This window comes from Silene latifolia, chromosome Y, assembly GCF_048544455.1.
Source record: "Silene latifolia isolate original U9 population chromosome Y, ASM4854445v1, whole genome shotgun sequence".
Lineage (NCBI taxonomy): Eukaryota > Viridiplantae > Streptophyta > Magnoliopsida > Caryophyllales > Caryophyllaceae > Silene > Silene latifolia.
In genome coordinates, this window is record NC_133538.1 from 435206386 (window position 1) to 435278474 (window position 72089).

General features: G+C 38.9%; 4 protein-coding genes and 3 long non-coding RNA genes across 9 annotated transcripts; all 7 read right to left on the reverse strand.

The window, feature by feature from the left end:
- Window positions 1-2306: 2306 nt before the first annotated feature.
- On the reverse strand, window positions 2307-5762 carry LOC141632611 (uncharacterized). The gene is made up of 2 exons (XM_074445143.1): window positions 2746-5762; window positions 2307-2656 (listed from the first exon to the last, which is right to left on the reverse strand). The coding sequence occupies exon 1, from the start codon at window positions 5760-5762 to the stop codon at window positions 2763-2765; it is 3000 nt and encodes a 999-aa protein (XP_074301244.1). The 3' UTR covers window positions 2307-2656; window positions 2746-2762.
- A 4705-nt stretch (window positions 5763-10467) lies between these two features.
- LOC141626781 (uncharacterized) lies at window positions 10468-17370 on the reverse strand. 2 transcript variants are annotated; one of them, XR_012536360.1, is made up of 6 exons: window positions 17167-17370; window positions 16071-16281; window positions 15284-15484; window positions 13576-13707; window positions 12707-12815; window positions 10468-10628 (listed from the first exon to the last, which is right to left on the reverse strand). It is a non-coding gene; the product is annotated as an uncharacterized LOC141626781 (long non-coding RNA). The 2 variants fall into 2 exon arrangements; XR_012536361.1 differs by lacking the exons at window positions 10468-10628; window positions 12707-12815; window positions 13576-13707 and adding an exon at window positions 14620-14768.
- An 81-nt stretch (window positions 17371-17451) lies between these two features.
- LOC141626782 (uncharacterized) lies at window positions 17452-23487 on the reverse strand. 2 transcript variants are annotated; one of them, XR_012536362.1, is made up of 5 exons: window positions 23408-23487; window positions 22452-22522; window positions 22086-22324; window positions 18101-18184; window positions 17452-17702 (listed from the first exon to the last, which is right to left on the reverse strand). It is a non-coding gene; the product is annotated as an uncharacterized LOC141626782 (long non-coding RNA). The 2 variants fall into 2 exon arrangements; XR_012536363.1 differs by lacking the exon at window positions 18101-18184 and having other exon boundaries at window positions 17455-17702.
- Window positions 23488-24127: 640 nt separating this feature from the next.
- Window positions 24128-26236, reverse strand: LOC141626784 (uncharacterized). The gene is made up of 3 exons (XR_012536364.1): window positions 26044-26236; window positions 24893-25000; window positions 24128-24226 (listed from the first exon to the last, which is right to left on the reverse strand). It is a non-coding gene; the product is annotated as an uncharacterized LOC141626784 (long non-coding RNA).
- Window positions 26237-28690: 2454 nt separating this feature from the next.
- On the reverse strand, window positions 28691-31531 carry LOC141632613 (putative protein FAR1-RELATED SEQUENCE 10). Its single transcript, XM_074445144.1, has 3 exons — window positions 31463-31531; window positions 29619-31347; window positions 28691-29331 (listed from the first exon to the last, which is right to left on the reverse strand). Exons 1-3 carry the CDS (start codon window positions 31529-31531, stop codon window positions 28691-28693), a joined length of 2439 nt encoding a protein of 812 aa, XP_074301245.1.
- An 863-nt stretch (window positions 31532-32394) lies between these two features.
- LOC141633274 (WD-40 repeat-containing protein MSI4-like) lies at window positions 32395-40434 on the reverse strand. The gene is made up of 15 exons (XM_074445712.1): window positions 40160-40434; window positions 38567-38630; window positions 38257-38343; window positions 38100-38162; window positions 37083-37148; window positions 36904-36978; window positions 36605-36680; window positions 36239-36443; window positions 35027-35108; window positions 34507-34580; window positions 34061-34172; window positions 33885-33959; window positions 33257-33336; window positions 32869-32968; window positions 32395-32786 (listed from the first exon to the last, which is right to left on the reverse strand). Exons 1-15 carry the CDS (start codon window positions 40291-40293, stop codon window positions 32661-32663), a joined length of 1419 nt encoding a protein of 472 aa, XP_074301813.1. The 5' UTR covers window positions 40294-40434; the 3' UTR covers window positions 32395-32660.
- Window positions 40435-41633: 1199 nt separating this feature from the next.
- Window positions 41634-48265, reverse strand: LOC141633276 (beta-galactosidase-like). Its single transcript, XM_074445713.1, has 19 exons — window positions 47845-48265; window positions 47557-47652; window positions 47237-47349; window positions 47051-47117; window positions 46669-46761; window positions 46379-46522; window positions 45760-45848; window positions 45545-45650; window positions 45368-45455; window positions 44879-44997; window positions 44624-44788; window positions 44105-44277; window positions 43905-44014; window positions 43606-43715; window positions 43381-43491; window positions 43026-43136; window positions 42713-42918; window positions 42193-42529; window positions 41634-42090 (listed from the first exon to the last, which is right to left on the reverse strand). The coding sequence occupies exons 1-19, from the start codon at window positions 48001-48003 to the stop codon at window positions 41980-41982; spliced, it is 2508 nt and encodes an 835-aa protein (XP_074301814.1). The 5' UTR covers window positions 48004-48265; the 3' UTR covers window positions 41634-41979.
- Between the last annotated feature and the right edge of the window lie 23824 nt (window positions 48266-72089).

The window sequence follows — 72089 nt, forward strand, 5'->3', positions numbered from 1 at the left end:
AGGGCTTCTTGGTGGGCCGAAACCTGATCCCCGAACAATACGCCCCGCATTTTTTTCCCCTGCACAATGACATTTAATATTTAGCATACTTGTATAAGTCAACATATATTGTGAATCCAATTGCCGAAATCTGACAAACATTGCAAACATTTTTTTTTCAAATTACCTATTCTTATTATTTAGTAGTCTCAAACATGGTCATGGATTTTCAAAGACATTTGCATGTACGTGCCAAAAACCCTAACCTAAGTCGGTATTAAATCCTCTATGTAGTAAAAGAATGTAAAAATAAAAACAGGCAAAATCCAATAAAGCTACATAGGCGATTTGAGTACATAAATTACAAACTAATAGCTGATAATTAATAACACACGTGAATAAATTTGGCATGCAAGAAAGACGCGTTATTAGTTTAAAGAGATTTTGCCTTATCATCTTGCAGAACGACCGTCTGGTAAAGTACATCTTTGGCAGATTTCTGGGGTTTCCCTTTTTGCAAAACTTTTACTTTCACCTTGTAACTTGTACTGTTGCTATTGAGCTCGTCCAAAAAAACCCTTCCTTCAGACATGATAGATAGTACACTGCGTAGTAGGGAACACTGTGAATATATAAGTGGCGGACTGGTAAATTAAATGCGTAACATGTCAGTATTGTGCAGGAGGCACCTAGTAACGCACTAATTTGGATACAAATCTGCAATGTAGTAGTTCGGTTATAGTGTTTAGTTCTTTTTAAGTTTTGGAACCCTGGATTTTACACTAATTTCTAACGTTTTTTTTGTCTGTTTTTCTTAATAAAATAGTCATAACAAGACTTGTAAAGCAGCAATAGGAAGGTGCAATTTTAACAACAATTGCGATAGTTTCCAATATCAGACAGAATTACGATAAATATATATTGCGATCAGCGTTAATGTAGTGTGTAGGTATCAAACACGGGCTTTTTTTGGGCGTGCCTTACCGAATATCGAGTAACATCCCCTTACCCTAGATTTGAGTGGAGTTGGTAGAAAGGAAATTTCTACTAAACAGTATAACAATTGTATACAGAAAGTTAATACGATAATAAACAGGGGAACGAGTGAAACTTTTATCGACCTTTTAACATTGGCTGACATAAAAGGCATTTTAATTACAACTAAACTAAGTTTAGTTACAGACGTAGCATGAAGGCTATTGATCTACAACGTTTTATAGCTTCACAACAAAATATGAGACAGATAATCATTGAAAAAACGTGCATCAAAACCGCATGCCATATCAGAAGTTCAAAGTTCAAAGTTGGCACTGAATAAATAGTAATACACATAAAAGCAAATACAAGTAAATAAAAAGAAGTTACCCTGATGTGGAAGAGTGGAAGGAAGATGGTAATAATGCAGAGGGTCTTTACAGTCTGCTTTTCAAAAGAAGGTTTGTGAGTTTGTTTTATGAGGGCAAGAGTTGAAAAGTGGTGAGGTGAATTGTTTAATGATTTGTTTGACTGATATAGTGTGTGACTTGCTGTAGCCCAGTACAGAGAGTGGGGTTCTGGCAATGGTCTATGGAGTATTGGAGTGAATTAAGGGATTCTGGGAGGGCTAGTTGTATATATGTGGCTATTAGAGCTTGTGTACCTTTTGACCTTTTGTTTTTTTGTTATAAGCGTTACCTATTGTGTGTATTTGTTGTGTAATAGTATTAATTAGTCTTATTGTAGTGGGGTATACCCATTTAAATCTGTAGACGGGTTTAGTACATTACCGCGTTCATAATACGGACTAATTAGCGAGAGGTGGTGTATAAAGATAGTTGTTAAAGTGGGATGTGTTATATTTGGAATAGTTCAGGTTATTTGTTTTGTATACCCCTCCCTTATTTCATATTTCTCTCCCTTTATTCGTTTCTTTTTAATAATGTGATTGTATTTTTTTTCTTCCACTATATATGTTTGGTTTTTGCGTGTAAAATGTAAATCTATTAATCTTTTAGTTCAATTGTCGCTTCTTTTACGTGTTTACTATTACAAGGCTATAACGTAATTCTATGCTGTCTTTATGAAGCGACTATTATAAGGGACGTTTCCATATTAGAGTGCCTAGTTTTATGATGTTACGTTAAATATAGTCACGGTGGTTAATAGATAGTTTTATTGAATATCAGCCAAAGTTTACAAATTGCTTTGGTGAGGTTCTGATAATTTTGGGCTCACACTCAAAGTATGTTTTTTTTCTTCTCTATTTTTTTTTTTGGAAAAGTAAAAAACACCCTTTAAGGTGAGGACGTTTAAGTGTGTTAAATAGAATGTTTTACACCAGATAATTTTAATACCAACTATGCAAGATTTCATATTTTGTTTACATAGAGGGGAAGAAGTTGTTCTCATAAACATACTATTAAATCTGACATTCATTTGTCTGATGTTCTAGTGACCACCTTTCAGTACACACAACAAGCAGAGCAAGGTAATTTACAACAGTTGGCAGAGTGTGCAAAAAACACCAACATCCAGCTTAAAGATGCTTCAGGGAAGAATCTAGCAGCAGAATAATGTCGCTTAGACGAGAGTACAGGCTACGTATTCTTACGCATGGCAGTGGCAGGCATTGAAACTTTACCGCAAATGTCGAATTCCAAATGTATCGTGCCCTTGTTTGTGAGTCAAAATTACTCTACTGAAAAATGAAAGAAAACGCCACATATCATTGTTGATCTTAAATGGAATAAAAGAATATGTAGACAAATGTTATGGTCGGTAGTTTACCTTGAAGTGGCAGTCGCTTAAAGAATTCCAGCAAGGGTGAGAGCATCGTATGATACGACATTTCTGACAAAAGTTGTAGGGACTGTTTCAGGCCCTGGTGCCGCCACAACAGTAACCTGGCTTGATTTTCGAGTCCGGGATAGTGCGACATACAGCTGACCATGAGAGAAGCATGGACGCGGTAAGTACACTGCTACCTGACTTAAAGTCTGTCCCTGACACTTGTTAACTGACATTGCAAAGCTCAGCTTTAAAGGGAACTGATTTCTTTGAAACTGAAAAGGATAGTTAGCTGAAGGAGCTGGCCGAAGCTTGATGCGTGGTATAAGTACACAGTCTCCTTTGTGTTGGCCCGTCATAATGACACATTCAATTGTGTTCGGTAAAAATCTCTTGCAAATCAGGCGTGTGCCGTTGCATAAGCCAAATGATGGTTGGAGGTTCCGGATCAGAATAACAGGACAATTTTCTTTAAGAATAAGTTTGTGAGGACTCATTCCACCCGGATTTAGTTTGTTGATAAATTCTGCCGGGTAAACTGCACAGGTATCATCTAACATTGAATCGTGGCTTGTGTAGGTTACAGCCTTGCCGGGGAACTTGTCAATCAGAGCATCGTTAATGGCATCCACATCGTCGTTTAGCGGTGTCAGAATCGCTCGATTTGTAAAGATGTCGGGATCAAATGTGCCAAGGTCCAATTCTGGAAATGCAAGTGCCGCCAAACCGCTTATCGGGTTTGGGTCATCCCTGTCCAGCACCCTGACCAGCCCATCTGGTAGTTCAATGTTTTCATATTCCTTGGTTTGCAACTCGCCGTTACCAAGTGCAAGCAAAAACCGTGCAAATTCAGGATCATCTCTTGCACGGAGATTTTCAGATAAGCTAAACTTCGTTAACTTTGGCCAGAGGTGTGAGCTGAACAAACTGGCTTCCAATACCTCACGTTGCGACTTTCGGGGTAGGATTGGAAGTGTTTGCCTAAAGTCACCGCCAAACACAACGATTTTCCCACCAAAAATCTGTTTTGGGTTACATAAGTCTCGGAGCAGATGGTCTAGAGACTCAATATTCTGCCGCTTTGACATCGAAGCTTCGTCCCAGATTATCAAGCTTGTTGCCCGAATCAACGCAGCGAGACTACTTTGCTTAGGAATGTCACATGCTAAAGATATGTCACATTCCAAGGGAATTTTGAATTGTGAATGGGTGGTTCGCCCGCCCGGTATGTTCGCTGCAGCTATGCCTGATGATGCTGTTGGCAGGACTATCTGCCCCATTAGGCGTACTTCAGCGTACAACGCTTTGTACAGGAAGGTTTTACCAGTACCACCCGGCCCATCTACAAAGAATGCACCTGGTTTAGACATACGTACATGTTCCATAATTGTGTCAAACGCCTCCTTCTGAGCTGAATTTAGGAGTGCCTTACATAACGTGCAGTCCTCAGGTATTGCTGCGTCAAGGGCATCAACTATATCTCTAGTGCACCTCATTTCATCATCGTTGCAAGTATCTAGATGTTCCAGACCAAACTCTGCCATAGTTTTCCCCATAGCTTCTAAGTACCTCTCCACTGAACGAGCTGTTAGCTGGCTAACTTTCCGTGGGTCGGCTGGGAACTTTAGTCGAAAATCGTCTAACAATGATTCATAGTGTGTATCCCATAACAAAGATGGATCCTTTGGTTGTGCGAAAATGAGCAATGTTGAGAAAAGGCGACGAAGTGCTGTAGGCATTTGTACTGCAGAAGCCTCCGCCATGCATAGCTCAGCAGCATCTTCTTCTTCAAGCAGCCTGTGTCGGAGTGCTGCCTCCTGGAATGTTGCACATATATACCCGTTCACTGTTTTCAATGACTCAAATGATGTAGGACCCCGGATGTGTAGGAGCAGAAGTCTTAGGAAAAAACCCTCCCCTTCAGCCGGTGCTACAAAAACAAGCCTGCCAATCACAATAACTTTGTTTCTCCTTTTTTCCCAAGTTCTGGTTCCAGTATCCCAACGATAATGTTCAGTAAACTCCCCGTATAATAGTTTGGGGCAGTCTTTAATTGCGCTTTTCTTGAAAAACTCAGTAAGAGGGGTGCGACTCCTTTTCTCATCAGCAATTACATCAGCCAAGTTATCTGTTGATCTCAGCCGTATTGTCTGCATGTTGGGTAGGTGCACTTGCAGGGGCATTACTGGTGGGTGTGTTTCAAATAAATCAAATCCGAATATCCGCCAAGCTGCTTCGCACGGAGATACCCATCGTCCTGATTGGAATTGCGCTATTTCATCTATTGCTATAGGTTCTTCGACATCCGTAACACTAAAGGAAATTTTGTCGTGGCCTTTGTATATATACTTATACAAATATTTGACTGCATGCATTGTTGAGCATACCTCAACATTCAGGTGACAGTCGAATAAAGCCAACAAGTATGGGTTATACGGGATAACCCATCTGTTGTCTAGTTCATGATCCCGGATAAGCACCTTTTCGCCTGTGTTCCGCCTTCTATACTCGGGATATCCAACACCATTAACTGTTGTGTCAGATGTGTAGGACTTTGGGTATTCGTATTTGCAACACCCAGGACTGTTAGCATGCTTCATGCATGAACATGCAGGATTAAGTTTGCCACAAGGACCGTGCATCATGTGTTTAAGCACAGTCTTACGGAGGGCAGGGTTAGCCATTGACGGTATTTCAGCAGAGACAAATTTGTCAAAATCTGCCGGACATTTCAGTCTATACCCGTCTTTTAGAATTATCAGGAAGTGTACATGGGGGAGGCCTCTTTTCTTGAATTCAACCACGTATACGTAAGCTGCAACTTCTCCAAAAATGTGCTTTTCCACAATCTGTTTCTTCAGAGCTAAAAGCTTAGCACGGAAAACTCTTGCAACTAAGTCCGGCCGATTCTGAGCCTCTTCTCCTGGTGCTAGGTGGTCTTTTATTTCGGGCCAGGTAGGATTGCATGTCATAGTGACAAACAGGTCAGGTTTTCCAAACCTATGTACCAAGGCCATTGAATTCGGATATCTTTTTTCATGTCCCGAGGTCCCCCAAGAAAGTCGGTGGCGAATCACTCTCTTGCCAACGTTCATTGCCGCATTCACCCGTTCCGACAAAGATCAATAATTCCCTGGTATAATTCAGCCCTTATCGTCTCTTGATTATTTCTGAAATAATCAAGCCGCGTGTTTTCGATTTTAACGTACATGTCCACCACATACTGTTGGAAGCACCGACCTGTCCGCAGGAGCATATTACCGGGGCGGTTTTGTAACTTGTAGCAGTAATATTGCCGGCACGATATAATTTTATCCTTTGGACCATAGCCTTGCTCGACGCCTATTTTTTTATTCAAGGGCAACAAAACAGTAAGTGTATATACCATGTCAAAATGTCAAAACACGTTAACTGAAGAGTGATGCACAGGGAATAAATAATAAATAAATACTTGTAAGTTTACATACGGTTTAATTCATCTTCTAATAGGCCTTCGACGGTTTGTGTAAGTTCTAAAGACGCCCTGTCAGGAGCGTGGCTTTCTGTTTGGGTCGTGGCCGGGGTTACTTTTCGGAGCCCTTGCACCCACCCACATTCCCCAGACGGGAAAAGCAATGGGTACCGCAAGGATCATAACAACCATAGTAGTGCATTATTCGATGGGACTGGTTGTCCTTTACGATTCTGATTATATGCGGGGTGCTAGACTCGCTAGACGATGAACTTTCCGTCAAATAACAAATACTTCATCGACGTGGATCGTTGTACACTCGGCTTGGTCCAAAACGGTGTTCTGTTTAGTTTTATTTGGGTATTTTCATCTATGGGTAATTCTTTAAGGGATCGAAAGAAGCGCGTGTAAGGATTGGACTGGGTAATCTGCATTAGGGTGTTAACTATATCTCCCCTTACCTCTGGGAAGAAACCAGTTCGATTAAGCGCCTCATGCCGCCCATCATAGAAATAAAGTTGTAGATATTTTGGCCTACCATCATTGGGAAGTAAAGTAGGTACGTGATGATATATTTGGCCATGGAGAGTAAAGACATAAATACCTTTGAGGGTGGATGCAACATAATTTCCGCCAATAGAGCTAAAAGCAAAGAGATTGTTGTACATCCTTGCGTACGCGCGGAAATGAACTGCATCCTCATCAGGGGAGGTATACAAGCGCACTAATGCAGGAGGATATGCATTTGTAGGTAACTGAATAGCTCCATTAGCACAGCAGAAAAACGGGGTTTCGTATGCAAACTTTTGTGCGTTGCACTTAACACATACCCCACCGTGCGGCAACTTCAATTGCTCTGTAGGTAACGGTTGTGCCGCGTGAGCTGCAGGTAACCCTGCGTATGAAGTGGACATAAGAAAGTTAGCAGCAGTATTAGTTCACACGATGTTGCAGTAACATCAACAACAAAGTGTTCATGGAACTTACTCGGCTGTCGGTTGATTTGGGCCTTTCTTCGTCTTTTAGGCTGCGGCTGTATAGGTGTTTCAGGCACATTGCTGCAGGGGTGAGTATTTGGGTTAGCTGAATTTTTTTGTATCAACAGCAAAAGGAATGCACACAGGACGCACAGTACCTTATTTCAAAGACGGTCGCATAAATAATTGTCGTTACGCTCGTTTGCTTTGCGCCACGCATAACTCGGCCTAGGTGGAGGGGCGATTGTAAGTAGGCCTCTATCCGCGGTCGTCTGTTAAGGAGCAACCTCCCCGTACCTGTGGCACCATTAGTTAAGAAATGAAATTTAGGCAAAGCTTAGGGGGACTTGTACTACGGAACAACTATATGCTCAAGAGACCGGGGCATTTATAGGCTCGCAAAGCATGGGTAGATGGTAGGCTGTTTTGTTAGGTGCGGATGCTCGGTTAATCGCCACACTACACACAGTAAGTTCCATATGCGAAATGCGAAATGGTTACACCGTAACTAAGAAATACATGTTTTCCCAGAAATGCATGGAATATGGTCACAAGAATGACGAACTGTTATGGCTAGGCTTCTTAAGTACCCAGTCCTATAATAAGCTATGATCATTAAATATGTCTTGGAAGCATAAAAAGTTTCCTGGTATGCGTATGCGTATGCATTATTATTATTATTATTTTTTTTTTTATTTTTTTTATTTTTTTTTTGTTTGTTTAGCTGGGGAACTTGCCACCATCTAGAAAAAAACTACCGGCTATTCCGACCACTACAAGTAATATACTGCTTGTCTCCAAAATTTGCAGCAGGTAATTACATGTTCAGTTCGTCCTACTCTCTTCCTTATCTTCTCTTTCTAGTTACTCCTTTTTTTTATTTTTATGTGTGCTTTCTATTTGGCTTACCTTGCCCTTTTTTTCTTGTCTATAATTGAGTTGTTTACATAACGAAAAGGAATGCGTCTGTGCATTTGCTAATTAATGACAAAATTTTAAACCCAATTTGAAGAAATGTACAGGACTACGCGACAATGTTGCTTCACACATTTTTCATTATGAGAAAAGTGAACATAGTATTACAACCGAGTAGTAGCAAGCTTTAAAAACATTCATTCAAAATACATTATAAACCTACCGAAACATACACGCAGCAAATATATACAAACACTATTATAGTGTCAAAAAGTTACAAGTTCATCCCTATCTATTAGGATTATGAAATAGTGGATTAGTGAAGTTCTAAGCGTTCCATATCAAAGGTTTATTGCCAAAACGGTACGCGAGCCACACACTCATTTCATTCTTAGGTCTTCTAGCATGGCATGCAGTTATGCCTTTTTGAAGCGGTCAAACATCGACTCAACATTCTTAGAAACCCTAAAATAGCGGGGGGGCTTTGCTCGTGCAGGCCGAACATGTGCCCTATGCTCGCAAGTCGCACACAATTTCATTTTTTTAGGTGGTGGAGGGGGGCCGTTGGGGCGAGGGATCTGAAAAGCAGAGGCACGTGGCGTGGTGGCCCCTTCCTCAAGGAGTAAGCATGATGGTTCAAATTCTTCCTCTATGCCTGTTAGGCGCGCTTTTACAGCAAGGTAACTTTCTCGCTCCAGTGTTGAATCGAGGGTAACACGATTGGTGTCAGGAGTATCATAGTTTGCATCTATGATCTCAAGGTTAAGTATTGGTATGACATATTCGATCGCCTTCTTAGCTACGTCATTTTTTGCAGGTTCGGGAAAGCTGAAGCAGTCACTCACTATGTCTTTTTTCCCAATAACCACCCCAGGGAGGGACACGGTCATGAATGCAGTATACCGGTCTTTCCCATGCCGGAGAACATCCAATGTTGTACAGTGTATTGGAAACTTTTGATTTAGGAGCCTCAATAAGGAAACACAATCAAGAGCCACATTTTTTGGAGTACCTGAACAGGCATTTGGGGGCTCTTCATTCAGCGGGGTGTTAGTACGGCCTTTCATAAGCTCCTGTAATTCTAGGCGTTTCAACCTATACAGGCCACCAAACCTCTGCAACAGTTCCCTCTTGGAGTGGGTAAAATCTTTAACTGTAACATTGTATTTGGTCATGATATCGCGAACAGCTTGCATAGCCGCATGCTCACATGATTCCTCGGGGTTACGGGTGGGCCACCAGTGTATATGAAGGCAACTTGTTCACCTTCCTCAGGGCGGACCGAAAGGTATACACTATTATCGGTCCCATTTACGTGCCGGTATTCGGGGCTTGAGAATCTTAAGCATTCTCGCTATTTGCTCAATCAAGGGTTGAAAGGAATTACTACTTGCGTAGGTGCGGGACCTATGACCCTTAATTTAATTATTTTTCTGTATAGTAAGAAGTCGTCTCGAAAAAAATAATGGTGCATACTCGTGATAAAGGGAACGTGCAGAGGTGTGCGTGAAGCAATTCACTTTAAATACGTGTTAGACGGATCTAAGGTTAGCTCGATGTGCTGCGAGACTATGGGTTTGCAAATAAACAAGCAGCTCCAACTGCAGGAACATTGATCTAGGCTAAACTTCTATGGTTTTTAGTTGGGGTATTTTTGAGCAAGTTATTCTAAGAAAGCACAGATTTGAACTCTGCACATTTCAAATAAGACATTAGACATAACCAATGTAATATTGAGTGGTTTGTACAAATTATTATAAACTTGAAATGATCAAAATCTAAATGGATGTAGTCATGTTAGCCAATCCTTACCCCTTTTATCATTTCTTCAATATTTATGAATGGACACGAAAAAAACTAACATGGATGTATATTTCCCTACCCCTAAATGGATGTATATTTCCTTAGCCCTAAATGGATGTAATCATATCAGAATCATTGGTGAATCATTGATGTAATTGAAAACTAAATTATAAAAAAGGAAATGATAGAGCTGTACATATACCCATACATGTATACAGATGAATAAAATAATAAAACACAAAGAATAGTTTTATGTTGATGAACCAAACTGTGAATTTCAGGATGTTTACCTTAATTGTCAAAGGCTGACCACATCAAGGCACATAATTTATTGTCTAGGTACGACATTTTGTTTTGTTGTTTTCATCTAGTTTACACCATGTATCTTAAACACAGAGATAGTAAGATGCAGTTGGTGACATAACCATGTAGTAAGAACTATTCGCCAGACAGACGTATTTTTTATTTTAGTTTTTTCCATAAGAATGTATAAAGCATAACAAAGAAGAATGCACAAAACAGACTATTTAAAGGTAGCCTATAGAGTGTTTTTTTTGTTAAGGAAGAAGTGCAAATATTTGTGTACATATTAACCAAAGTAATGCAAATGTAATCATATGGGCATAATATACCTTTGGTGAGGCGGAGGAAGATCCTGGTGTATGCTCTGCTGCATTATCCATGCTACTTTGTACTGAGTAAGCTTTACCCTTTGGTATGCCCTTGGTGTTTAGTCACTGAGGATATAGAAATTTAGCATACATATACCCATGTATATATATAAACAATTAAAGGGTACATTGGTTGTCTAAAGTTAAATGTTATTATTACCATCTAAACAAGTACAAGTACAACATCTATGTAGATCAGATGCTAACTATTATTTTACACGGATAAGGCGTGTTTAATTGTTAGTTCTGTAATGGGTCAGTTCGGCTGTTATCTAAACGTATAATTAGTAATGATAAAACATTCTCGCTCACCACCTTTTTTAAAAATAAAATAAAAATTACAACGATATGTTTACCATTACAAATTTGACTTAAGTTTATACAAGTTTAATCTCTTTTTTTTTTGTTGTGTTGGGGCTGGTATTATGAATCGCAGCGTAAAAACATATTTAAGTTGAGACACTAATAGAGATTGCACACTATCAGCGTCGGAGGGGAATCCCGGATTGAAGTGGACAAGCGTTGTTGTTTGAAACCAAGTTTAACCAGTGAATATCACTAAGTAATACATGCGCCGTTCATTTGCGAGACCCCAAATTATATTAAATACAATAGGCCATTAGGAGTCCAATATCAATAATACAAATACAAGTACAACACTCCTGTCCAAAATCAATAATACTGTCTAAACAAGTACAACACTCTTGTAAACGGATGTAAATAAATATATATGTGGCGGGAGTCGAGTGTAATCGTTTTTTTTTTTGCATATATTAGTTCAGGCTAAATGTCCACATTTTTTTCCCAACAGAAGAAAAATATCTAATGCTATCACTCCTCCCAACATATTTAGTTAGATCATGACCAAGTTGATATGATTATTGGCTGTTAGATTGAAGAGAAGTTTGTGTATGATATCATATTAGTTGCATCATCTCTACAATTCTATCCATGTTTAACGGCAGTCTGAATCACCCCTTGCAGTCCACTCCTTTTTTGCACAATTAAGGGGGTTGTGTTATTTAGGTTGACTATTGGGTGTTATAGTGTTAGGTAATGGGCATAGTACTTGGTTTGTGTGACCTCTTATTTTTCTGTGGAGTTGTGGTTAGCATAATTCGTGTATTTGGGAAACCGTCTTGTTGGTCATCCGGACACCTCTCTTTGTGGTACGTCGCATGCTCTACAACCTCGAATTCTGATGCATCAATTAATGTATTACGTTCGCTTCGAATGTTTAGGTGCATGAACATTTTGCCACACACACCTATCTGTATGGCGACCATAACCGGAAAACCTCAAACACCATCGTAACTTACGCAAGGGGGAAAAACGTACGCATTTATTTAGTAGACTTATAGGAAAAAAATAATGCATGTGTTACAAGTAATAGTACTGTTTTTGGGACAAATCAGAGAGGTTAAACTTACTCTATGTACAAATAGAAGACTTGAACACTATTAGTTATAACAATAAACAGTAAGGTTATGACACAATTTTTATTTTACGCTATTAAGGACTTATTAAGCCTTGTGCATATCCTTAAGTCTATGGCAAGGCGTACAGTTACAACGGAGAACGCGTCCATGGTCCTCTATAATAAAAAGTCACCTACAGATACAAGCATAGAATAGTCCTTATAACAGTGGTATTGTCTGAAATAAATAATTACGGTGTATGTGTGGTGCCTTATTTGGCCGTCATCGTTTGTCCTTTTAAAACTAAAAAGCGGTGCCAGTTGTTAATTGAGCCTAGCCTATTAAGCAAAATTGTAAACATTACAGTACGTAGCACACGCATAAAAGGTAACAGGTTTCTTAAATCGGCAACTTGGCAATGAACTGCCATCCAAAAAGGGACCTCAACGTTATAACGTTAATTTGATAACGGGTGCTGCTGTTGTACAGGCAGGTGGCCTGTGTACGATTTAATTCAACGATTACCCACACACGTGTTCCTAGATTAAAACAAGTTTTCCTACCCTCTGCCTCTTCCCCTCATCCTCCTCCGACGACAACGTGAGCTTAGAAATTGGGTTACAAAACATTTTAATTGTGAAGAAAACAGTCCCTATACGCCAACAGGTCTTTTAATGATGGGCATTTTCCTGGAAATTAGAAACAGTCCGGGAAAGATAAACTTACTTTGAATCACGTCAGAGTCTACGGGCGTTTTAGCCAGTTCCTTCTCTCATCGCCCCACAATCTGGCTCCTCTTTCTCCCGTTCTCTCCTTTTCTCTCTTCTTCTGCTGCCTTTCCTAATTCAAATAGCTCGTTAGAGATCTATTCAAGAATTGTGTTTACTTTGAGAAATGGCAGCCTTTCTACGATTGGTGCCTGGGCAATCTTCAGATGTGACAACGTGTGGTGTGGGTGGCAGTGGGCAGGGATAGGCCATGCCGCCTGTCACGCAAATAAGGATATGCTTCGCTATATACGCATTTCATCAGCCAAACTGAGAGCTCTGCAAGAACGCTTAAAACTACAACGGCCATGTACCTGCACCGCTTGATTATGTGATTTAGCAGCAGTTAACCCAGTAAGATAGCATGTAATCAGACTCAAACCCCGTACTGATACACATACCCAGTCAAAAAACGCATAACCGACGCTAGAGGTGGGACGCTTTATATATAGTACTCTCTGATCGCACTAAACTTAGGAAGGGGAACAGGAAGCTGCAAATAATATGTTAGGAGCACGCAAGTATCAGAAGCAGCAGCAGCACTGACATTCGTTCACCACACCGGTGTTAAAAGGTTAGCCTTAGTGTTGCTCTAAGCACAAATTGATAGAGGAAAACAATCATACACAAGGAGTCCTGGGTTAACGCGCCAGTTAGGCAGGTATGCGAATGGTTAACAACGGTCTACTGACTTATAGTCTAAAAGCTATGCTAGAATTACAATTGCCCTTCAAGCACGGAACATCAAGAAGCACAAAAGGCAGACCAAGGAACTAATGTACAATCAGTAAATGGCATCTAGCATCTAAACTGGCAGAAACAACATACCTGCATATTAAGTCGTAGATCCCCACCATTTGGTAAATACAGGCTACAGCGTGTTCATGCATTTGGTTGTAGCATGCAGGCGCTTTATATGGGGCGTTTGGTTTGCCTAGAACAGTACAACTGCCAGTGTGCCTGTTTTACGAGAGACATACATGCTCATGAATGGTAATTGTAATGGCATTAACTTTAAAAGGATCCCAGAAAAAAAGAGGTTAGGTAAGCTTTGCCACCCAAAAAAAAAATACAAGAACGCATCTACAGATTAGTGTTACGGCAAAAAGCCTAGGGAAATCCAGTCAGTTATAAGAAAAAGCTAAACTTGTCATCCATAGCATTCCATTGCAAAATGATAGCGTACAAAATACAGACTGAGTGTGCATGCGCCTGCAACACATTAACTTAGCAGTACAATTTACAAGTGCCACAAATAAGCCTAATACATAATAAGAGTAAAAACATATCATTAGAGTTGTTTACAAAAAGACACACATAGAGTTGGCAGGTGCACTATAATTATATTGGCAGCAACCTAACAGTCAGAATTGTAGTAACCCTCGCTCCCAGAGTTGTCCTCAGGACACATAGTGAAGTCTTCCACAAGTGGGTGTGCTTTTTCTAGGCGACGATGAAATTCGTATTTTTCCCTTTTAGTAGTATATGCCCTGCATGCACAACACATCTTCACCACCTTTTGACCCCTTTGAGCCGTGATCAAACCACGTTCATTTTCTGTAACTAATTGACTATTATAATCCACAAGTACTTTTGATGTTTCGGTCCCACAAGGAGCAGTTCTGCCCACCACTTGCAAACCTCTGCTACATTTCTCTTATGAGCTTTTGAGAGCCGATTAAATACATTAGAAAGCACAACCTCTAAACCAAGTGACTGATGGTGCTGTGTATCACCATTTTCTGGTATTGCCTTCTATACATCCGCTTTTACAAATATCCATTTGCAATTGAAGCGACCTTTCTTCGAGTCCTCATATTTCTCTATAAATTCTTCTCTGTCACCCTCATCTTGGAAGAAGGGGCGTGTGCATGTGAAGGTATTCATGTTAGGGAGGTAGTGTATTTGTGTGTAAATAATAGTTGGAGAGTTTTGATCAAGGCAGGATGATGATGAGGAGGTAAATTGTAATGCACTCTATTACCTTTATATAGAACCGTGACGGGGAACCTTTGCAAATCCTGTATGTTCAGTAACGGTAAGAACGACAATTTTGTACAGCAAGGGAGGATCCAGGAAGCAGACACACGGGTATGCACAAAAAAACCGTGGGTTCTACTGGTTATCTGAGTTTCGTCGAGAGCTATTTGGGGCCAAAAAGGACAGTCCAATTACACGGTGTGGGACGCTCGTCCAAAGGTGGGTGTGCCTAACTTGCAGGCTGCTATGACTCATCAGACGCCAACAACGATCAGTGTTTCACATTAGTACATGTAAAGCAGGAGCCTGTTATCCATATTCGGCTCAGAATCGGCCCACTACATGTATGTTTGCAGGCATCACACTAACAAGACCCTTCCCTTTTTTCCCCCTTTTCCCCTTATTTTTTTTTATATGCCCTTTTTTTATAAAACAGTTGTATGTGACAAGGGTACGACAATGCTAATGTTAATTTGCAGTTAGCAATGCAAACAAGCAGCAAGCGCATACACAAATTTGACCACAAAGCCTAATTTTAGACCATACACCGTGGTACCTGATGGATTACAAAGAGAAGCTGTAGTCAAGTCTTTGCCTTGTGCCGTCAAGGGGTGGTCAAAGTGTTTGCAGGTTAGCCTGACAGCTGCTGTGTTGGAGTATATTTGCCTCCAAACAATGGCAGGAGATGGGAGCAATATGAGGTAGGCAGTTGCGCGCTGGTTGTTGGCCAAAGCGTTGCTCGTTTAAGGAGTCTGGTCTGCACATGTAATGCATAGCAATAGCCATCTGAGCATATCAAATAATAATTGCAGGGACAACAGTAGATTTTGAGCCTGTTGTTTAGGGTAACAGAAGTGTGACATAGTTGAGTAAATCTAGAATGGTGCCTATGTTTCAGTCAGCAATTAGGTAGATCCTCTGGTGTGGCAGCTCCCAAACAGGGAGAGCGTGGGGTGCTGGGGGTTTTAGGCAAGTGCGTGCAGCACAACGGGTAGAATGTGGATGACTTTTGCAAGAGGTCGCGTATACGCGATGTCAAAGTAATCTGTGAGTGATACCCGATAAAGACCTGCCCGGTAAAGGCAGTGCTTTCTCTGCAGTTTTGGCATGCCAATACAGGAGATGTCGCGTATATCCCGGAATGACGATTAAGTTTAGCACGAGTTTGGTTTGATGTACGAAATTGTAAAATGAGCACTGAGAACATCTATTACTCGTTAATATTTGGATTTTATCATTTAATTATACGGGTTACTTGACCACTTCAAAGTAAAATGGCATCAACAAAGTGAGGGGCACCAAAGAAGAAGCCTCCATAAGAGTTGTTCAAAAGCAATAATTACCTGGAAAATCAACACGGACAATCCCACCACGTTGTTTCTGGATGACAATACTTTCCCACCAGCCATCGGTCTGCCATGCATCTTTGACCGTTAAATTCAATTCCCAGTCACGTGCAAAACGCCATATTTTCCTTGGTTTCGACCCACTCCCATTGGTGATTTCCTTCTTCTGAGAAACCTCGGGCTCATTTGCGTCAGACGTGCAAATAATCTGTGCAGAAATAGCAAGCAACTTCGAGCATCAGATAAACGCCAAAGAAGCATTTAAGAGAATATTTTGCATAGAGGCAGACATAAGTGAGGCCTTAAAAGCGTATTGCCGAGATCAATTCAATGACGACAAGATAACAGCATAGATTTCGTGTCATTATTTGGTTATTAGTTACCAGAGAAATTTGGTTAACAAAAGGGGGTTTCAAAACAGTTACATAGGGTTTCCCGATTTTCACCAAGCTCACACCCTCAAACTGAGCTCTTACAGTAATATATACTCCCACTTTTTCTAGACCAAAGAGAATGGGTAGCTTACATATAAGCAACAGTCAAATACATTCAAGCAAATAACACCAAAAAGTGTACACCATCCAACAGCAATACCCACATTCCCCCATTGCCTGAAAGGATCCCCCCCAATTTGCGGTGTAGGGATAAGATATACGAATGTACTTACCTTTACAATAAGGGGAAGCGGCTGACCCGAACCAAAAACAGGATCGAATGACTATTAATTCACAGTGACCAGAAACTCAACCAATTTACAAAACACCATCACAAACATAGTCACAACAAAGTATATCTCGAAACTGTCCATATATGATATATCTAAACTATTTAATGTCACTCTCATAGATCAATGAACTGAGAATAATTATAATCAACATTTTTCAGTCAATTTTAGCTGAGATTGAGGAGAATGAGGACAAGTCAGTCAGAATATGGAATCTTAGACACAAAACGCTAAACCACAACCTTTACATCAAACAACATAAATTCTTCAGCTAATAATACACATAAGACGACATTATCCTCCGACATTTCGATCCGCACAACTTCAAATCACATATAACACCAAACAAAACACAAAAACAAACCATACCAGGCATATTATCACCAAGCCTTAGCGAAACAGCAAGCTTAGGCATCTGTTTCCTCCAAGCAGACCTAACAACAAGCTTCCTATAAAGTCCAACATCCGCCTTCTTAAGAATCCCAAACGTAACCAAATGCTGCAAAAATGCACGAACATCCGGCGTCTTCACACTCTTAATTCCGCCACGCTCCTCCAAACTCTACTTCCAAGTCTCAGAATCCCCTCACCCTCGCCTCACAAAGGGGAGTAACTATATATCAATCTATCCTTTCCCACCGCGGTATCAACCACTACCGGAATCAACGATTTAAGCAACAACACACACGCCCATCCTAAATCATTACACGTGCCCCCTCTCTTATCCACCGGAAACACCTCCGACATCGCTTCAAGTATGAACTTTGGCGGATCCACACATTCCGATAACGCTAACGGAATCTTAGCTCGCAATGTCTCTAATTCCTTCTTCCTTATCGTTACGAACTTCCAGAAATCCTTGTAGTCCATCCACTCACAGTAGTCCTTCAGCTTCACTAACAAACCTGCTCAAACACACAAAGACATTCTCTTATTCCAAAAATATCTACCTTAACTACCTCACATTTTTCACTATTTTTTTTTTTCAAAATATCTTCCATTTTAAAGTATTTTTGCTGATATTTCCTGCTAATATTATGTATTTATATCCTTTAAATCACTACATCTCAACATTTTTTTGGAGGTATAATCTCAATTTTGCTGTTTTTTTTTTCGCTAATATTTTGTTTAATATATATTTTTACTCTTTAAATAGAAAGCAAAAGTAAACTGTCCACAACAAAGAAGGCAACACTACTACAGATGAAGGGAAACCCAATAGCAAAAGGTCAAATTAAACACACAACAAAACATATTTTGAACCACAGATAAAGAGGCGACGGGAGTCGGAACATGTAATAACCTAGATATGAAGAAGGCATAAGGGTGCCGAAGCTCTTAACCGGTTCGTAGACATTGGTACCACAATCCTTCAGCTGTTGTAAAGCTGAAAAGAGTTTTGTGAAAGAAATGACGATGATTAAATTATGATATATTAACCATTCTGAACAACAGTTTCAGTTTTCATTACACCATTCCTGATAGTTGCCAAAGTGTAGCATTACATGTTTAAGGATTTCTTAAATACGATACGCTTATTCCATCAACAAACCCCAAAGCCTAGACTTTTATGTCCTGAATGTGGTGCACATGAGTTCTCACTTCACCAATTTCATCCAAACTTACGGTTTTCACAAAATATTAACCAAAAAATATTTGGAAGACTCTTTCGGCATAGTCAATATATATATATATAAAAGAGGCTTTTTTCAGGCAATTCTAGAGTCTCCAATTATTCTAAAACACCTAAATAATTTTAAATTAAATTAATAAATAAATTAATATTATTAAAACTAAATCTTAAAATTATTTTAAAAATTAAAATAAATCTTAAAAGATAGAGAAGTTTTAACACTTCTCATCGTACCAAAAGTCTTATACTTATATAGACTAAAACTCTTGACCTTAAAATAGATATAAATAGACAAATCAATTGAGGAACAATTGCACGTCAATTCTATTTGTTGTATCCTTCTATATTGTATTTGCTCTTCTTTATTTTTTTAGTTGTGTGAATATTGATGATTTTCAAAGTTTTTAACTTTGAATTCGTTACATCGAATGATTGGATTAGTCAATACAGAAAATAATTAGCATTAGTTTCATTCCTATTGTTTGTCTCTTTCAGTCTTTAGTTCGTTTTATTTATGATACTAACGAAGTATTTTTAATGTGTACTGTGTAGGTATATACAAGTATACATAACCAATGCTACAGAATTCCTATGCTATGTACGGGAAGAATTGTATGTCGCTTTTTTTATAGTATCTTATTATAACTATAAGGTTTTTAACTTTTTATTAATGATGTTTGATGTAAATGTTTAAAATTTAAAAGTGCATCCCATAAAGTAGATTATGGATCTGCCAGGGGCTTTCGCAAATTTGTGGTGTGATTAATGGTTAAATCTTTTTTGGGTTAGTTTTGGACATGGTTTTTTATTGATTTCATATGGATTTAGATAGTGTCATGTGTAGAGATAAATTTTTGATTTTACGTTTGATTTTCTTTAAATTACACGCACATAATCTGTAATTAATCCTATACAACAATTAGTGACGAACATCAGTTGCTACATTGGAGAAGCAAGCAGAGCCGCAGAGTAACCCACATCCGTCGCGTCATTTATAGATGCTAATCTTAGCTTAGTTGTTGCGTCATATAGGTCGACTTAGACTACGGTTATGAAATCCTCAATTACATTACAAAATAAAGTTATGACGCAAATTTATCCTAATATTATCATTACTTAAAACAATTTTCGTAACGAAATCTTCACTGAGGTATATAAACGACAGAGACCGGAGAATTCATTCGACATAATAATTATAATAAAATAGCATGAGAACGAGGGGAGTAAGCTACAATTATACAGTGTGTACATATGAATAGATTCAAAAAAGATTTTAGGATCTTATATTATCAAATTGTGGTGTTAATCATTGAAACATGTTAAAATAATGATAAATAAAAGTTAAAATAAATCTTAAAAGATAGAGAATTTGATAAGATGTCATATTTTAGTGATAAATTAATATTATTAAAACTAAAGCTTAAAATTATTTTAAAAGTTAAAATAAATCTTAAAAGATAGAGAATTTGATAAGATATCATATTTTAGTGAGATATAATTCTACATTAACTTAAATTGGCTATATGACAACTGAATCATCCAACATCAAATACCAATAATCTTCATATCCTTTATTATTTACTAAAGCAACAACAAACGGATACTACAATATATCGAGTAATAGAATCAATATTATAGAATGGGGTTGAAGAAGGGAGTCATAAGCATGGTATGCATTAGCATGATCATTGCCCTGTTGTGCGGGCATGGGCATGGCCATGGCGAGGGGAAAAGTTTTGCGGAGTTATATCCATCGTGTCAGTGGTTGTTTGACCCCTCGTCGCCCGATGTGAGTCTGTCTGATGCTTTGGGGTGTCTCACAGCCATAAAATCCACCCAATTTTGTGACGCTGTGATCGAGTCCTTCAACGTCACTTTCCGAGCTGAAGCCCTTCCTATGCTTCAGTCAGGCAAGGTGCCTGTTGCTGCTCAAAAAATATATCGAATTTCTCTTGACAACCAGATCGGGAAGTGCGATAACTTATCTTAATATATGGATCCAACTGCGTACTACTTTCGATTGTCTTTCACATATCTACCAAGTACTCCGTATCTTTTATTCTTTCCAGCCATTGTATTATTATTACTATTTTTTAAAAAAAAAATTGTTTGATGTATTATTCTCACCAAAAGAGTTATAAAAGAAATGAGTGTCTGAAACTCCCAAGTATTATTGATTAATTCTGGATTGTATGTGAAACTCATGTTATGCGTCGATAATTCACGACATCATTGCATTTTTTTACCAGCTTTTCCCCTCTACACTTCATCCCTTCTTACTTTCTTAGTCCCTCTTCATGTGTCCTCATTGACCTTCTTTTCATCGACATAACAAACAAATTGAAACAAATTTAAAGCCAAAACACAACATTCACATCACAAAATATAAAGAATTACCAATGAATCGAAAACGATACTTTACCATGAAATGAATTAGATAATATGGTAAATTTGTTATGGTCGATTAAAATTTTAGGGACCTAATATGAATTTCATATGACATTTAAGGATATGCTAGGATAACCTAATTACCATAATGATAGATTTACAATTGATAAACTATCCTAAATTGGTTACAAAGGTGGTGAACAGAATATAACAATATTAGCTAGGAACTGATATTATAAGATTACTACGTAATCTTATCATGCCTTCGCAAGACGGAGTCAAAGAGGCTGATTTTGGATAATAACTAACATTTCAAGACGAGAGCGGGGTAGTGGCTTAGTTAGTCTATATTTGAACTTAGCTTCATGTTTTAAGATCCATCGTTAATCCACTATAACGTTTTGTGGATCGGAACCCGATTATATAAGGGGTACTGTGTTGGGTATTAATTATTAGATGTAAACTCGTGCAAGATTGAAGTGTGTTTTTATAAGCTATATATGATATTTCCATGATTTATTGGTTACACTTTTGAATGATTTGTCACAATTAAAAAACCTAGAGGTAAAATCATTAATATTAACCAACAAGACAATCAGCTATCTCGGGCAACAACTACTATCGGTAAAATAGTATATGGTTGTTAATTAATATTTATAATTGTGAACACCGTTTAAAATGGTAAAAAAAGTTCCACAACAATTAAAGGAGAATCAAATTTGAAACCCGTGCAACGCACGGGCGCAAAATCTAGTTACAAATAAATTCAGGGTAAAAAAAAACAATATAGATTAAAAAATTGAACATCTCAGCTACCCTTCAACATCATAAAGCATATAATCCACCCGTACTAATCATTTTATTTTATTGGGACGACGAAGTATATATAAAACGCACGCTGCATATCGTAACCAAGTTATGGGTTAATTTGGAAAGAAAAGAACTATAGTTCAAAGCAGACAAGCCCAAAGTTATACTTCCTCTATACAAGAAGCTTCACAGCTATAGTGTTTTCCAAACATAGGTGTAGTTTTCACGTGAATCATCCATAGCCATTCGAGAAAGCAGACCACACAGTTTGTTTGGGTGGCGTAGTTAGTCTTTGTTTATAAGAGGCACACAGAATCACTAAAGGTTATTCGAGTGCCTGCAAACTAAGGTATGGTCCCTAGTTTCAAGATAAACTTACATCCAAATAGGAGCCCTGAAGTTTGTTTAACAATTTTAAAGCAGTAGGCAAAGCGTTGGGTACTAAGAGCGGTTGTACCTGAGAAGGCGATACAGGCCACACATGCCTCATGGTGCGTAGCAAGCTAGCAAAACGAAGCCCATCGTATCTACCCCTGTGTAGATCACGTTTTTGCCACGCCTTAACATAAAAAACGGGAGTAATGGCGCACATTGCAAGTGTTATGTTGTACTTTAAGCCCCGAGTGGCGCAGGGCTCCGTGCCCAGTAGTCTTATAGACTCTGCAGGTGTGCGGAAATTCGTGGTGTGCCCAACATCTGTCGGAAAGCACAACACATATCAGCATTGCGGTTAACGGCATATTACCATGGTACATAAACCTCAGTAAAGTTCCCGGATACTCATTTTGGGTTGCTATGATTACAAGGTAAGAAGTGCACATACCTTTTGGTTAGCGAGTCGTTCAGTGCAAGTCTGGCAGCCGCCATTGATCTGGACGTTAAGGGTTGACCTCCCTGCGCGTTCCAAAACACACCGGTAAACTCCCCTCAAAAAGAAAGAATTAAAGCGTCAAAGTAAAAGGCGATGTAGGTTAAACTCACAGGAAAAAATCACATGGTCAATAAGGTGCATTACGTTAGGGCACTATTGGAATCTTAAGTAAACCCATAACGATTAATTAGAGAGGTTAATGGAAAATGTATAACTGCAAATGGCGAAACCTCCTGTTCAGGAGGCCCTATTCAGAAATTCCAACACCACACCGCCTCAACACTTTTCGTACACACCAAAGACACAAAAATTTCCCAACAAAGATAGAATCGGAATTAGTCAAATAGAATACGAGTTCCGCTGGAGACGAAGATAACTGACTTCTAGAAAAAAAATAATAAAAAAGAAATGTAAAGCCAAGAAACCCTAATATCCACTCAAAAATTATCGAAATCTAGCACTTCTATTTCCTACTACAAACCCAATAACTTTATTCACACAATAATACTTCCAAATGCACCCAAAACATCCCTTTTATTTTGCGCACAACTTTCGCACATTTTATAAATGTGATGTGACATACAATAACACAAGCATTAACTCCTCATATCAATAAAGCTATCCCAGACTCATTTTCACAATAAAAGTGACAGCCGTATTGAAAAGCGGCAACGCCGCTAGGTGTCCATAACACAAACCGGTATCTGGAAAGGGTAACTGTCTGGAAATCCACGAAACCCAAAGGAACAAACCGCAAAAAACTCTCAAAAAGGGCAAAAAAATATAGACAGCAGAGTTGAAGGAAACGGACAAGCTTTAGACGGTCACCGAATTACCAACGTTACCAACAGCAAACCTCTAGCTCTGGGAAGTACACAATGCAGGAATTATAATGTTTGAGCCCTCACCTTATAGTTACATCTACACTTCTCTTTACCGCTACTCGTTAACAAAGAACGCAACACTAACAAATCAGGGGCCGTCACAATAACAATAGTAATCAGCACCCATATAACAGATCTAATATAATAAGCAAAATATAGTGATAGAAAGGATAACACCAGAAGTAGTAATTTAGCAATAATAATAACACTGAATAGTTTAGACCAAATGGCTATATTGGGAAAAGTAACAAAATTGGACTAAATCAGATGAAAAAATGTAGCGGGGAAATCAGCATGGGTCAAAAGGATGAAAATCTAAAGACCTAATTCTCATTGAACTTCGCGCAAATTTCCTCCGACAAACAAAAACACACATACTATAAGGACCAGCAAAATTGAATAAATTGTTTTCTCTCCCATTGCCTTTCCCATCCACTTCCCCTTCTCCTCTTAAACTAAAAAGAAAATTCGAGGATGAGCTATTGTAAGAAGGCAATATAAAAGTGTGGGCAATCACATAAACCTTCATAAACTTATGTGAACAATTCACTCTATCTCATAGTCTTACTCCATTAGGATGTGAAGCTCGTTTTAAATATTAGAAATTCTTTAATTACAAATGTAAAACATTTAAAAAGGCTTTTACCATGTTCCAATTATAGTAGTAGGTTTGACATTCTCGGACCCTTTTTTTTCTTAAGGATCTTTAAACCAGAAAAATCAAAACCATGAATGAACATTATACCTCACGATTACTTGATGCACTTCGAGCGACTTGTGCGTCGATTGCCTTCACCAAGCCTTCCGCCACATTGGTGCCAAATACATACTCCAACTAAAGGCCTTTTAAGTAATAAAACAAAAATATTAGTTATGTAGAAAGCACCAAGAAGTCATGAATTAGCTCTAATAAAGTATCAAAGATGAGGCTGAATAATAGGGCCAATAACAAATTAGCAGAAAGGGCCCCTAAAATGGAGTAACATACAAGAAAGGATACCATCAAAATGAAATTGTAGAACAATAGACAGTTCAGTGCACCCAGATTTCTATTCAATGCGCAAATACAGTAATTCTAATGATCTAGACTGCACCAATCGACATTAGAACTGCCTTTTAGCTCGACATGGCAAAAACGACGATATCTATGGATCTAGTTAATAATAAAAAGTGTACTATGGAAAGAGGCTTATATGAAATTCAATAAACAATAAAATGGTTTCCATCATCGGGCATGTTAAAACTGTACTCTCAAGAGTTATAATTTCTAATTGGTTTCTCTATAAGGGATTGAATAAAGACATTAAAAATTACTTGGGACGGCATGCAAATTATCTCAAATCACTTGAGAGACAAGAAGATCAAGAATACGGAAATTGTATATTGTCTGAATAATAATAAAAAGTGGGCATATTTATCATAATCTTTTTTCTTAAGAATCTCCAGTTAAAAGTTTTTCTTAATAAAATGCCATTATTTTTTGTTCTGCTTATACAACAGTGTACTTACCGCGTCCATGCTTCTCTCATGGTCAGCTGTATGTCGCACTATCCCGGGCTCGAAAATCAAGCAAGGTTACGGTTGTGGCGGAACCAGAGCCTGAAACAGTCCCTGCAACTTTTGTCAGAAATGTCGTATCATACGATGCTCTCACCCTTGCTGGAATTCTTTAAGCTACTGGCACTTCAAGGTAAACTACCGACCAAAACATTTGTCTACATAGTCTAATCTACATGTAAATTTTGACTTACTGCCATTGTTTTGGCTAATCGTCTTTAGGAATTCCACAAATAGCAGGATTATTGAATCGCTAAACATAAACAAGTAGATATTCTATGTCAGCTCCTTCTGTTTTGGTGCTATAAGATTGATCGGACCAGAATTTGGTTGGTAGAGATTATGCTTTTATGCTGCCGAATAATAATATGTCGGACAATATTATGCTTTTATGAGGTAGGGATATAAGATTGATCGGACCAGAATTTGGGTGGTAGAGATTATGCTTTTATGCTGCCGAATAATAATATGTCGGACAATAGAGTTAGGAAGTATAAAGTTAAGGGACCGCGGTACATCACATATAGCAGCGGAAGACAGAAATGCGGTCCCTTGTGAGACTATTGCATTTAAAAACTTGTAAAAACTGGGTAAATGGACACATACTTTATGTGTATATAGTAAATTGGTTCAACCACGAAAGTAGTCAAGTGAAAATGAATACAATGAAAAACGATAAAACTGGAAGAGAAAGAGGTGGAGGAGAAAATGAGTGAGAGTAGAAGATGAGCAGATAATGAGAGTTGGATGAAAATGGGTGGAATTGACATTTCAACACCAGCAAATGCTCAAATCCTGATCATCGGCAGAAATAAATAATCTGGAGTACATAATACCCATCAATCATCACCGTTAGCCAATTCAATAAACCTCAGCGAATCCAAAACCCGATTAAAAACAACCCAACAATCAGTTCCACCCAATTGTATACACCCTAGTAAACCGAAACTCCAATTAAAAAACAACGCAACAATCATATGAATAGAAACCCTAATTAAAACTACCCAGAAAGTAAAATCAAATGAAGAATTAAGACAAATCATATGGAATCAAATTGTGGAAAATTGAGATTAAAAAGAAAAAAGGAAGGAAAAGAGAGGAACCTGAAGGGGTTGATCAACTTGAGAGAGGAGATCAGAGGAATGATGCCACCGTGAAATCCTATGGAATCAAAGGTCTGTGTTGCGAAAAAGGAGTGACGGATGAGAAGGAAAAGGTATGGCTGTAAGTGAAAGGAAAATGGAGGGGGGAGATCTAAAAGTAGCAAATCAACGGTGGAAAGGGAACTTGGCTGTGCACTATTCATTGCTACAGTGCAGCCAAGTTCTCTCTTTTAAGAGGTAGGGATTATTCTTTTGTTCTATTGCACTAGTGTAATTTAATTATTCTTTTCTATGTTTATAGTTTCATTTTAATATTTATTTGTATTGTATTATATATTTAAAATAGTTTTGTTTTCTTGAAAATTTTGTAGATGATGGAAGGGGATCGCAGATCTAGACTTCGTGCCTCGAATCGTCATCAGGGTAAAATACCACGTGTTACTATTAGGGTGGGATCGATTTCTAGCGCTACTACACCCATGACAGAGGCTCCAACTACGCATAATAATGCTGATTCATACCTAACTGACTCCTTTGAGGCTGAGGCGGAGTTTGAGCAGGAGTTGACTAGATCTACTAGTGAGGACACCAGGGAACATAATGACTTTGTGGTACTACGAGTGAGACGAGGGAAAAAGGGTAAGTTCGAATCATTTTCGGAGGGGTCAAGTAGCTCAGTCCAGCACAAAAGGAACGTCAGGTTGAGAAAGAACGATACATCATGGATATTGAAAGATGCAGCACCTGGAGGCCCTTTCGAGGTTGACGTGATCCCTAGCTTTGGCGGGCACGTCGCTTACGAGTTGTGGACCTGCCCCCAGTCTGAGCGTAAGTTATTGACAAAATATACGAGGGAGCGTGCCTTGGCCGATTTGAGGGATTGGGAGATGTCTAACCGAGTTTCGAAGATGGTGGAGGAATCTGGATTTAGTCATTTGAGAGATATCATGTTGAAGCATATTAACATGCCTCTTTTATGTGCATTTGTTGAAAAGTGGCAGCCGGACACAAACACCTTTCATATGCCGTGGGGCGAGATGACCATACTACTGCATGATGTTGAGGAGATTTTAGGCATCCCTATTGACGGTCGCGTGTGCAGTATACCTGCGGAAGATCTTGCATCACCTGTTAGAGGTATGTGTGAGCTTTTTAGTATGACAGAGGTTGAGCTGGCAAAAGCGTTTAACGCCAAAAAAGATGCCAAGATTTATAAAGGGAATTTAGTATTGCCAAGAGCATTAAGGGAGTTATTGTCGGGGGAGAAGTTGGGCGCTGAGACTGAGTCACAGGCATACTTGCTGACTTTGTTGGGGAGCACTCTATTTGTGGAGAAATCGGGAGACCGAGTTCGGGCGAACATGTACCCGATGGTTAGAGATGTGGACACTATAAATGATTATGCATGGGATGCGGGGACTTTAGCTTATATGTACCGTCAGTTGGGAATAGCTGCACGGAGTGACTGTCGTGGTTTGTGTGGTTGTCTTACATTGTTACAATGTTGGATATTTGAGTATTTTCCTCATTTTCGTCCCACCCTTTTGATGACCACTGATGCTAAACGTGATGATGTTCGAGCTAGATGTTGGAACACTATAGGGACAAAATTTACTGCTGATGTAAGTGCGTTAAAGGCATATAGGAGACAATTAGATGAAATGCAACCAGAGATGGTAACGTGGGTCCCTTATGAGAACCCACCTGAGACTGAGCACCCCCGTAGTCTGTTTACTGGTCTGCTTCGGTTTGTGGATATTGTAGAGCCGTACCAGCCTGACCGATGTGTTCGCCAGTTTGGATATCGCCAGGACATACCAGTTGCTATGGCCCGACCAGATAGAGCATATCGTCCAATGAAATCAGGGACATACGAGGTCGAGTTCTTAGGATCTTTAAGTGATCATCATTGGACTGAGTGGAGGGACCACCGAGTCGTACTAGATCGCATTGCCACTGTAGCCTTCCCTCCTCACTCTTCTACGGATGTATATAAGACATGGTATAGGGCACATTCTCACCCTTACATTATGGTTGAGTCCCAACCAAGTGCTCCATTGGCCACTGATAAGGCTCGTATTGTCGGCACGGTATTTTTTCTTTTATTTACTATTTATTTATAACTCTTTTTTTTTGAGAAAATTTATTTATAACTCTTTAATTAATTATATTTTCTAAGACCCTCTGTGTAATTACTTTTAAATAAGGTGTATTTGTTTTGTAGGTTGGTGTCACAGTTCTTCACAGATTTTCACAATATGACTGTCTAAGAGATGAAGAAAGACACACGGATATGGACAGACTTTACACTGAGCTTGGCCCCCAGTTACGTGACTACCATGGGAAGACTAACATTGGTAAACGGAGAAACGGAGAAACAACAATGGCAGAGGACGATGATTAGTAGTATATTGTTGACTGTTTCTTTATTGTTTTCTGTGTTTATTTGGATAAGTTTACGCTGTTTTTGTTTTCGATATTTTGGACTACTTTATTGATTTTACACACTATTTGGATGATTTTACGCTATATTGTTACTATTTTAGTACGATGTTAACTACTATTTAACAAGCGCGATATAATATAAATGAAAATCATAATAAACAGTGGCATTCAAAATATGTTTGACAAATACAAACTAAAATCATTACTCACCCTGAAAATATCTCTCATATGACGTAGTTTGTCTCGCATACATCTGATCCCAATCATGAACACTTTCATCGCTACATCCTCGCCATAATGGATTGATTTGAGGCATAGGAGCATCACCATTAACCCGTATACGCATAAAATGTCGACCAGTATGCAACACCCACAAAATACCATAAGGTTGTGCAACACCAGGAGCTACTCGTAAAGGTAGGTATGTGGAAGATCCATACCCATTACGCACTCCGTTATTAATCTGAGAGCTAAGGAGACATATCGTCCAATTATACATTGTAGCAAATCCAAACAAATCATAGCCAATCATCCAATGGTCATCACCACAGCCGCTATCAGACACCCAATTAATGCGTCTTTTGTCAAAATCGTACCCGTCTCCATAAATATTCAAGTATATGGGATCTTTGATTTCGTTAGACAAGGCATACCTCATTTGCTTCCAATGATTTTCGTCACCACGTAAAGCATGTGAGATTACTCGAAATCCACAATGACCGTCACCTCTCGGGTCGTAGAAGCCCCCAAAACGCTCTTCCACTGGAACAGGAATAAATCGGGCATACCGGAACTCATTTAGGTTTACAACGGTAAAACCTAGCTCTAAAAGCGCCCCACCGACTGTATGCGAAATTCAAAGCAAATTAGTTGTTTATTATGCAACAAATATTACTTTACTTAAATTCAATCGGAAGCAAAATTACATACCAGCTTCAAAGTTACTTGCAGTGTTGGACGATGATTGGAAAGTCGATGAGGAACGAGGACGCCTCCGTCGTGCGTGCTCTACCCCCGATAAGTTTCGGGTAGTATAATTTCGTGGTCGCCCCGACGATTTTCCACCACCTCAGGCTCTAAAACATCTTCATCTTCAGGATGTAATTGTCTAAAAGCACTATCTATTATACCTCTTCTCATCGACGGGTGGGCACGGCGAATTTGTTCAAACAGGTCCTCGAGCACATCATTATCAGTACTTCGCCTATGGGCAGATTCAGTATAAACTAGTGTACTCCAAAACATGTGCAGATCATCTACATGAACCTTTCCCTTCTGGACAAATAAAGTATGAAGCCGGCAGGCACATAATAACCCGTGTGTGCTCCGAATAACACACCCGCCTCTCTCATACAATCCTATACCTAATTTTTCGCCACGATAAAACTCATTTTGCATAGATATGATGGCGTTAATTGATACTCTCCCCCTCAACAAAGAAAATAAAGTGCCATAATTAACATGTGAAACAACCTGTCTACTAAGGGATGCCTCCAGGGATTTCCTAATCTCACAATGTTGCCCCTCAATCATCGCATGAGCCCGTTTCCACATACTATCTAATGCAAGAGTCGAACTTCCAAACCAATCTTTTAGGGTAGCGTGAGCTAACTCAACCCTAGACGTAGCGGTATTGCCAAAATGATAGACCTTGTTACTGTAACACTTACCAAACTTTGTGACATGATCAGTCATCCATGTATCCTCCAAATAACGAATCAAAGAAGGCCTATTCGAAAACTTGGTTTTCAATTCTTCCCATTCTCTAAAACAACTCTGCTCATCATTTGCTTCAATAACCTTGCACCACCTTCCATAAGTTAACATTTGCCCAAAATCTCCATTATAAAGGTTAGTAGCTTTTGTCTCCACAGCATTATAAATGTGAAAAGTACACAACAAATGATGAGAGTTTGGAAAAATCTTCGGGATAGCAGCAATTAAACCCTCCTCATGATCAGTCACAATAACATTAGGGACGACATTATCATTCATCATTGCCTTTAACCTCTCTAAAACCCACATATAATTCTCAGTCTTCTCTTTTAGAACTAAGGCATATGCAATGAGAAAAATTTTCCCTACAGGTGTGACACCAATGATTTCAACTAATATTGCCCCATATTGATTAGTCTTGTAAGTTGAATCAATAAGAACAACATATGGCCAAGCATGTAACATTTTTAAAGCATCGGGATGGGCAATAAAAATGTGGGTAAGACGATTACCTGTTTCATCATCTCTTATGATATGTTGTATGTACATGTGATATGAGGCTAAATACAACATATGTTGTGCACGATTTCTCCCTCCTCTTTCCTCCTTGCTCAGTCTAGCATTGTGGTTATAAATTTGTTTCATGACCGGCATAGGTTGATTAGGATACTTGATCCCAAATCCGAGTCTAACCTTCGCGGGTTTCACTTGTGAATCTCGTTGCTCTTTAAGGAATTTCTTCTGTTCGTCCGAAAAAGCTGTCATACGTCTATGACCATCAAGATAATTCTCAAGTTTGTGGTTGTGATGTCCACGAACTGGAAGTATTGTCCAATTACCCTCACTTCCCTTTGTTACCTTAATGAGAAAAGGACAACGACAACGTTTCGTGGTAGTGTTTTTTTTCGAACCGCTGTTTGCACTTGTCATTTTCACATTACGTGTACCGCCTCTGTCACACCGAATATAATTATATGAGAGGGTATGATCATCACCTGGATGATAGCTTGACTTAACAATATTAAAATGATTTTGTTGCGCCATCTTAAGACAGTAATTAAAAGCCTCCTCAAATGATGTAAACGGAAGTCGATATGTAAACTTGTCTGAATAATCAATGCCGTCTCCGTCTTCTAATACATCCTAGGAAAATAAAAAAAGATTAAGTAAAGTTTAAAAAAGAAAAAGAAAAAAAAATAACGAAAAAATATAATACGAAGAACGAAGGTAGGGTTTCATGTAAAGTAAACGACATAACCACGGCCGGATCGTGTAACTCAAACGCCACCACCATGGTCTGCTCATGGCGAACACATGATATTACCATGGTACGATCATGTAGATCACACGACACCACCATGGTCAGATCATGTGGTTCACACGACACCCCCACGGTCCGGTCATGTCGATCACACGACACCACCATGGTCTGCTCATGTGGTTCACACGACACCCCCACGGTCCAACACGAAACGCTAACATACACGACTCCGATCACCGGAGAATCGCGGGTCCGACAACCAGGTCCGTTCAAATTCAGTCCAAGAGTCTAACTAAAGTCTAGAAATTTTACGTCCTCTATAGTCGATCCGTATATACCATAGATTTGCTAAGGAAGTACAGAAATTAAAAGAAGTATACGATCGTATCGATTGATTTACCTCGTCTATTGCTTGTGAATTTCCGTTATTCATGATTGGAATTTAGTTATTAAGTTTGGAGGCATAAAGAGGAGATATATTAAGGAAGTCAAAGATGGGATAAATAAGGGTATAGTTGGAAAGTCAATGTCAAATTCGGGCGACACTAAGTAAAACACGGGCGACAAAAAGCAGCACCCTCTATGAAGGAATATAGTTTTAATAAATTGCGGCTTTTTTTTTTTTATAAATTGTAAGAAATTTAAAATCATTATCATTATAGTTTTTAAACAAATTGATTTTTAATGGTAAAAATATCACACTATCTGATGGACCCTAACAATATTTTAAGCTAAAATAAAGGGCAATTGTGAATTTTTGTAAGTTTCGATTTTTGTAAGAACAATCATTTTTGTAAGTTTCGATTATTTTTTACAAAATGTGACTCACTTGTGTGGCTGAACTTTTTTCATTGTTCCACACCTTTCGGCACCGATATTGTTATAGCTAGGAGACCAGGAGACAACCTAAAACATACTCCACCCAAGTATTCTTTCCGTACCAAAGTCTACTTCACCTTGTACTGTAATGACAACATTATTGTTGTTTTACTACTGCTGCGATATTGAAATTCAATATTACCTCGACTTACACTAGCTGACTCGACAATGTGTTCATAGCACAACAAAACGATCCTAAACTAGCACGTCCATTAAGAACTGAACACCCGAACTTAAGTTAACTCGTTACATTTGCATCCAGGATTAGTTTTCCGGTTGTTATAGAATGTGTCACCAGAGCTTCGAATCCCTGTTGTCAAGCAGAATGATTAACGTCTTTGGTAGGAGTAGGCGAGCAAGCGGCTACATGGGATCTGAATTTGTCCAGCTCAGCCAAAACTTCCTCTTCTGGTCTGTACAGCAAGTCTATTATGCGCCATATCTGCAACGCCCAGATGATGTCCGGTTTAGGACACTAATAGCAACCCAAGAAAATGGAAATTGCGATGATAAATATAGATTACCTGCAATGTTCCACCTCCAGCAGAGCTTGAACAGTCATCTGATACACTAACCAGAGTCCATGGATCTATCGAATTCCAGTGGAAGTCCACCACTTTGTCCCTATCCCCCATACAAGAAACAGTTAGTCTGAAAGCTTCTGGATACGAGGTAATCAGTTTTTGCGAGACCTCAGTTCATTCGGGTCAAGTCAGTACAGGTCAAGTCATTTCAAGCTCATGTATGTTTCACATGTTCTATTATCGGATGAGTTCGGGGCTTTGGCCAGGCTCATTTTCAAGTAAATGGTTACAAGTCGGGTGAATTCGGTATATGAACTCGGGTCTGTTTTGCCAAGTCTAGAGTCTCTTTATTTAAACAGCTGACAAGAAACTAAACGTGAAGCCATACCTGTGTCCAGCATGTCTGAAAAACAAGCCTGCAGGATGGTTTGACTTTTTACCTCCGCTCTCTGTTTCCATCTTACTAACCTGAGCATCAAAACAAATGAGAGTTACTGTTACTACTTACTAGCATATGTATGGAATAATGGCTGCAAGATTTTGGCAAAGTTCACACTAATAGATTTATTGTTATTCGTCAACAATGAATATGTGTGATCACCCAGAGCAGTTAGATCAACATCTATAAGGGTAAATCTAGCTTAAACCGGCTAAAATATGGGCAATACCGAATGGTGTAGCCAAAACCATAAGTGCGTCAGATTAAATGAAATCTACGATGGTATATAGCCATAGTTATTCCGACTTCCGAGCTAAAAAAGCTAAAGTTGGTAAACGTAGAATGGCAATATAGTACTCCATAACTAATGAACATGTTTCAACCACCACTAAAGCGTGCCATCTGAAGCCTCCAATTCTCGATGCACTTTTTTATTTGTCACTCAGAAACGAGCTCTCAGTGTTATTAACAAAAGGAGGAGAGGGGAAGGAGGGGTAAGGTTGAGAAAGCCCTTACACCCTAGTTGAAATGACAGACTGGAAAAGAGATCATATGCTAAAGCTAGTTGTTTACACACCTTTTCATAATCCCAGATGTTTAGCAAGCCATCTTCAGCAGCGCTGCCAAAAATCGATCTATTATGCGGTGACCACTGCATCAAAAACCATTATTAATCCTCAAGGGGATCTTCCAGAATCTACATATAAAGTAATGTAATTTAGAAGGCTTCAGCCATATTGAAGTACTACAAACCTGAACACAAAGGACAGGAGCATCATGACCCTGAAATTTATGAACAGGTGATCCAACTCCACTAGCAGTAAGATTACGGCGATCAAACAAATTAATAGAACTATCCGCTGACCTGAAAGCGTCGCAACATGATCATCATCAATATTTAAACATGCTTTACCATATACTCCCTCAATTCACTTGGACAAACTTTTTTTTTTGGAAAATCAAACCAATTCACTACATCTTAATTTTAGGGCATACTTTACGTTCAGGGGAAAAAGTACCCTAAGTATGTGGGTTCCAAAACCCATACTTGCACTCTACGTTCACTTGAGCCGTTGAGATATATACTCTGCCCACTTGCCTCTTTCTTAAAACCATGGTGTGTATATGGAAGTGTAATGAATCAAATGAATGGAGTACTTGGGACTAAGGAGTTATTTTAATGCACAGAAGAAACCTACCCAGTTAGAATGAGGTTTTCATCATGTGGATTCCAGTCAACACAGTGAAGATCAGCATTGTGAGCTTTCTCAACCTGATACGGTGTAAGATTAACTATCGTCATTTCTCTAGCAAAAAAATGGATAAGTAGATATATTGCAGTAAAGGCACTAATTTTTCTATATTATGCAAGAGACATCATGAAAGATAAGCTGTTGAAAATATTGAATAGCAAATCATGATTCATTAGAGCCATACCCCTCATCTTGAGCGTGACAATTCAGATAGCTTACACTATGATAGCTAACAGATCAATTGCAGTTGGCAAAGCATGATGGTACAATATAGTGATATACTTGTAGCAATTAAAACGCCTTTATTCAATGATGTCATTCCCTACCGAGTAATTTATGTGGCAAGTGGAAAGTGGCAGTGGCAACCAAATAAGACAATCTAAATATTATTGCATTTTAATAGCCAATTTTCATTTCACTCTACTAAAACACCGTAAAACAGCAACATCTAGCCAAGCAGTATTACCTTAGTCACTGGTGTCAATCCAGCTCTTGCATCCCATAGTATGAGACAGGAGTCATCACCCACGCTGCAAAACTGCTGTGCACTTTCATACACAAACATCACGTGTCAATATAAAAGCAGAACGAAGCCACACACTAATCGGCAACTAAATGGTCAGATGAAAAAATTGATTGACTATTGCAAGTAGCGAGAGTATATCTGGACATGTGTCAAACATCAATGCATGCATTCAGCATGGCGCTGATAAATTCTGATCCATTATTTGAATCTAGAAGGAAGCATCATTCTAGCTCTATCCCACTGCAGTGTATATTATCACTACAAGGCAGATTCACAGTACCAGTGGGAGTGACAATATTCAATTATGTGAGTCCCTGAATCATATCAACCAGGGTTGCCTAATTCGCTCTAGACCCTAGCGAATCGCGAATCGATACGATCGTATCAATTCGGGATTCGTTAGCGTATCAGTTCGCCCTAATACTGTCAGAATTCGCTCAGATGGAGCGAACTGGAATACTGTGCGAAAACAAGAAAAACTGAGAAAAAAAAGTTCAGTAATGAAAGATACTTACATTTTGATATGGTGGAAAATGGAAATGATTCAAAGGAAATTGAGATGAAGGGAGGATCAAGCAAGAAGATGAAGCTGTTGGTCACCATTGATGAATGACGAGCATGGAGGATTAAGGAAGAAGATGAAGGCTCAAGGCTGTTTCAACTGATGAAGAAAAAAAAGTTTATGGGTATTGGGAAGGAGATCAGAAGGAGATCAACGGATGAAGCTGATGAAGAAGTTTATGGGAATTGGTAATTTGGGTAGAAAAGTCTTTATTGGGAACTGTAAAGATTTTTTTGTTTTATTGATATTTTATTAATGTGATTGGAAGTTGGAATACTGATTATTGGAAAAAAAAATTTGACTTTTGCTTTTTTTTTTTATATTTTCAATCATGAATATCCAAAAATATTTTTTATTTTATTTGTTTTGTACATTAAGCGAATCGATACGAATTAGCGAATTATATTATTTTTAATACGCTAACGTATCGGATACGCTCAATAGAGCGAATCGCGAATTCGTATTACGAATTCGTATCGAGCGTATTACGTATTCGGCAACCCTGATATCAACCATTTAAACCTCTTCCTTGATTACAAAGTGGTAGTCTATGTATAAGAAGTCGGAACAATTTACAATGAGTAAGATACCTTGAGGGGCAAAATTGAACATCTTCAACAGTATCCTCATGTCCCAGATAGATGCCTCGAGGTCCAATAGAAGGATTATCTGAATTTCCATTACCAGCTTTCTTTATGTTGCTGCCACTGTTGGGAGATTTTGCTGACCCTGGTTCGGTTGCCAATGTTGAGATATGATCATGGATGCTCCACAAAACAACTGACTTATCCTTTCCTGTGTGGTAACATATATAATGGTTAGCACAAACACACAGCACAAACAATAACCTCAAAAACCTGCCTCTACCAAAGAATTGAGCTATTGACCCGACTCACGAACAAGTCATGGTCAGATACGGACCAGTTTAAGAAAAATGAACAAGTTGTAATAAGTACCTCCAGAAAGCACCAGCGGTTCAGAAGAGCACATTGCAAGAGCGAATTCAGCATTATCTTGATGACCAGTCAGAGTCTGCAAGACAAGAAATTAAAGAATACTATGTATAACAAAACCATCACACAAGGAAGTCATTTACTACTTTTAAAACTATATTTTTTTATAATTACACCGTACAGTTTGACTTGCAGTTACCAAACAGCATGTAGAAATGCAGTCATAAGGAACAAAATAGGTTTCTCTGAATACAGAATAATGAAACTATTCAGAAGAAAAAAGGCATATGTTTGAGACACACCAAATCTGGACGAGAGGCAGGTGTTCCCAAATTAGCAGGACGATTAGGTTGGCTTTCCAGATCCCAAATATAAACCTGATCAGACCAATACAGTGACTTTTGTTAAATGTTCACCAATGAATCAGAACAGAGTTGAATCGTCTTCTGCTACAAAATGTCATAGTATCATTTTCACTTACATCTGGACTGTCGGTATGAGTTGCAACTATATTACTGTTCTGGGGGAGCTCCCTAATCCTGTTTACCTGCATAACCACAGTGATCGATTTTACGCACGGCTATAAAAACTTTCCAATACAGCAGCTAACATAAAGTGATCAATCAATGGGGGCAAAGAAAGCCATTGAGACGACTTCAAGGTTTATCATTGCATTTCAATTTAAAAGAAGAAAACAAGATGATTGGTTTAAGTTTTTGTAGCGTTCAAGATGAGAGAGTTGTACAAACTTGGTCCATTTGTTAGAATACAACACCTAGTGACCTAGCAGTAAAATCCCGCAGCAAAAGGCTACAATGCTGGACCCATTATAAATTCAACAAACGACAAGGAGAGCTTCGAAGTTAACATTACTAGATGAAGAAGATGAAAGCCACCTGTGATTTAATGAACTTAACAAAACAATACAATAAAAATAAGAAAACCAGAACGCTTGACATTGTGTCAGGCCAACTTGCCTATTTTCCTCCATTAACAATTTAAAATGAACCCCTGTGCACCATCACAGGTCCGAGTTGAGACCTACTTTGCCAATTGTTATGTTCCATTCACACTCAAAAGATGACAAGTTGTTTCAGCTTTCCTTATTGTTCTAATAAAAAAGCTCTTCTTTGGTTTACCCTCAATTTTTTCTAGTGACCCCACTAGTTCCTTTTAAATATTGAAGAGATGAATAAAAGAAGCAAGGAAGAGAAAATCACACTAAAGATATTGTATAATACGTGAAAAGTGACAATCTATTTACTACAATGTTCTAAAACGCTACACAGCTTCATCTGGTAAATTACACTTACAATATCTTCCAGTTAGAGGCATAACTGAAAAGTCAGAATCAATCACCTCACATCGAGACAATAAACAGTTAACCCCAGACACAATAGAGAAGCCCAAAGTTAGTAAAAAACACTCCGCATCTTATTGTAGGAATGCATATGCAAATGTGGATACAGCCAGCCAGCAAGGAAAATATTAGATATACCTCACCGGGATGTATTATCGTTTTGAACTTCCTCACAAAGGGAGAACGAGCCTCTTCATTGAACTGAAAGGATAAGAACGGAAGACCACATAAAAAAGTGAAACAGTTGAGCCAGAACGATTACTGATGATAGATGGTTGACATGATATAAGAATACCTTCGATATATGTTCTGCAGCAGCAACCCTGGGTTTCACGACTTCAACATTGGCAATCACGAGGGTATTAGGAACACTCCCATCAGTCTGCAAACAAGTGTATTAGAAGCTTCTAAAGATATGGTCTAGACCACAGAAACAAATCTACTTGGTCTTATTTATCATAGCATTGTCTGAAAGTGTTCCTGTAAAGTTAAGAATTTCTCCCCCAGGAAAAAAGAAAGAGACGTAGTGAATCTTGTTAAGAGGATAAAGCACAATATCATCACTAGACACTCCCTTTAACTTATTGTGATTAGCATTTTAATACCTGTTCTGAGAGATAAAGACGTTGGCGGTTCTTGTAAGTTGCCTCCTCAATCAACGGGCCCCATCTAAAACATTAGACAAGTATCTTAGAGAATTAAGTAGACATTCGTCAGCACAGCTTACAATCGAAATGGCCAAAACACTATTAGAGTATACAGGAGAGGCAAATGAATGCAACTAGTGCAGTGAGAAGGCCGCAATGCACTCTTCTCATCAACAGGCAATGATATAGTGATACACATTGCTATAACTAGCAAACTGCTCAGCCTAAATGACCCAACCTGAGCCATTTCCAAACAATCAAATATGACCCAAAACCTGAATGAACCCGGCCATTCTGGTCTGACCTGAATTTTACTGGCCTAAATGTGATCCTTACCCAGTAAATGACTTAATACTAAGTTGCTAACACATCCAAAACATACCTGAACCCAAAGTGACCCGGTCCAACCCAATCTAAATAACCTGTTTGCAATCTCTAAACTTTTGTGCATCCCTCCAACATTCCCCCATCCAGACAAATTTGAAAAGGCAACTACCTATCCCAGGACTCTAGGACCTGCATTTCATTTTACATGCTGGCATTCTTCCGAGTTTCTACAAATAAGGGTAGATATGCAACTGTAGGTCCCGCTGCGGTTAACTGAACTCTATTATCACCAAATATTGCCCTCTGCCATGTAATCAATAGTTGGCATACACAAACAAGCTACAACATAGTTCAAAATCAAACTCTCTCTTGCTAGTGTATCCAACAAACCACATTCTTGCATCCACATGAATAAGAGATAGAAGAACACAAACACAAACACAAACACAAACACAAACACAAACACAAACACAAACACAAACACAAACAACCAAAGACAACATCTTTGCACATTTCACACTCAATATTCCCACAAAACCCAAACATTGTTCAAATTCAACTTTGCCATAACCAACAAACACACCCAAAAATAAATCAAAACCCCAATATATTAAAAACCCACCCAAACGATACCATCTTCTATATCAAACACTTAAAATTCCTTATCTGGGCAACTACAAAAACCCGAAACCGAATCAAAACCCCACCACACCAAAGACCCAGAAAAACCCATCAAAAAGATCCTACATTTCCTACCTAATAGGCTAATACAAAAACTCCTTATCTAGGCAACTAAAAAAACCCGCAACCCGAATCAAAACCTCCACTATACCAAAAACCCAGTAAAACCCACCAAAAAGATCCCACATTTCCTGCCTAATACTAAAATTCCTTCTCTTGGCAACTAAAAAACCCCGAAACCGAATCAAAACCCCAGTATACCAAACACCCAGAAAAATCCACCAAAAAGATCCCACATTTTCTATCACACACTAAAAATCCTCTTCTGGGCAACTAAAAAAACTCGAAACCCGAATCAAAACCCCAGTATACCAAAAACCCAGAAAAACCCACCAAAAAGATTCCACATTTTCTATCAAAAACTAAAATTCCTGTTCTGGGTAACTAAAAAAACACAAAATTACACTGCAAAAACCAATAAAAACACAAAATTACACTATAAAATCCAAAAAAAAACAGTAAAATTAAGAGTTTTAGCGAGACCTGCAAGAGAGAGAAGGCCAAACGAGGTTATGATTGGCAAGCCAATCATATAAAATAGGAACAAGAGATTTCCATTGACTGTATTTCTCATCAACACTCAATGCTTTCTTGCCTCCTTTCCCTTTCTCCGTCATCTCTCTCTCTCTCTCTCCTATTTTCCCGCTTTTTTCTACAAAAAAAAAAAAAAAAAAAAAAACTCCTTTCTCAGTTACTCAGGTTGTGTCACTGTGTGAGACTGAGCACTGAGCAGTGTGTCGAGTTATACAGAGTTCTGTATTGTGGGATTTGTTAAAGGCTGGACCTTTTTTGGCCCATTGGTTTGGATTTGGGAACTAATTTGACGGCCTAATTGATAGATTGATGCCCTAGTTTTATGGCAATGTTGTTGTTGTATCAAATGGGTTAATGTCTTCCGTTGGTGCTTAAATTTTGCGTGGCCGCTTTATTTGACCCCAGGAACTTTCTATGCGATTTTCGGAGAATTTTGTTTCGGGACCCCGGAATCCCGAAAAACCGTGTATTATACACTTCAATTTCAGCCGTTCGGGAGGTCGTACCGGACCCGGTTTCTTTTTCTCCCTGTTTTTTAATCACGCGTCCTACCTCATTTCAGGAGTTAACCTGTTCGATTTCAGCCTCAAATAACGAGTTTTAACGCATTTTTCACGATAATCCGAGTTTCGGCGAATGCTGGTTAGTGTTGGTAATCGAGTCACTCCGATTGGTTGTAGCCTGTAGGATATCAGTTTTGTGATGAGTCAATATGGGTGTTGGTTGGGTTCAAGCCGACTATTATCGTGTAACGGATTGGGTTTTTACTGGGTTTGGGTTTTGTCAAGTTATTATAGGATAATGTTCTTTGGGTTTATGCCAGGTTGTCAATTGTCATTGTGTGAGTGTGTGACTAGTGGGTCGGTTTGGTTGAGGTCATTATTTGGTTAAGTTATTTTGAGTTTGGACCAATAATATCGTTTAGAGCTATTTTCAGGTGCATTTATTTTAGTTATAAATTAAAAGAATAAAAAAATCAGTTTGATTTTATTTGAATTATAAATTAAATTAACTTCTTATCTTATCTAGTCATCCATGAGGTCGAGTTAGTAGTCAGGTGGCCAGTTCATATGGGGTCGGAGTAGACAAGGGATGTTATTAGATATCAGTTTAACCTCAAGTCATGTCACCATGGCTACAGTTCACCAAATTTTCGAGTTTTGGTTAGCTTGAACTCGAGACTTCATATTTTTCTCAACACAAGTCAAGTCACCTTGGTTATAGTTTACCAAATGTTTTAGAAGTTAAATTTGAGTTACAGAGAAGAAAATCAATGAAGGACAACCGTAAAGAAAACTTTGGACAGCTCATATGTTAAAAAAAAAAAGATGGTATCGCTAAATCGTAGGGAGTTTTGATATCACTCTCTCACATACTTTGTGACGAGTCCATCTTTGAGAGGGTATAACCAAGAGCAAACCGGTGAGGAAATACCAAATTGACATTGATACTACAGAGGAGAGTACATTTGTTACAACAAAACTAAGGCAATGAAATATTGCCTCTACCAGAAAAGTACAACTACTTGGCACACAGGCACATGGACTACATAGTATCTGTCTCAATGTGCTATACTCCTTCCTCTAAAAGAAGGCTATTTACAAATTACAATGGCAATAACCCAATAGTGTGTTGCAATATATGTACAACTTCACCACGGTTAAAGCCGGAAAGATGATGGTATGGATGTAATAAGGAAAAATGCCGAAATGGAATCCACTTGGGATTGAGCGATAAATATGACAGAAGATTGATCAAATCAAAGTGCTTTAGCTACAAATCGCCTCGACTGAAAGTTTCTTCATGACGTTTGGACATGGGTCTCCTCCGAATAACTCAGGTTCAACGGTTATAGCACAACCGGCTTGCCCAACACAATTCTGTTACAGACAAAAAAAAGTTTTTTTTTTTTGTTAAGACGTGTAAGATACTGGGGTAATGCTGTTATTTGATCAATAGAAATGGTGTGAAAGGTAGCATACCTTTTCAAATACGTCGTAAGACCTGGGGGCATGACAGCTCCCTTGTCTGTAGTTTCCACACGACCCTTCTGGTGTTCCGAAACTGGCAAATTTGATCGAAGTAATTTTCTGGCCGGGAGCACACCAAAGGTGAGCCTTCGGCCTTAAAGGCTTGTTAATCCTCCCAGATGCTTGCAAGTGCCAGTTTACTAGTGTCGGCTGCCATTCATTCATGTCTGAGCAAATACTGCTTATTTCTTTCTTCATTAAAGAAATCCAGTTCGGGTCTCCTCCCAATTCTTCTAAAACAACCATCAAATTCCCTGTTGGCTTCAGCCACGAGCGAGGGACGTGATACCTGAAATACTCGAAATCATTTACAGGTTAACTCCAACATCCATGTTATGACATACACAGTCATTCTTTTATAGCAGTATTTCAGTAAATAACAGGCGGTGCGGGAGTATAATATCTGTATGTAAAACCGCCTTACATTGGACTTTATGATAAATGGTGAACAAAACTGCTAGACTAGACTCACCATCTTTGGGAAGGATCTCCACAATACTTTAAGCATTTCTTCTCGGAAAAGTAGCCGGCATAATTGCAGGCACCACAAGAACCTTTTGCTGTATAAGCAGGCCAGTATCGCCCGATGTTCTTTCCATTTATCCAAACTTGACCTTTACCCATGTCACCCATATCTAACGCAAGTGGTTCGTTTCCTGGAGGAGCATTGAACATCGTCTGGACACATGAACGAACTTATCAGCCTAAACTTCATTTTCGGCAAAGAATATTTCACAGCAGAGAAAAAAAAAACAAATCAGCAGGTCAGAACTACAAATACTTACTTTGTACCAAGTCAGGGGTTGTTTCTGAGCGACGAACTTTCCCTGGACCCACTCGACATTGGAGACTCCGCTAAGTGAATCAAGACCCAACGATTCACCTCTAAGACCAATCTGAACAAAATCAAAGAATTTCAGTACTCCCTCCATCACATCCAATTTATATTGTTAGTATTTGACTTCGCTTGTCAAATGATGTCAGCTTCAACAAACATTTTCTCACTAACAGTAACTTTTTTTGAATGATAATATGAAGATAAATTTTACATTATACAGCTTGACCACCAATGTAAATAGAATAAAGGTCGTATCCGGAATATGAAAGGGTAGTGTGTAAGGGTATTATAAGGAGATTAACCTTATAGGACCATTTCTGCCATGTCAGATCTCTCTTTCCTTCGTTCAAACCACTTAGCGAGACAGGACCAAGAACACCGGCATTCCACATCTCAAAATGCGGGCCAACATTCTGAATTAAAAAAAAAAAAACATCAAGGAATTGCATGGTTAATATAGAGGATCTGATCAGGGTGATTGATTATAAGACCATATCACATAGGATCAGTAGCGCAATAGGGCATACCGGGAGCCCAACGGCAATGCTCAGGAGAGAAATTTTGTTAACACCAGCCCGTAATTTCACACCTTCTTTAAAAGAGACCTTTGGGCTTTCAAGACTTCCATAAACAGTATCTGTGACAAACACAGAAATTTGACTGTCATATGTCATTCAAACATTTAAAGCTAACTATGACCAACTAAGATAGGGTACTTCTCTTTTAATCAGTGAGTTAATGAGTTTATGGGTTAGTCTCGCATTATATTAACATGAGACGTCTTTCAAGAGACGAATTGACTACGATTATGAATGAGGATACTCACCAGCTAATTGACCGTTGATGTAAACTTGCAAAGCATGGCCAGCAGACATTACACTGAGAACTGGCCAATTTCCACCTTTCAAAAATCCCTCATTGTGATCAATTACAACACTGTCATGAAAAATAAACGCATAAGAAACCAAAACTGAATCACAGTGAAAAGTTACAGACTAGAGAAACTCGAGGGTGCTAAGAACTCACTCAGTCATATACCACAGGTAGTCAGTCATATCTCTAGTGGTGTTTATTTGTTCAACTAGTCCCACGGATGTAAATGTACTGTCATCAATGGAAGCTGTCTGTTCATTGTATGATTGCCAAGCGAAGTTGCGATGAACAGGAGTATACTTCATTATCGCACTCTGGGCACCAACCTGCAACATGGTTACACTGTTTAATACTGTTTTAAACCCGATGTCATGAATGTGATCTACCATACATATTTCTGATGGAGCTAAAGTTAAACTTTAGGAGACAGTTATCACCCCCCCCCCCCCCCCCCCACACACACACACACACACACAAATTCTCATATTAGGCGATTCCATGATAAGTTTACCATGGGATTGACTCGTGTAAGAAGGTAGTCATTTCTTAATTTATTTTCTAGTCGTCATTTGTTTTTGGATAACTGTGTATTCCGTTGCAGTGGTCCTCTGAGGAACACCATAATCTCAAAGAATACATATACAATGAATGATGAAGTGGCAAATTTCTCACCCTTGCAGTATTGTAAACAGTATGTTTGCAATCAGGAAGAATGCTGATCGACCATGGCGGAAGGTTGTAGTGATTATTTCCATATGACACCTTCGCGTAAGAGCTTGGGTTATAATTTGCAAGAAATGCAGCACAAGATCCTGATTGTGACTTGAAAACATGAGCCTGAAAATTATAAATGGAAGACATATGACAATGTTAAAAAGTTGGCAATGTTATGAATGCGAAAAACTGTTTTACGAGTAAAAGACTAACCTCTTGACTGCTTCCTAACCGAATCACCATCGGATCACTGGAAACTAGAGCTGGCTCACACAATTTTATTGCTCTGTGCAAATCTTTTAAATGACCCCATTTCGGTTGATTTATAAGCCCTAAAAGTGTAAAGAAACCAACAGTTAGAAAATCATTCTCATAGATAATTATACAACGTCGACATAAACTCTCAGCGCGCAAATGAAGCTGCTGGAATCTGACTTAGATCGACTCCATACCCAAAATATAGGAATTAACATCGGTAAGCATCAAAATTACATACATTCATCTCCAGTTCTCCACAACTCTATTAAATGTATTTTTCAGTTTTTAGCAATTGACACGCCTTAACTTTCGAAAGTTACCCTACTAAGTTTGCAGAGAAAGCTGCTGGAATCTGACTTAGATCGACTCAAAGACAAGCTACTGCTAAGAACTTTCTCTTCATATATTTTACAAAAAAATCATTTCCAAAGTAAGATTACATACCAAATTCATCAAGAGGAGCATCATAATCATAGCTAGTGGCAATAAATGGACCACCTGCAGTTCTGCCGAAGTTTGTACCACCATGATACTGAAGACAAAAATAATTCTTCTGTAAGAATCAATAAAACGACGAACATGAAAGTTTCATCTAGTAAATGTGCCGATAATTCTGCTGACCATGTAATAATTGACGAAAGATCCCCCTTTCTGTATGAATCTAGCAACACCAAATGCTAAGTCTTTGGCTGGTCTAGTAGGTACTGGACCCCCAAATTCAGTATACCTGATAACAGGAAACATATATGAAGAATCAACCATAAGTTGCATTCGCTTTTAACTAAAAGAAAAAGTCACACTCATTACTTTAAGCCTAAATTGGTTAAAAGTCTCACCATCCTGTCCAGGCCTCTGTCCACATCTTAGGTTTATAAGGCTTATTCGGAGAAAAGTAATCACAGTAGAAACCGTTGCAAGTATTAATCTGCAAGAAACATGCTTTTTTTTATTAAACACGACTTACACGAGTACCCTGACTTTCATAAAGTCAAACAACAAACTTTGTAACTGTTGTCAACCTCGGCATATCATGACACTGAAACATGCTAAAAAATGTTAATAGGCAAATCCTCTTTTCGTGAATAAGAGCATGAATCATATTTTACCCATTTCCCCATTTTCCGAGATCAGACATGATACACCATATGAAGAAATCAGAGGCAATGTTGTCTTCACAAGGGAGTAATTAGTGTACTGCTACTATATTCAACATGATCAACGCGATGTATGCACAGCATGCTGAACAAACTATTACGTAATTTATAAGAACCAGCTAGTTAGACCCATGTGCCGATGTGCACTGCCACAAACTATCACAGCATTTACTAGTAAGTGCACCAAGTTGAACAAACACAGAAGCATAATGGATAATGGATAATAAACAACATAACAAACTCATAATTACATGTGGGACTAAAAGAATAATGCCAAATAAAGGTTTTCTAATGAACTTACAACGGGGTCTGGAGCATCATCCTGCTTACACATGACCCATGGAACTCCAGTGTTTAACCCCACAGCCATTTTAGCTGCCCAATTTGCGTATGCTTTACCAGGTGCACCAATCTCATATTCAAGTGGCCCATATTCATTTTCAATCTACCAACAACAACAATAATAAAGCGTTAGTCCACATCGCCAAGTGATCAGGGGTCGGCTAACATATACTGTTGAATGGAACCACCAATCCACCATTGTAAAGTGTAAGTTTCACAGTTAGTGCATCACTGAGATATGAAAAATACCTGAGATAATATAATAGGACCACCTTGTGACTCAAATAATCTTTCAGCTTTCATCATGTCAACAATCTTCATGGTAAACTTTTGCATTGCATTCTATAAAAGGGCACAAAATACAAACTTTATTAATTTAAGTTCACAAAAACCAAAATTAAGTCAATAAGTGGCCTTCGTTACTCCAACTCTTCTTATTCCCTCGTGTATCAGTGTCCAACCCTTGACACTCGGACTTGGGTATGTACACTTACACACCTCATTTTAGGCCAAAACATGCATACTTTCATGAATATAGCCAAGTCCGACACTTGGATATGCACCTGTGTCGTCGGATTCTTCTAAACGAGACAACATAGTGATTAGTGAGTAACAAGGGCAAGTAGCAAACCTTGAAAGGTCCATTATCTGTTCTGAAGTTGATGCCAGGAACATACTTCAGCCATACAGGAAACCCCCTACAGTAAAATAATAAGCCAACTAACATTAGCCAGAATACTTCATCTTCTTACACAATCATCCAACTTATAAAAGTAGTAAAAAAAAGGAAGAAACAGTAAAAAATTGAGCAAATTACCCAAAGCTCCATTCAGCACAAACATAAGGTCCAGTCCTCAAATGAACATATAAACCAGCTTGTTGAACCACCTTAATGAACTTCACAAGGTCATACCTTTCTTCAAAATAATACTGTAAAAAACCGAAAAGAAGTAAACTTTACAAACAAATACACATCAGTGAGGTAAACTAAAGTTACCCCAGTGCCTCAAGGCTTCCAGGGTAAGGTGGGTCGGATGTTCGCACCCTTAACCCTGTGCCAGCAACACAACTAGCTGTTTCCGAATGACTCAAGATGAAAATTGCGTTGAGAACTTAAGAATGTGAAAAAATAATTACTTGGCCAGGTTGAGGTTCATGTCCATTCCAGAAAACATAAGTCTGAATTACATCAACATCTCCTTCTTTAGCCTTCTCAATAAGATCTGGCCACATCTATATCAAACCAATTGCCAAATATAAACAATACTCATGTCACATTTTCAGCTAAAATCATTAATACAGATTAATATTCGCTCCGTTTCAATAATTTGTTTACCTTCGATTAAAATACCTTCAGCAATTAATATAAAAACTAAACAAATGACCGAGACGAAAAACAATAAAAATGCAGCATTTTTAACATACCTCGGGTGTACTTCTGGGATAGTGAATAGAACCAGAAATAAGAATTCTTCTTTGGCCATTAATGGTAATTGCTTTGTGATCATATGCAACATTTGCATTAATCAAAACCAATAAATTTTGAAAAATCAAAAAAATTGACAAAAATGTGTTCTTCTGCATTTTCAGCAATAATAGTAAAAACCCAAATTATACTATGAGACTGTCGTATGGCACGACCCGAGATAAAACAATTCCTTCACACAAAAACAACACTTTTAATGATTCTTTCGTCTTTCGGCTGCACACTTTATTCCATGCTTTGTTTAGAGAGAGGAAGTAGAGTGAAACAGTAAACTACACTAGTGAAGTAAAAAAAACAGCTGTGGAAAATGTGAATGTCTTTCTGTTTGAGTTTGTTGTATTGGGTTTTGTGTATAAGAGTAAATACTCAGTTTGTGAATGAAAGTGTTTGTATGTTGATAATCAATAGGTCTTGGTATAGACGGGTGTGGCGAACAGACGGGTAAAGACCTCTAATAAAATGGGTAGGTGAACAAGGTGGGGCACCCCCATGTGCTTCCCACTTTATGGCAAATGGATATTTTGTGAGGGAAAATGGTATCCGTCTATACATATAGACGAATAGTGTCCGTCTATAATGAGAATTTGTGGTTGATAATTAAAACCGGATTTGTAAATATCGTCGACGTTTTAGTAAATATCGACGACGTTTTCATTCCAAAAGACGATAATGCCCTTTGCATAATTACATTATTTTCTCTCTCTAAACAATTTTCTCTCAAATTCTACTAAAAGTCAACTACATTTCGATCTCTCATTGCATTAAACCAATTAAAAGATGTTAGAAATTAACGCACATCGATTAGAAAACTTAAATAAATTTAAAAAATCGGCAAATAAACGTATTAAACACGGTTTTTTTTTTTAAAAAAATGAACTAGTTCATGGACTAAATGTTGAGATTCAACAATCGACCACGGACCAAACATTGAAAACCAACGTTTGCCATGGTCCAAACGTGGGAAACTAACGTTGGCCGTGGTCCAAACGTGGGAAACCAACATTGGCCGTGGTCCAAACGTTGGAATCCCACGTTTGGCCACTGGAGGAATTTTTTTTTTTTTTTTTTAAAAAAAAAAAAAAAAAAAAAATTTAAAAAAAAAAAAAAATTTCCGTGGCCAAACGTGGGATTCTAACGTTTGGACCACGGCCAACGTTGGTTTCCCACGTTTGGACCACGGCAAACGTTGATTTTCAATGTTTGGTCCATGGCTAAACGTTAGATCTCAAAGTTTGGTCCATGGTTCAACCTTGGGGTATAAATTTCAGATTTACGCAAACAATTAACAATATGTTATTTACAAAATTAATGTCATGAACTAATTAGGTTGACATATTGTTAATTGTTGTTGTTGTTGTTGTTTTTTGTTTTTAATTTAGTTGAGTTTGAGAGAAATTTTTTTAGAGAGAGAAAGTCAAAAGGGCAGTCATCGTCTTTTTTATGAAAAACGTCGTCGATATTTACTAAAACGTCGTCGATATAAATCAGCCCCCTAATTAAAATGATTTACAATCTATGTTTATATAGTTACAGTAAACTAAACTACACTGCTAATAACAAGGAACTACTTGCTAAAGAATAGAAATAAGATAAATACACATGTGACAGAATACAATAGCTAAACAATAAACTAGATAATAGGAGGAGGACTAGGAGTTGGTTCCTATTTCGTTGGTGTAGCAACTGACTATTCAACACTCCCCCGCAAGATGGACGGTCGGAGACGAAGGCCAATCTTGGAAGACAGCTCAAGAAAACGTGATTTGTGCAGCGGCTTTGTCAACGTATCAGCTAATTGATCATTACCGTTAATATGTAGGATAATCGTAAGACCTTTGCGAACTTGCTCTTTGACAAAGTGAAATGAGATTGCTAAATGCTTCATTCGCGAGTGGAACACTGGATTTGCCGAATAGGTTGTCGCAGAAAGATTATCACAGTAAATAGCGGGCGAAGAGGGATGAGCTATGCCAAGCTCGTGTAGAACAGAGACGAGCCAGAGGACCTCCGAGGAGGTAGCAGCAACGGCTCTGAATTCGGCTTCTGTAGTGGAGCAAGACAGTGCACGCTGTTTTTTGGAAGACCACGAAATGGGATTTTTGCCGAGGTAAACAATGTAACCGGTGGTCGAGACATAATCCTCGGAATCTCCCGCAAAGTCCGCGTCGCAGTATGCGTGGAGATTAAGAGGGGTGGAGTGGTGAAGGTGAATACCCAAGTGAAGAGTACCATTTAAATACCTGAGGACACGCTTTAGAGCGAGCCAATGGTTGGAGGTCGGGTGTGTGAGAAATTGTGCTAGCTTATTAACCGGAAAGGCAATATCGGGTCTAGTTAATGATAAGTATTGGAGACTCCCGACAATTGCTCTATAATCAGTGATATTTTCAATTGGTGCATTGGGTTCCTTAACAAGTGGAGAATGAGCTAGCAGGGGGGGGGGGGGGGGTGGGGGGTTGGCGGGTTTGCTTTCATGCATATTAAATTTATGTAGTAAGTCGGAAATATATTTGGTTTGGTTGAGGTGAATGCCGTTTTAGGTTGGAGTGACCTCAATTCCAAGGAAAAATGAAAGTGGTCCAAGATCCTTTAATGAGAATTTTCGTGATATTTCATCAATAAAGGCCTGAATGTGTGACGGGTTTGGTCCGGTGACGATTATATCGTCGACATAGACTAGGACAAATAATGTGGTATGTTTGGTGTTTAAAATAAATAGTGATGGGTCAGTGACTGAATTTTTAAAGTGTAGACTCAAAAGATATATTTTGAGCTCGGTGTACCAAGTTCGTGGGGCTTGTTTTAAACCATAAATGGCTTTGCGTAGGTGACAAACGTGATCGGGTTTTTCCGTATCTACAAACCCTGGTGGTTGGTTCATAAAGACGGAATCAGTGAGGTTACCTTGTAGGAAAGCATTATTTACATCAATTTGACGGAGAGACCATCGATTAGCAACGGCGATCGATAGCACAAGACGAACTGTGGCAGGCTTACAGGGCTGAATGTTTCCGAATAATCGACGCCGGGTCGTTGGTGAAAGCCCTTGGTGACGAGTCTAGCTTTATACTGTTTGAGAGTGCCATCCGGGTTGTACTTCACGCGGTATACCCACTTGCAACCAACAACATTTTGAGCTTGGGAACGAGGGACAAGAGTCTAGGTTTGGTTACGAAGGAGGGCTTGGTGTTCGTCAACCATGGCATTGCGCCAACGTGGGTCAACTAAAGCTTGTTTTGTGGTGGTGGGTGTGACATGAGGTGTGGGTACTGTCGCTGTTTTAGCGTGTTTTGATGTGGGTTTGGCATATTTCGGGTTCCGCTTGACAATGTTGTTGCATAGTCGAGTTATAGCACGGGAAGGTGGAGGTGGGGGCGAGGGTGGTGGAGTAGGGGAGGAGGCCGAAGGTGTGGTGGAGGCAGGGTGTATCGTGGTGGCAGAGGGTGTGGCAGAGGGAGTTACGGGTGAGGCTGGGTTGGTTTCTGGTTCGGGTGGGGTTGGGTGTTGCGAAGTGGAGGAGGGAGAGTTGTTGTTAGTGTCGGGTGGGGGAGGTGGGTGAGGCGTAGGAGGGGTGTGGGGAATAGGAAGAGGTGGGTCAAGTAAGGGAATGGTAAGTTCACACCATTTATCAGGAGAGTGAACAGGTGATGGATTAGTTTTGGCTAGATGGGTGTAAGGGTAGACATGCTCAATGAAACGTACATGACGGGATGTATAAAGTTTTTGAGTGATGGGGTCATAACACAAATACGCACTTTGAGTATTTGAGTAACCAACAAAGACACAAGGGATTGATTTCGGGTCAAGTTTGTGATTGGTGTATGGTTTGAGCCATGGGTAACAAAGGCAACCAAATGGTCTTAGTTTGTTATAGTTTGGGTTTTGGTCGAAAAGAATTTGATAGGGAGTTTTATTTTGAAACGTGGTTGTTGGCAGCCGATTAATTAAATATGTGGCTGTTGAAAAAGCATAAGGCCAAAATTTATTGGGCATTTGGGCATGAGTAAGAAGCACGAGACCAGTTTCAACGATGTGGCGATGGCGTCTTTCGGCAAAATCATTGTGCTCGGGTGTGTGTGGCGGTGATGTAAGGTGGTTAATTCCGTCATCAAGGAGGTTTGGGGTAAGCTTTTTATATTCCCCCCCGGTTGTCGGAATAAAATTGTTTAATGGGTCGTTGGAAATATTTTTCAACAATATTTTTGAAGCGGTTAAAGGTTATTAATGTGTCGGACTTATTTTTAATCGGATATAACCAAAAATAATGGGAAAAATGATCAACAAAAATGACATAATATTTGAATGAATCGGTTGAGAGTACCGGTGAGGTCCATACATCAGAAAATATTAAATCTAGTGGTGCAGCGGAATGTAAAGTGGAAATAGAAAAGGGTAATTTGTGGCTTTTATTGACTAAGCAGGAATTATAGTGCAAATAATTGGAAATACGAAAATTATAAATTGAATTTAATTGCCTAAGGATAGCATTGGATGGGTGTCCCAGTCGAGCATGCCACAAGCTGCTGGGAGACGAACTAAGGCTGGTGTAAGCACGTGGTTTGTGGGTGGGTGGTTGCCATTGATAGACGCCATCTTGAAACGGTCCTTGGATAAGAATTTCATCCGTCGAGCGATCCTTAAAACAAAAGGAAGTAGGTGAGAAACAGGCTATAGCATTATTATCAAAGCAAAATTGTGAAACGGATAAAAGGTTTTTAGCAATTGTTGGTACTACAAGCACATTATTAAAGGAAAGAAAACGAGAAGAGAAAGGAGTAGTAAATGAACCATGGTGCGTAATTGGAAGAGCTGACCCGTCTCCTATGATGAGATCATCCGGTCCATCATAGGGGCTATGAAGAGCAAGGTTTTCAAGGTCATTGGTTATGTGGTGACTAGCACCACTGTCAACAAGGTAGGCAGAGGTGGAGGGTTGCGAGGCAGTGGCGGTGTGGGCTTGGGGTCGATACGGTTTTGGTGGTGGAAACGAAACCATAGGATAGTCACGCTTAAATTTGGGACAGTCACTAATCACATGGCCTGATTCGCGACAATATTGGCAACGACCCTTGAAAGGTCTTTGGGTGTGTTGGGTATTAGGCGGTGCAGTGGGTTGGGTACGGTTGCTGTTGTGGCGAGGCTGGTAGATACGGTTGTTGTTGTGGAAGGCGGGTGGATTGTAGTTGGTGGACTGGTTATTGTAGGTGGTGCGATTTTGGTTGAAGTTGCGAGATGCAACATTGGCAGTGGGTTGAAAGACACTGGTGTTATTGGTAGGTGCTCTTTTGACAATTAATTCATGTTGAATAAGACGTTCATGAAAGGCTTCAAAGGAAATTGGTGTGTCACGAGCACGGACGCCATCAATAACGTCTTTGTATTGGTCAACGGGAAGGCCGCTAATAATTTGGGCAGTGATGTCCTCAGCATCCATGGGTTTGCCGAGGTGGGCTAATTGATTGGTGCATGCTTTGATGGCCAACATATAGTCGGAAATAGTGCCATCACCGAGTGTAATGTGACGAAGACGATCCTTAATTTGAAGGAGGTGTCCTCGAGAGGGGTTGGCATAGGTGGTTGCTAGGATTTGCCATGCTTCATGAGAAGTGTTAGCATCTAGGATAATGGTTGAGACGGATTCATGTAGGGTTCCGGCTAAGGCTCCTAGGATAAGATTATCTTGTTTGAACCAAGTGTGGTATGCGTTGGGTACGGGATCTGGGTTAGGTTTCGCATCAGTGGCGGGTGGGGTGATGGTGGTGGGTGGTGCGGTTTTGGTTCCATCAAGATAGGAAAACAGTCCATAACCTTGAAGAAGCCGGGTGATTTGATATTGCCAAGCACGATAAGTTGACGGGGTAAGTTTGATGCAAGTAGGGAAGGAGAGGGAGATGAGTGGTTTGGTTGGTTCGTCGGTGTTGGGAATGGTGCTATTGTTGTGGTTGGACATGGTGAATGCATGAAGAACAACGAGAATGAAGGTTAGGATCGATGTAGGTCGTGATACCATATAAGAGTAAATACTCAGTTTGTGAATGAAAGTGTTTGTATGTTGATAATTAAAATGATTTACAATCTATGTTTATATAGTTACAGTAAACTAAACTACACTGCTAATAACAAGGAACTACTTGCTAAAGAATAGGAATAAGATAAATACATATGTGACATAATACAATAGCTAAACAATAAACTAGATAATAGGAGGAGGACTAGGAGTTGGTTCCTATTTCGTTGGTGTAGCAACTGACTGTTCAACATTGTGAACAACAGTTTTGTTTTGTTTTGGTTAGCTTTAGGAAAAATGATGTCAGAAACTGTGTTGAACACAGAGTCTTGTGAGTTGTGAGTGATTATTAATTATTCAAAAATTATTTTTTCACATACGACTTTACTCTTTTACGAATGTGTGACGGTTGTAGAGTGGTTTTTGCGACGAACTTATTGATAGGGTTTTGTTTAAAAAGTTTGTTTATATGAACTGGAATGCAAATTTGAGAGGACTTTGTAGTTGCTTTTATACACTCATTAGATGCAGGAAAATGTCATTTGTTAGACTATCCCCAAGCAAGGTCACGAGGGAGGTCGCGACCTTGTTGGGTCGCCTTAATCAACAATTAAGCATGAGATTAGCGTGACTCTTACAAACAATGATCAACCTTATTACCAGTTAATTCTGCATCTTCTGGTTCTATTGACATCTATGACAATTCCTTGGCTCTTACAAACAATGATCAACCTTAATAGGTCAATTGGTGACCCAATAGGTGTCAAATTATCATTGGTCGTAAACAAAACAAAAAGGGTTGGAAGGTGAAAAATGATTGGGTTGATGACCTAGGTCGCGACCTTCTGCTTGGGAGGTGAAAATAGGTCAAGGTTAATAAGGTGGGATTAAAAGTAAAATCGGGTCGCGACCTAATTAGCGCGACCACTGCTTGGGGATGGTCTTAGTGAGTGTGAGGGGCCCTTGCTTTTCTTTCTCCTTAAATTCTTGGTTACTAGTCTCGTCTCATTACGACAAATTCTTGTTTAATTGTTTGCCCTTAATTCTTTTGAGGAAATTTTAAACCACCGATTTAAGTACAAGTTACGTATAGGCAAGGTTAATGATAAGTTTCGTATTTTATGAAAATCAGGAATATAACTCACACAGTCACATTATTCATTATTCTCTATAATACGAAAAACTTCTCAGAATATTTTCCAATCATTTTGAACGAAATTAATCACTCAAAAATCGACATATTCCTTATTTTCGAATAGTGTTGCATATAGTTTTTCGATTAGTGTTGCATATATTACACCTTATCATGTTTGGCTAATTATTATGTAAGTGCATTATTGATAAATGGTGTAAGTGACATTGATGAGAAGGCGATGTATATTGAAACGTCTTTTGCACCATTTTAGATTAGAAATCTTGACAAGGTTTCTATTCAAGATAGATGTTTAACCAAATTACTCTACTTTTGTTATTTTGCATGATTTTGAGCAATGCGCGTTTGATGCACTAACCTCCTTTTAACTGTATAGTGCCCTTTTTAGTGTCTTTCTGTTTTGTTTCATCAACGGTTGCTCCAAGTTAATATATCCGTCTTAGAATTCAAACAAGCTAAATTAGTCTATAACACTCTATATAACAAGCTTTTCTTTTTACTAATTTCTAGACATTATTATTTTTATCTCATCTATGATCTATTATATTTATCTCGTTTTAAGTTTAAAACAGATATACTCTTCTTGAATAAGAATTTGTGTGTTTTTAAATGCATAGCTAAAAAAATTTGGAAATACCTTAAGAATATACTACAAAGCTTAACAGTCAGTTATCTTAAAAAAGGTCACCTTGCGGCATTTCCGTTGTAGAAATGATAGTCATGAAGCTGGACATTAGCTTAGTTAACCACGATACTTAATTAGAGTTAACTATAGTTAGTAAAGTTATTGTATATAACAGATTCACTCATTAGTTGTAACTAACTTTTGATCATTATAACAAACCACACATTATTTACTCTTGGTTTCCTCTCTTGCAAGCTTTCATGTTCATCCATGGAGATCATCATTTCATATGGTATCAGACCGACAGGTTGATGATCCTTCTCCAATTCATGATATCGTTCATGCAGAATTGACGCGATTGTTCTCTCAATTGCTCAATCGAAATCCTTGAGTTCGTTTTTCAGGTTTATGATCAATCAATTCTTTACATTTCAGCTTCCGCATTTTCTTTCTTCGATTCTTCGATCAAATTACGTTTATATTTTGATTCTGATTGAATTCCTGCTGATTGCTGATATAATAGTATGATTCATCTTCGTTTTGAGCTTGATCATAATTGATATATATCACTTGATCATCATCTTTTTTTTTTTAGATCTACTATTTGTCTTCACAATTTCTTGTTAATTTCTGCTTAAATTCTTAAATTTCTTCGCATATTTCTTTTTCAATTCACAAAAATCCTAAAAATTAGGTTTTCTAGTTGTTTTTCATCAGAATCTTCTCAATTTTCAATCACTTTTCTTCAAATTCTGTTACAATGCCTGAATCACCAGTTAATTCTGCATCTTCTGGTTCTATTGACATCTATGACAATCCCTTGGCTCTTACAAACAATGATCAACCAAACATGCGCTTGACTGACACTTTGTTTGACGGTACTGGTTTTCTTCTCTGGAAACGAGATGTATTGCTTGCACTAGCTTCTAAGAACAAGGAAGATTTCATCACTAGAACCTGTCCTAGACCTCACTCAACTGATAAGACACATAAGCTTTGGGCCATATGTGACATGGTTGTCCTTCAGTGGATCAAGAACTCCATTGAAAAGAAGCTTTGAGATAATTTCTTGTATGTTACATATTCTAAGGATTTGTGGACTGAATTGGTTGAACGGTATGGGCAAGTAAATAGCATAGAACTCTACCAGTTGAAGAAAGACCTTACTGGCATAGTTCAGGACAACCTTCCTGTTGTGGATTATTATGGTCATTTGAAGAGAACCTGGGAGGAGATTGATGATCTAGACCCCATTCCCTTATGTACATGTGGAGCATTGAATGCTTGCACATGTAATTTGTTCAAGAGGATTCTTGATAGAGAAGCACAGTCCAAACTAATTCAGTTATTAATGGGACTGAATAGCACTTATGAGAGTGTGAAAGAGCATGTCCTTACCATGGAACTCATGCCTACCATCAACAGAGTCTTAGGATTGCTTCAGAAAGTGGAAAAACAGAAACAAATCAGTGACACTATGAAGAATGCTCCTGAGGCAAATGCTTATGTAGGTTATCGAACTCCTACTTCTACAGATGACACCATTGATCACTCATCTAAGAAACAGAAGACTGATGCTGAAGATGACAAGCCTAAGAAGAAATGTGCTCACTGCATAACAAGAAAGGACATTTGGTTGAAGAATGTTTCCAGTTGCAGACTTGCACTTTCTGCAAGATAAAGGGCCACATTCGTGAACATTGCTATAAGCTGAAGAAGTTACTAGCTGCCAAGCTCAAAGCTGAGAGGGGTGGACACAGTAGAAATAATAGAGGCAGGGGTGGATACAGAATGGGAGCTAACAATGCTATTGCTTCATATTATGATGATGAGGACTTTGATGATGCAGATCTTTCTCTTTTTGATGAGAAGCCTCAGTCTTCATATTCAAGGCATCTGAACTCCAGCTCTTTCACTGATCAAGATGATCTAGTTTCTGGTTTGGTGGACACCATTACTGACAAGGTGTTGAAGAATATTTCTCAAAGGTTTCCTGCATCTTCTAGTTCAGCAAATGCTTCACAATCTGTGAACTTCTCAGGTAATTTTGAATATTCTCATGCTTATGTTGTTATTGATTCATCTAATGCATCTAGTTGGATAGTTGACACTGGTGTATCTGATCATATGACTGCAAATATTCACTTGCTGCATGATATCATCATACTAAAAAGACCTATCATTGTTGCACTACCTGATGGCACTTTAAAAACAGTGTATAAAACAGGTTCTATGCAACTAACTGAGCATATCAAGCTCAAAAATGGGTTTGTAGTTCTTGGTTTTAGACAAAATCTTTTATCTGTTGGATCATTGCTGCAACACACTAACATGAGAGTCATATTTTTTCCTACACAATGTTGGTTCCAGGACCTTTCAAGTAAGAAAGTGTTAGCTACTGGAAGAAAACAAGCTGGCTTATACAGGATTTCTCAAGCCTTGGATTTTAGAAATTATATCATGGATTCAAATTGCAAAAGCTTAAACAATCATGTTCAATCTAATAGTTGTATGAAAAACTTAGACTTGTATTTGTTACATCAGAGACTTAGTCATACATCAATAGATAAACTCAAGCATGTATCTGGAACTCCATTCTGCAATAATAATGGATCTTTTGATTGTCAAATATGTATTCTGTCCAAGCATCATGCTCTACCCTTCACTAGACGTATATCTCATGCATCTAATATTTTGAACTTATACATATGGATGTTTGGGGCCCATACAAAGTTAGTACCATGACTGGTGCAAGATCTTTTCTGACCATAGTTGATGACCATTCTAGGTCCACTTGGACATACCTAATTCAGAATAAGCAACAGGTCCCACACATCATTAAGGACATTCTAGTGCATATAGAAAATCAATTTAGCAGCAAGATTAAGATTGTAAGGACTGATAATGGCACTGAGTTCATTCAAGCACCTTGTAGGTTAATGTTTGGTGAGAGGGGTATCATACATCAAACTAGCATAGCAGGAGTGCCTCAACAAAATGCAAGGGTAGAGAGAAAACACAAGCACTTGATAGATACTGCAAGAGCTTTGAAAATTCAATCCAATCTACCTTTAAAATTTTGGGGGGAATGCTTACTTACTGCCACCTACTTGATTAATAAGATGCCCATTGCTAAACTTCAATGGAAAACTCCCCATGAAATATTATTTGGAGAGGTTCCATGCTATGAGGACCTCAGAGTTTTTGGATCCTTATGTTTTGCCACTATACCTGCTAAATTGAGAGATAAGCTTGGTTATAGAGCTAGAAAATGTGTTTTCCTTGGCTATCCTTATGGAAAGAAGGGATATAAACTGTATGATCTTGACAAACATGTTATCTTTACTAGCAGAGATGTCATATTTAAGGAAAGTATTTTTCCTTATAGACACTCTACTATCAAAGATAATTTACTACAAGAATCAGGGCATACTACACATTTCCTTGTTACAAGTGATGCACCTTATCGATCTTTTCTAGAAGATCTTAATCATTCTGATGAATCTAATACAAATTCCCCTGTCCATAATGATACACCTGTTAATACTGATAATGCAACAGTAGATATGGAGCAACTAAACATCACTACTGCTGATGGAAATACTCCATACACAGGTCATGAAACTGAAAATAACAGTTTCCTTCAGGACAATTTTTTCATTCAGACAAGTACTGATAATGATATTGCTACGTACTCCTGTTAGATCACAGAATGTGACACACACAGAGCACATTATCAGGAAGTCTGAAAGAACTAGAAAACCCTCTACTCTACTTAAAGATTTTTACTGTCCCAAAATGACAAAGAAAACTCATGCCAGTCTACATGCTGGTGTTCTTGATGAGTTACCCATGTTTGATAATTCTTACTTGGCATCTCTGAACAATGTCTTCCTTGAACATGAACCTAATCATTTTGAACAAGCCATTCAAGATGTAAGGTGGAAGGAAGCCATGGATAAGGAACTGCTGCCTTAGAGGCTAATCATACTTGGATAATGGCAGACCTGCCTCAAGGCAAGAAAGCAATAGGATCCAAATGGATTTATAAGATAAAATACAAAGCTGATGGGTCAGTTGAAAGATTTAAAGCAAGATTGGTTGCAAAAGGGTATACTCCGGTTAAGGACATGGACTACAAGCACACTTTTTCCCCTGTTGCAAAACTGGCAACAGTAAGGACTCTCATTGCTCTAACTGCATCCAAGGGTTGGCTATTGCACCAACTGGATATCAATAATGCTTTTCTGCATGTTTATATAGATGAAGAAGTATACATGGTGCCACCACAGGGTTACAATGTACCTATTCAGGGTCAAGTATGCAAGTTGCAGAGATCTTTGTATGGACTAAAGCAAGCATCAAGATAATGGAATATTGAGTTGACAAGATATCTCCTTAGCTTGGGTTTCATTCAGTCTAAACAAGACTATTCTTTATTTACTAGGGCAAATACAAAAACAGGCTTTTTCCTAATAGCCTTGGTATATGTAGATGATGTTTTGCTGACAGGAGACAACCAAATTGAGATACAAGATGTCAAGAAAGGATTAGATCAGACTTTTACCATCAAGGACCTAGGTTTAATGAGATACTTCTTAGGACTTGAAGTGGCAAGAAATGAATCTGGTATTACTATTAACCAAAGGAAGTACACACTTGATATCATCAAAGATTTGGGAATGGAAGAATGCACAGAGAAGTTTTCCTTTGCCTAAAGGCTTGAAGTTGAGCACTGACCAAGGAGAGATTTTGTCTGAGCCAGAAAGTTACAGAAGACTGGTTGGAAGGTTATTATATCTCAACCTAAGCAGACCTGATATTTCCTATTCAGTTCAACATCTAAGTCAATTTTTGGCTCAACCTAGGAAACCCCATATGCAATCAGCAATACATGTGGTCAGATACCTCAGACACACAGTTAATGCAGGATTATTCTACTCAGCAAAAAGTGACCTGCAACTTAAGGGCTATAGTGATGCAGACTGGGGAACTTGTGCATTCAGCTACAAGTCCTTAAGTGGTTACTGTATCTTGTTGGGTAACTCTCTGATTTCTTGGAAGACTAAAAAACAAAAAACTGTTAGCAAAAGCTCCACTGAAGCAGAGTACAGGTGCATGTCCTACACTACCAGTGAGCTTGTCTGGTTAGAATGATTACTTGCTGACTTACATGTTGAAGTGCCTCGACCTATTGTACTGCACTGTGACAACAAGGCAGCACAACACATAGCCTAAAACCCTGTGTTCCACGAAATGACTAAGCATCTTGACATAGACTGTCATTATGTTAGGGACAAGCTGCAGGAAGGGTTCTTGGCAACCAGATATGTCAGTTCTGGCAGACAAGCTTGATGGAGGGCTGTTGATCATACTATCCAACTTGAAGGGGGACTGTAGAAATGATAGTCATCAAGCTAGACATTAGCTTAGTTAGTTAACCACAATACTTAGTTAGAGTTAACTATAGTTAGTTAGTAAAGTTATTGTATATAACAGATTCACTCATTAGTATGTAACTAACTTTTGATCATTATAACAAACCACACATTATTTACTCTTGGTTTCCTCTATTGCAAGCTTTCATGTGTCAAAGATATTATCAAACCAACTCCTTAATTGGTGGCACATAATATTCTACGTACATATTGTTAGCTAGTTGTTAGCTTGTATTCTGTTAATTAGTCTTTTCTTTCCTATTATTACTCCTAGCTTATAGTTCTCCTAGTATAGCTTAATCTCTCTAATTGTACTACTATAAATATTTGTAACTCTTTCTTCATTGAATATATATACACTTAAAACTCAAATAATTATCTTATATGGTATCAGGTTTCTCATCGATCCTTATACCGCTATTGCTTCTCACCTCCGTCAACACCTTCGACATACCCATGGCATCCAACAACAACCTTATCCCAAACCTCGACGACCCAACCAAACCCTTCCTTTCTGTATCGTTCCCAAACTGCACTAAACTTACTGCCAATACCTACCGCTCATGGAGCTACCAAATTTCTCGTCTCCTTCAAGGGTATGGTCTCTTCTCCTACCTTGATGGAACCGTCACACAACCACCCAAAACCATAACTCCCACACCCACCGATGCTAAGCCAAACCCGGAGCCCATACCTAACCCTGCTTACACCTTGTGGTTTAGACAGGATCAACTCATCCTAGGCGCTCTCGCGGGCACCCTTGATGAGTCGATCTCCTCTATCCTTCTTGATGCTAATACCTCTCATGAAGCATGGACCACTCTCAACACCACCTATGCTAATCCCTCGCGTGGACATATTCTCCAAGTTAAGGACCGTCTACGCAACATAACCCTCGGTGATAAAACCATCTCTGAGTACATGCTTGCCATTAAAGCATGTACCACCCAATTAGCCCAACTAGGCAAGCCAATGGACACCGAAGATATTACCGCTCAAATTATCAGTGGTTTTGTAACACCCCCATACTCCAAGTGCCTTACCAGGACCACTCAGTTATAAGGATGCTACCATCTCGGTTGCCCGAGGCAATGAATATCATAAGACAATAAAGAAACGTACTTTAAAAGTAATTATAGTTTAAGTGATTACATGTTCAAAACCAAAACTGATAAAAGGAAATACAAGTTCTCAAAACTATCTACTTTCAAAATACTATCAAGCGTCGGACACGAAATGGAAGACTTCTAAACTGCAACGTGGTGACTCATCCCAGCTATCCCATACGCATTGTCTCATACCTGCTCAATAACTGCTCACCACCTCCGAATGGATCACCACAGTGTTTAAAACATTTAAACGGGGTCAGTACTAATCACACAATTTATATGATCCAACAACACAACAAACAACATAGCTCAAACAAATCACACACAATCACACCCACTCCAACCAATCTCCGTCACCGACCGTCCACTGGACCCGACCCTCGCCAGCTGGGGGACCGCAGCCGTTCCCACCTAAGCCCCGCTCATCATACCGAGCGATAACCCTGTCCCATTAATGTGCACATCCCCTTCCGTGGCGGGTTCCACGAAAGGCGAAACTAAGGCGTGAAGCCACTCCCGCAAGTGACTCCACTCAGCCGAGAACGCATCTCGAGAACCAGAGACAAACAATCAGCAATCACAATACAACATCAACAACCGTCTGAATCAATCAACAATATACAATCACAACCGTCTGAATCAATCAACAATCACTAATCACAGCACAATCACCACACATTATGTAATTAATACTGAGTAGGGAAACCCTACTGTGGACAAGCGGGCCGCCCACGGGGGGCGCTTGGTGAAGGTCGAAAAACAAGCGTTTGCATTTTGTAAGGAGTCGCCACCAATTTTTATGGGAAATTGGAACCGTTCGAATACCTCGTGTCATGTCAAGACACAAAGTAGTGACATGAACACTAAGCAATCGTTACCCTTAGCATTCTATGTCTAGAATGACTCTCGTGGATGCCAATGAACACGGGTGCTCACGGAGATCTGGAGTAAGGGGTGAGGGTACGTATTAGGAAGCTCTTTTGATCGAACACCTAATCCCGCCCGCCTCGATAGCGGCCTCTACTAATGATTAGGGAAGTTATTCGTACTTGATATATCGTCGGTTATATGCATGCAATGCAACATCCAAGTTTTAATCCTAGCATGTGAGAATTAACTAAGTCGGTTGACACGTAATTAGCAAACAATTGGGTCGAAGTTGGAATTTAATGTTGATTTACATGTGGAAACATACAAATGATAAAAGAAATACAATAATCATAAATTACAATAATGAAAATTACATTAATTACATTGGAATACGCGATTTATGTCGAAAATACCTTTAAAACGGATAATTTGCGAAAAAGAATAAAAGAATAAAAAGAAATAAATTAACGAACAGGAATTAGCGATATCACGGATATTAGTTAGTTAATACGTGGACTAATTAAACTAGGTCAAGGCAGAAACGGAGTTCGGGGACGAAATCATCCTGGAACAGCGCAAGAGATCGCGCCCTCTGGAAGAGGCGCGGCCGATTCTTTGCGTCTTGTTTCAAGGGTGAGTTCTGGGCCGTAGCCGGAATCGCAAATCGTTAATGTTAATTGGTAATTTTATGGATCGATTAAATTATTTACTCGGATGAAAGTGATTAATACTTTTATTACATGTCAATGATGGTCATGAAAGCGATAAACATGGATGAGACGGATGCAAACGGATTATTTACATGAAATTATGATGGAAACATTAATGAGTTCTCTGTTGAAATAAGTCAATTAGGCTAAATATGACGGATATACAACGAATATGCGAATAAGCGGATAAAAAAATTATATCAATGACGAATTCCAGAAACTCAATATGAACAAATTGAATCTCTAAAATCCGGGTTTGAATTTAATGACGAAAACCCGCAAATATGAATTATAAGGGATTTAAGTCGGATTTGTGATAATTAAAACATATTAATGAATGATGAATTATGTGATATAATATACATGTGAATATTAAACTATTGTGATGAAGAATTAAAGAAAATAAACGAAACAAATAACAAACACACGAATTACAGAGACGAAGAAGAATAAAAGAAGCAGAATCTGCAGCGGCCCTCACACGAAGAGGCGCAGCAGAACTACGCTCCTTCGAAGAGGCGCAGCAGTTGCTGCGTCTTTTCTCGACGTCTGTCTACTGGAAATCCGCAAAAACAGAGTCTTAAAGCACGGTTTTGGAAATAAGTTTTAATGGTGTTTTCGACATAAATCTTACAACGATGATACAATAAATAAAATACAATAAATAAAAGAGGATTATACACCCTCAGACTTACATGTTGACGAAACGAGATGAACTAAGATATCGACTAGTGAATGCTCGACGCGAATGCAAAGAGAGTGCCCTCGTAAGAGGAAAACGATTGATTAATTTAAGTTGATTGAGTGTAGTTGGTCAAATTGGTCGGTCATGCAACGGAGAGGCTGGTACCCGGAAGGATCCGAGCTTACGTGGTCGGAAGTCCAAGCACGTAGGCGCCAATTAGTAAGAACAAAGTCTAGAATGCAAAGGGAGAAGAGAAGGGCGGACACTCGCGTGAGAAATATGAGGAACGAAGGCTCCTATTTATACTAATCACACGGAGGAATAGGGTTTCGGAGACTCTTTGGAAGTGAATCTCGGAAAGATATGAAAAAAGATACGTAAGACATGCAAAGAAGGGCACTGGGAAGAGGCGCAGCGACTCTGCGTCTCTTGGAAGAGGCGCAGACTGCCTTTGCGTCTATTCCCGTGGAGGTTTCCTCTGTTTGAAGAAAGATTTCCGCGTTTGAGTTATGGTAGGACGGAAATAATTCGATTATCTTATGAATATTATGGGATATTATTTGCCAAAAGATAGAATTTATGAAATATGGAATAGAAATATCCGAACATTCCAAACATTCCGACTCGGGATTTAACAATTATCGAAAAATGGAGACGGTTTTTGACCCGACTCAATGTACTCTAATTACTTCCAAAACGACCGTATCGGGACGTAGATGACAACTAAGAGGTTGACATTTAATATTTGAGCAATCACTTGACGACAATCTTACGAACTGTCACAAATCGTTCCGCGAATCAAACATGCGGCCCAATCATCACCGGGTGGTTTGCGGGAGGTGCAGAAATGAGGTATCTACACCTACCTGGAATGCAACACAAACATCAGACGATCTAGCAGCTGTCTGAAAACCTTTCCTCTACGAACCCTTCTCCTATACACATAATCATACAATTATCACCTAATCAACATAACCCTCCCAAAACCCCCAAATCTACCCAATTAGGGTTTTAAACAAACTCAAAGAAACAGTATAAAATTGGTATGTAGATCTTACCCTTGACGCAAGGAACACTATGATGCAAAGAACAAGATGATCCGACACTCCTAGCCTTGGGGATTTGCCAACAACGCGACGAGAGAGAAATACGTAACTCCTTTTTCTTTTGAAGGGTTTAGAAAGGTTAAAAGTGATTAAATAAACTGACGGAAACCTTTTATATCAAACTCGCGTTATTAGCAAAACCCGTCAAATCATTCCCCGTAAACCGGCTACTCGATCGAGTAGCTAAGGTACTCGATCGAGTGCCCCCTTACTCGATCGAGTACCCAACAGGTCAGAAATTATTTTAAAACGCAACACACCCTTACTCGACAGAGTAAGGCCTACTCGATAGAGTACCCAGAGACTCATAAAACCGTAGTATTACAGTCTTTCCTCCTTAAAAAGAACTTCGTCCCCGAAGTTCAACCCATACATAAAAACAAACATACTAACTCGTTTAAGACGCAACAAAGCTACTAAGAACTCAAAACAAAACCCCAACTTACAAAACATGAAACCATAAACTCTTAACACCAACTCTACCAACTATTCCTAGCTCCACACCTCGCTCACGATGTCGTATCAACTACATCATAAACTCTCCCGACACTAACTCCATACATAACCAACTACATAAACATCAAACGGAATGTTACATTCTACCACCCTTAAAAGGAACTTCGTCCTCAAAGTTTACTCACACTCATAACCTCATCATCCAACTGTCAACACTATCGAAGTATTCTTGCATTCCTAACATTGAACTACTACAAGCACGTCCATGACCTTTTAACACTATCAACCACAACATATACAAATCCATACCTTATGCTACACCAACACTCTACTTCCAAATATACTACCATATGTACAACCATCAAAATCTCTTTTATCACATCTTACTCCTCTTAAGATAAATGTTACATCCTCGTAACTCGCTAATATTAAATCCTAGATATATCTTTTCATTATCCTCATCACCACCGCATGTCAAAGATAACCACCTAGAACCTAAACACTCGCCATGCACATATCCAAGGCTCTCTTACTTAAACAACTCTCATACTTCACTTCACTCGTCACACCACCTAACCTATACCACAAAATCCTTAACTTAACCCAAAACTTCACTTGTTCCCTATTACCGCCACATGACACACCTCTCTATATAAACTACATAAAACTCTTATCGCCAAAAGCATAACTCACGATCCACACTTGTTACGTACACTCACACTAGATCCTCAAGTTCCTTTCTTTCATTACCGCAAGACTCATACATAACTTAACACGACACTAATTACTCAACACCCTACACTCACTTTGTCTCAAAGGATTATGAACCACCGCATATATCGGATCATGACTATGACTACGATGCCTCAACTTAAAACAAGATCAAAATTACATCAGTAACAACTTCTCACAAATTTGTGTCCCATCAACAGAATCTCACTATACCATGACAACAACGAAAACATATACAACTCTCTTTCATATCATACTCTACCCTCATACCAAAACTTAACTGGTAAGAAACATCAATAAACAAAACAATTGTCTATCTGTACAAACTGAAACTCACAGGAGGCAACAACAAACAAAACAACAATCTATGTATGACTGGTATGTACTTTTGAAAACTCGTATCATAATCATCCCGCCTACTCCACCACAACCGGTGACGGCATCGCAACACCGCCACCAACACCACACCGCAGTCGCGAAAATACCCGCATCACAACACTATGTACCGTGCTTGATCACCACCCGAGGCACAACAACCACATCGATAGACATCACAACTACATACAATCCCCATACACACTGACTCAGAATAACTTCTCAGACAAGAAAAACTTACTCAAATCCACTTTACTAAATCACAACTCAACATATTTTATGAATTAAACAGATAATGACCTCATGAATATCATCCTCTTACCATATCACGGAATAACGTATATCATGAATACATACATGTATAACCAAATATGCGGATCCATCAAATTATTACCTTCTTGAATATCATTCAATTAAATTACCGTGTCCAACATATATTCTGAACATTCAGATCACAGCTTTATAACTATCACACCGTACCACTTCCCGTGAGGTCAGAACCTCACACAAACATTTATACACATCATATACCCGTAATCACATCCACCTAGTCAATCCTGATCACGTAAGTTACCACTCAACAAAGGTTACCTGTCGCCCGAACTTAACTCATATTCCCCTCATAACATATTCTCCCATTCGCATATCCATCACCCCTTGCCAAATGTAACCATACTATTAATACTCAACTACTAACAACCGCCTCATATAACCACATCTTACACTCTCTCACAACCATACATATCAACCTGGTCTCTGCAAAATCAACCGCTTCAGAATTGTTACCTTTCTAATATACCATTACCCTTAACCCCTAGTCACAAACCATAACACTACCGTTGTCCGGGCATCAAACCTCTTACACTCATCTCTAAATATCACGATTTCTTTCCTATCTTTGGTTAACATCCCAAATAATGAACATCAAATCCATCAACAAAATTACTTCAACATTCTTCCCAATACCATTCTTAACTGTATCATCATCTAAATCTCCACCAAAATCTCATATCATGCAGATATTCTACCAACTTCTTACTTTCCTGAATTCCTCAAAACTCAAGACTAATCATGTTGTCCCTAAACTCCTCTATAACCATTAACTAACATCCTCATGGTTGGTAGCACCCATCTCGACGACTCCTTACCTCTATATCACATAACTCCGGTCAACATTTTCTTAGTTTTATTCCCCTCATTCTTTCCTTTTACACTCTACAAAATCAATTAACCATTCAACTCCTTATCACTTCTACCTAACTCTTTAGTGTTTCGGTTACTTTCTCACTGCTCCAAAACTCACATCTAATTATTTCATATCGATATCATCTCACTCTTTCTTACCACAAATATTCTCTTATTATGTCATCAATCACCCTTGCCACTAATCCATCCATAGAATCAACGTTTACTGTTCAACAATTGCATCTCCCTCCTATCATACCGCTAATTGCCCAAGGAAATCAAACAGTAGTTTCATCTCTTAATAAACGAAATCTCCCAAACCCACTCACTGTCTACAAATCCACCTCGCGACATGTCTCCACAAGGTTCACTATATACTACTCTTCTCAACCCCTTTAAAATGAACTTTCACTATGTATTTTCTTAACCCACACGACTCCTAACCATCCCCCTCCATGATTCTTTACACATATCAAGCTGCCACCATTTGCGTCCCTCATTTCAATCTTTTCATTCCCACGTTCCATAAACTCACATCATCCCTTGCCCACATTCAATTACTCTTGCATTACTCAACATACAAACATATCGCTCATCTCATCTCACAAAACATGCTCTATGTCTCAATAAACCATACCAATATGTCTTTTCTTTTTCCACTATCTATCACAACACATATAACTCATGTCCTCCCACCGAACTCCTACTCACCACAGGTGCCACTCACTTCACCATAAGATTGGGTAACTTACGTATCAAGACCAACATACATGTAAAACAATGCATAAAGAAGTAAAATAACATCTTTGAATTAAACATAATATGCAACGAATTCAAAAGATAAGCATATGACCCAAAACCTGGTCACTAGATCGAGTCTAGCCACTCGATCGAGTAAGTGACTTACTCGATCGAGTAGGTGAAGATCAGAAGCACGTAAAACAAATTACCGGGGCCACTCGATCGAGTAATCGACGTACTCGATCGAGTCCCCCTACTCGATCGAGTACCAAGGCTACTCGATCGAGTACCTACGCATTTCTCAAAGACTGTCCGTTTTAGAAAACAGTCATAACTCACTCATTTCTTGGTCGTTTTGGGCGTTCGACCTATCGTTAGAATCGTAAAAGGACAAGCTATCACCTCCAATTGGAATCACATTAAAATCATTTATGAATCTCAAGTTATAACAGTTTAAAGACAACCTCCCTATAATCGAAAACACAACTACTTGATTTTACTTCCCAACAACTTAAACGACAACATGGTAAACAAAAATAACTCGATGCTCATAAAACCAGTATCCCTAACCACACGTTACTAACTTCAAAAGCCAAGCAACAAATAACTCGATGCACATATATCATTCAACTTACCAATCACATATTACCCACATGTTTTTATTATATAACTTTACGTAAACAAAATCACAATTATATGACATCAAGTATCATATTCACATGTTACTAGCATAACAACCTTATAAAATCTCTTCCATCATACAACATGCATTATAAAAAAAAAATATCATATTATCATGCAACAATTATCATCTTTTCCACCAATTATTCATGCTCTTACTCAAACTTTCAGCTATATAAACTAGTACAACACTACCAACAACATATATGTATACATAACTCTATGTATAACTCAAATCAAACAAATTTTCTTTCCGTATTTCTATAATGCCATATCGTAAAACAACTATCATGCTTTCAATCAATAACTTACGAAATCACATCATCACCATCTTTTCTACACAATCCCCATTCTCAACATACATACATCCACTGATTCATGCCACACATCACTACATAGGTACACAATACACAAGGTAAACACATAGCGATCCCGACTCATATCACATAGTGACCGGTTCAAAATTGTAGGGCGAGTTCGCGACTTTAGGACGTCTCCGAAGTCTTTGCATTAGCTCCTACAACTTTTACCCCGGGTTCATTTTATTTGACTCCCTATGTTTATTGGGTTCATTGTTACAGGTTTCAGGATCGTCGCTCTGATACCATTTGTAACACCCCCATACTCCAAGTGCCTTACCAGGACCACTCAGTTATAAGGATGCTACCATCTCGGTTGCCCGAGGCAATGAATATCATAAGACAATAAAGAAACGTACTTTAAAAGTAATTATAGTTTAAGTGATTACATGTTCAAAACCAAAACTGATAAAAGGAAATACAAGTTCTCAAAACTATCTACTTTCAAAATACTATCAAGCGTCAGACACAGCGGAAGACTTCTAAACTGCAACGTGGTGACTCATCCCAGCTATCCCATACGCATCATCTCATACCTGCTCAATAACTGCTCACCACCCCCGAATGGATCACCACAGTGTTTAAAACATTTAAACGGGGTCAGTACTAATCACACAATTTATATGATCCAACAACACAACAAACAACATAGCTCAAACAGTCTCACACACAATCATACCCACTCCAACCAATTTCCGTCACCGACTGTCCACTGGACCAGCCCTGCCAGTGGGGGACCGCAGCCGTTCCCACCTAAGCCCCGCTCATCATACCGAGCGATAACCCTGTCCCATTAATGTGCACATCCCCTTCCGTGGCGGGTTCCACGAAGGGCGATACTAAGGCGTGAAGCCACTCCCGCAAGTGACTCCACTCAGCCGAGAACGCATCTCGAGAACCAGAGACAAACAATCAGCAATCATAATATAACATCAACAACCGTCTGAATCAATCAACAATATACAATCACAACCGTCTGAATCAATCAACAATCACTAATTACAGCACAATCACCACACATTATGTAATTAATACTGAGTAGGGAAACCCTACCTGGAATGCAACACAAACATCGACGATCTAGCAAATTTGTCTCAAAACCTTTCCTCTACTTAACCCTTCTCCTATACACATAATCATATAATTATCACCTAATCAACATAACCCTCCCAAAACCCCCAAATCTACCCAATTAGGGTTTTAAACAAACTCAAAGAAACAGTATAAAATTGGTATGTAGATCTTACCCTTGACGCAAGGAACACTATGATGCAAAGAACAAGATGATCCGACACTCCTAGCCTTGGGGATTTGCCAACAACGCGATGAGAGAGAACTACGTAACTCCTTTTTCTTTTGAAGGGTTTAGAAAGGTTAAAAGTGATTAAATAAACTGACGGAAACCTTTTATATCAAACTCGCGTTATTAGCAAAATCCGTCAAATCATTCCCAGAAATCGGCTTACTCGATCGAGTAGCTAAGGTACTCGATCAAGTGCCCCCTTACTCGATCGAGTATCTACGTTACTCGATCGAGTACCCAACAGGTCAGAAACTATTTTAAAACGCAACACACCCTTACTCGACAGAGTAAGGCCTACTCGATAGAGTACCCAGAGACTCATAAAACCGTAGTATTACAGATTTAGAGCTCGCCTTGTACAAACCGGTTATTGATTCGGTTCGAGCTCGTGTTGTACCAATTTCCGTCGAAGCATTTCATGAGAAATTGATACAACATGAGCTCATTATCAAGAACCAAACCCCTGCCGCCATCACTTTTGCTCCGTCTGACCACGCTGCTACACGCCACTACACCCACCACCAAAACCATACCTATGCTCAACCCAATCACTACAACCAGTCTCGTCCTCACTACCCTTCCACACCCAGAATTCAACCCAAAACCGAGGACCCAATACCCCTGATTCCCAACCCAAACCATTCAAGGC

Bases quoted from the DNA above. Each gene is read 5' to 3' on its own strand.
- LOC141632611 (XM_074445143.1), bottom strand. From the start codon at position 5,762: ATGGCCTTGGTACATAGGTTTGGAAAACCTGACCTGTTTGTCACTATG.
- LOC141632613 (XM_074445144.1), bottom strand. From the start codon at position 31,531: ATGGTAATATCATGTGTTCGCCATGAGCAGACCATGGTGGTGGCGTTT. The intron at 31,348-31,462 runs GTTATGTCGTTT...TTATTTTCCTAG, and splicing joins AGTTACACGATCCGGCCGTG to GATGTATTAGAAGACGGAGA. The intron at 29,332-29,618 runs GTATAATAGATA...TTTCGCATACAG, and splicing joins CCACCCGTCGATGAGAAGAG to TCGGTGGGGCGCTTTTAGAG.
- LOC141633274 (XM_074445712.1), bottom strand. From the start codon at position 40,293: ATGACGGAGAAAGGGAAAGGAGGCAAGAAAGCATTGAGTGTTGATGAG. The intron at 37,149-38,099 runs GTATATCTAATA...GTGGTTATGCAG, and splicing joins CGATAATACATCCCGGTGAG to GTAAACAGGATTAGGGAGCT. The intron at 36,681-36,903 runs GTGTGTCTCAAA...CTTGTCTTGCAG, and splicing joins CTGCCTCTCGTCCAGATTTG to ACTCTGACTGGTCATCAAGA.
- LOC141633276 (XM_074445713.1), bottom strand. From the start codon at position 48,003: ATGCAGAAGAACACATTTTTGTCAATTTTTTTGATTTTTCAAAATTTA. The intron at 46,762-47,050 runs GTTTGCTACTTG...GCCCTTTTATAG, and splicing joins CAGATAATGGACCTTTCAAG to AATGCAATGCAAAAGTTTAC. The intron at 44,998-45,367 runs GTATGTAATCTT...TTACACTTTTAG, and splicing joins TGCTCCTCTTGATGAATTTG to GGCTTATAAATCAACCGAAA.